Source organism: Lactuca serriola, chromosome 4 (genome assembly GCF_051521515.1).
Source record: "Lactuca serriola cultivar US96UC23 chromosome 4, Lser_US96UC23_V15, whole genome shotgun sequence".
NCBI lineage: Eukaryota > Viridiplantae > Streptophyta > Magnoliopsida > Asterales > Asteraceae > Lactuca > Lactuca serriola.
This window is the reverse complement of record NC_136411.1, coordinates 389,865,846-389,937,934: the sequence shown is the minus strand read 5'-3', so window position 1 is coordinate 389,937,934 and position 72,089 is coordinate 389,865,846. Positions and strand designations below refer to the sequence as shown.

The 72,089-nt window shown below is 35.0% G+C and overlaps 3 protein-coding genes across 3 annotated transcripts in view; 1 reads left to right on the top strand and 2 right to left on the bottom strand.

Moving 5' to 3' along the window:
- The window catches only part of LOC145100809 (F-box protein At5g49610-like), a 1,954-nt gene extending 263 nt beyond the window's left edge, over positions 1–1,691 (bottom strand). Inside the window, exon 1 of the mRNA XM_079037939.1 lies at positions 1–1,691. This exon is cut by the window's left edge and continues 263 nt beyond it. Within this exon, the coding sequence (XP_078894065.1) occupies positions 293–1,660 (1,368 nt within the window). The 5' untranslated portion in view covers positions 1,661–1,691 and the 3' untranslated portion in view covers positions 1–292.
- Positions 1,692–6,119: 4,428 nt separating this feature from the next.
- LOC145100808 (protein NRT1/ PTR FAMILY 5.9-like) lies at positions 6,120–8,018 on the bottom strand. Its single transcript, XM_079037938.1, has 3 exons — positions 7,765–8,018; positions 7,210–7,679; positions 6,120–6,937 (listed from the first exon to the last, which is right to left on the bottom strand). Exons 1-3 carry the CDS (start codon positions 8,014–8,016, stop codon positions 6,130–6,132), a joined length of 1,530 nt encoding a protein of 509 aa, XP_078894064.1. The 5' UTR covers positions 8,017–8,018; the 3' UTR covers positions 6,120–6,129.
- A 35,891-nt stretch (positions 8,019–43,909) lies between these two features.
- On the top strand, positions 43,910–47,951 carry LOC145097843 (uncharacterized). The gene is made up of 14 exons (XM_079035494.1): positions 43,910–44,392; positions 44,476–44,573; positions 44,743–44,843; positions 44,945–45,023; positions 45,122–45,182; positions 45,272–45,318; positions 45,406–45,498; positions 45,618–45,708; positions 46,121–46,169; positions 46,257–46,373; positions 46,436–46,583; positions 46,659–46,751; positions 47,282–47,350; positions 47,426–47,951. The coding sequence occupies exons 1-14, from the start codon at positions 44,335–44,337 to the stop codon at positions 47,567–47,569; spliced, it is 1,248 nt and encodes a 415-aa protein (XP_078891620.1). The 5' UTR covers positions 43,910–44,334; the 3' UTR covers positions 47,570–47,951.
- Positions 47,952–72,089: the final 24,138 nt, after the last annotated feature.

Below are 72,089 nucleotides of genomic sequence, written 5' to 3'. Positions count from 1 at the left end.
TTTTATCCATGTGCAAAATGATGTAAAAAACAAAATAACAAAGTATAACAAAGTATGATACTTTGTTCATACGAGTAAAATCCGAGGAATAAAAAACGTTTGGCCCCACTTTTAAGAAACCTACTGTTTGTTTTTCTAAAAAGGTGAAATATAATGGATTGTGTTTTTCTAAACAAAATATAAAACGGGGTTTTCAACGTGTAAGAGTATAATAGGTTGGGCTTTTCTTGCATACTTCCCAGCTATTGATAAAAGACAAAGGAGATAAGAATCCTCTTTCTCACGACTGAGTTCACCATGGTCGCAGTGGTGGTGGTGGTGGTGGTGGAGTGGCAGATCTTGGGGTGGCGGGGAGAGGTTGCGGCCACCTTGGTAACAAAAACGGGATCACCACACGCCAAGAAAAGACTTCTTCATCTTCAAGGCCGCCATTCAGCTTACAAACAACATCCAGTCTTCTATTCACAACATCATACGACACAATACACCCAATCTCGATGCATCTCAAGTACACAACATTCAGATTCAACGGATGAAACGATATCGGGAGAAATTTCCCTTTCAACAACCAATTACTCAATTCCAAATCTCTACAATGAAGATCGCTACGCCTCACCATAAACTCACAACACCATTCTCCTTTCTCATAATCCTTCATACTCCACATGGTCAGAAAATACAACTTGGTGGGATCATCAGCCACCTCGAAATAACGAAGAGTTCCATGCCATTCATCAAATAATCGATAAAGCCCATCGTAATTATGTTCACTTTCGAGATCTCTGTCACGTGGGAGTGGAATCAGGCGAACAGATTTCGTATCTTTGTAAGGATCAAAAGCAACCATGCCATGATTGTGAGTCAACCAATGAAAAGCTTCGTAACAATGAATTGGGGCACCACCATGAATCTTCCGCAGTTTGATGGGAGTAGGGCAATGTAACTCGTAGCTGACCCATTTGCCTGTTTCGGATGAAAACATCTCTAAATTCAGATGATTGGATTGAGATTCAGGAAAATTGACCCTAACAACTGTATAATCAGTAAGTATATGATCTTGATTAACCCTAGCAATAAGCCCTTCACCGAAGAAAAACTGCGATTGGGATGTACTTGTAGGTAAAACGATCCATTGGCAAGTGACTGGATCACAGACGTAGTAAACAAATGGTGATGAAGACCACAAACAACACAGAATCAAACCATTACTCATAGCTAAAACCTTAAACTGATAAGGTCGTTGTCCTTCGTGTTCTTCAATGCTAGAAAGAAAAAGAAGAGAGAATTCTGAACATGTGTGGATTTCGGGGCGAAAACGATTAAGAAGCTCTTTGAAGTTCGATAGGTAGATGTATCTATACAAGATTCTGAAAGATGCTGCGTTCGAATTGAGAATTGAGAAATAGAATCGGCAAAAGGAAGGGTGGGAAATTAGGGTGTGCCAATGCTTACAGACACGTTTAAACCTAAAAATTGATTTGAGAGGTAATCTAGCGAGAATTTGGACAAGCAACGAATCAGGGAAGCTTCGAATATCATACCAAAACAACTGTTCTCTCTTTATGGAAATATTGTTAGGCAGAAATTGCTGAATAACTGTGTTATGATCGCCATCAACCTTGAACTGATTGCTTGAATGGCTGGTATCATCGTCTTCCATGAAGCACAATGGGTGTTGTAAAAAAAAAGGGTTTGAGAGAATTCACAACGAGGTGGGGTTTAATGGGGTTTGAGTAAATTAATGAAATCTAATCTTCCCTGTGGTTTAGTCAAAATTACACGTTTGGTTTCTAACTTTTTTTTTCACTGTCCCTGTGGTTTGATTTTGTTGCATTTTTCGTCCCTTACATACATAAAGTTAAGGACCAAACATGCAACTTTTACCAAACCATAGAGAAAAAAACGCAACAAAAGCAAACCATAGGGACGATCCGAGTGCAAAAAGAAAATTAGGGACCAAACGTGTAATTTTGACCAAACCACAGGGACGATTTCAGCAATTTATTCATGGGGTTTTAATGGATTTGGGGAGAATGACGTATTACGCTTCTTTTAATTCTTTAAAAATCAAATACTGTAGTAACTTTTTATTTTATTTTATTTTAATATTTTTTTTCAATTTCAAGATTAACCAAAATACAAAATGTAATTTAAATGTTTCTTATTTTCAAATAATAATAATAATAATAATAATAATAATAATGATAACGATAATAATAATAAAACTTAATTCGTTTTACAATAAATTACTTTTATTAATTCTATCGCATTATTTAAATAATTCTATTTTAGGTATCATCACGTTCATTTATTATAGGCTAGTTAGATGGGATAATCACAAAAATAACCAATAATTATAATTATATGTCCTAAAGTATATATATATATATATATATATATATATATATATATATATATATATATATATATATATAGAGAGAGAGAGAGAGATAGAGAGAGAGAGAGAGAGTTAGGTTCAAATGATTTTACTATCTACTGTGTGCATGTATGATTGATTCTGGACCAATCATTTTATTTATTTTAAGAAAGTAATTAATGTATATTAAATCTTGAAAATGTAATTAATATCCATTATATCTTCAACATGTAATATGCATTAATTACTTTGTTAAAATAACTAAAATTATTGGTCCAGAATAAATCATACATGCACACAATAGATAGTGAAAACAAAATAACCTAACCCTATATATATATATATATATATATATATATATATATATATATATATATATATATATAGCATTAGCTGAAATATTAATTATAAGAAATATTACCATAATTAAATGTAATAAACATTAATTATATGTAATATTATCATAATTAAATGTAAAAGTACATTAGTTATAAAGAATATTATTTATAATTATGTAATATTTATCATATTTAATTATGATACTATTTATTGTAATTAAAACTTCAATTAATACTTCTTATATATGCCATTGGAAACATATTAGAAAATTTCTTTAAATAAATGATCCAACTTTATTAAGTTGCGTAGATGATCATCATGTTTGGAACATTTGGATTTTGAAAACACAAAACCTTTATTTTTATTTCATTTGTATTAAACACTTCTAAAATTTTCTTTATCGACCTTAATTATGAATCTTTACTATCATTGAGTTTTAAACTATATGACATTTTTAGGCTATTGTATCATATTTTATTTCGCTTTTAATATATTTTTTCAGTTTTTTTCTATGATTTCAATAGAATTTTCAATTTTTTCAAATAAATGAAATGTTGCCACGTCAGTTGCGCCACATCAGCTACTTTCCACCTTGTCATGCCACCTAGGCAGGGTTACCTATTGAAAAGGTAAAAATATGACCATAATGTAATACTTTACAGGTTTTTAAGACTTTTTTTGTAACAAAATAATAATTTGTGACTAAAACGTAAAATTAGCCAGAATTTTATGACAATACTAAAGATTTCCGCAAAGAATATTAAGAAAGAAAATCAATGGATTACACATGTCAATATTTTGTATGAGCAGAAGATGAGTATGCATAAAAACTAGGAGGTTATTTATTTATTTTTTTAAATTTCAAAATTAACCAAATGACGAATACCAAAAAGTCTTAAGTTTTGCACGCATTGTTGGAAAAAGGCTAATATTTGTTTTGGTTGGTAAAAACAATATCTTTTTAGATGACCTTTATTTTTTTTAACCTATTATACGGTCATTCCTATAAATGAAAGGTTTTCTGAAAACTTATTATTTTTACCTAAAAGAAAAAAGTTAGGACTTTTTCCAACAAAATATGTAAAACTTAAGATTTTTTTTGGTTTTTTATACATGAAATATGTTTTCTAAAATATAAATATATGGATAAGATTTATATGTATAATACAAATTTTTAAATACATAATACAATATATATATATATATATATATATATATATATATATATATATATATATATAACTCCGTCCCAAATTGATAGTATACTTTTGAGTTTTGAAGTCTTTTTTCTTCAACTTTGACCTTACATATTTTTGTTTTTGAGAGATAATATTTGATGCAAAATATATGAATGGATTGTATTTTAAATGTTTTTTCATTGTTATAAGTTTTATCAAGTAATATATAACACAAATAAAAACATTTAAGATCAAAGTTAAAGAAAAAAGACTTAAAAAGTCAAAAGTGGACTATCAATTTGTGACGGAGGGAGTATATATAAAAAATACGATTTTTATACATATATAAATACATAAAAAATATATTTTTATACATAAAAAATGTTTTTACATATAAAAATAAGTAAAATACATATTTTATACATTTTGGCTGCTAAGTATGTTATTAATTGTTATATGTCGACATGTTATATTAGGGTTGAGACTACTGCTTTGTGCTGACAATCAATAGACTGGGCAATCCAGCTGAAAGGTTGTGAGCCAGAGATAATCCAACCAGGAGGTTGTAGACCCGTTATGTATTGGGTAATCCAACCGAGAGGTTGTGGGCCAGAGCATTCCAACCGAAAGGTTGTGTGCCAGGGGTAATCCAACCGTAAGGTTATGGACCCAATATTTGTTGCATATATGTTGTGTGTTGGTACTTTGAGGGAACTCATTAAACTTTAGCTTACAATTTCAGTTTATTGCTTCAGGTTCTTTAGATGATCGTGACAAGGCGAAGGTATGACCATATACATCCTTCAATTTTATGTTATTTGGATTTCAGGATACTCTGATTATTGAAATACACTTTTGAAACAATGTTTTGTAATCAATTATAGTTTTGGGTTATTTTTGAAAAGTCAAAATTTGTTGTGATTTTTAAGGATATACACACTTAGTGTTGAGGATCAGATCCAACATGTTTTATATAAGTTACTTGATCGTTGTCTTGGGTGAAAAGAGGATCACACATAAACTTTTCCTCCTTAATAAATGAAGGTTTTTTGTCAAATGTCAATCTCTCATGAGTTTTGGCACTTGTCATTTTATGGTATTTTTGAAATAAATATTATCCACTTGTCAAATTTTGGTTTGTTTCAATTTTTAAAATTAAAGTCATATATTTATATATGTAAAGTATTAAATATCATATATATGATATTAAATTGCAATCAATATGTTTCTTCTTTATTTTAAAATTGTACATTAAAAAATATTTTCTATTTACACTTTCATGTTTAATCTTTTTTAAATCAGCCCGTGTATTACACGGGTTTCACACCTAGTCCTTCCTAATAAATGAAAGTTTTTTTTTGCCACTTGTCTTGTTCTCTTTCATTTGGACATATGTCATTTTCTATAATTTTTGAATTTTCTATTTTCTACTTGTCATTTTATTGTATTTTTCATTTTATTAAATTAAAATTTCATATTTAATATGTAAGGTATTTATTAAAAATTGTTTATATATGTAATGTATTCAATATATTAAAGTCTCATTAATTTTAATAATTCAAAAAATTTCTCATTTTTCTTATAAATTATAACTTTTCAAATTATTAAAATTTCATATTTATTTTTTTTTTAAATAAACTCATATAATACATGGGTCTCACACCTAATTATTGAATATAAAAATATTATACTAGTAATTATTCATTAATTATATTTAGTATATTAATCTCCCTATCTCCCTATACTAATAAAAGAGTAGCCTTTTGTCATGTGTCATCATATTAGACCTCTTAATTAATGTTTTGCCACTTGTCAATTTATTAGTTCTCCATTTTAAATTTATTAAACCTCCTCATTAATGTGATGCTATTTGTTAATGTATTTATTCTTTATTTTAAATTTTAAATTTGAATTTTATATTATTATTTTCATTACTTCAAAATAAAAAATGTCTAATATATATTAAAAATTAATTTTACATATTTATTTGAATCAACGATTATAATTTCACATAACTAATAAAAATATTTTTTAAATTAATAATTTATTTAAAATAACTAATTAATAATTTTGAGTTTTTACTATAAAAGTTTAATTAATTTTATAACCGTGGTTCCCACAGGTTATAAACTAGTTATTTATAAAATAGATCGTCATCCAAATCGAATTGCTTTAATTTGTCATAATATTCACATTCTACTCAACCCATCAATGTTATCCCAAAATTTATTCTCCTTAAACACTTGGCTTGTATAATTTACAAAGGAATAGAAATCCTAAAAAGGCTAAAAAACTTGTACATGCTAACATCCAATAATACTTATCAAGTCTTGCTTTCCTCATATCATCCGAAAGCCAATTTCCATTCTTCTCTTCCGACCCTGTAAATCGCTCCACCAAAAACACCATTAATGCACTCAAAAAGCTTCCAACTCCAAACACACTCGTATACAACGCGATCCCCATCGTCTTCATCTCTTCCGGAACCTCGCTGTAGAAAAACTCCTGCATCCCTACCACGGTGAAAATGTCTGAAACACCTAACAGAATATACTGCGGCAACAGATAAAAGATGCTCAATCGTCCAAATCCAGATCCAGACGCTTCACGCCTCTTCGTCTCCACAGTTGCTGCGAACACCATTGCGATGACGGAAAGGAACATTCCGATTCCGATCCGCTGCATCGTCGTGATTCCTTTATCGTTGCGTAAGATGAATCTAGTGATTGGGATGAAGATCTTGTCGTAGAATGGCATCAAGAGGATTATCGAGATCGTGATTGCGCTTTGGAGAGTCGCCGGAGGAATATTGTAGCTTTTTCCGATGCTCCGCTTCATCGTCATCCCTTGTTTTATGAAAAATGTTGCTGGTTGTTGGAAAATCACTGCGAACATGAGTAATGTTGTCCAGATTGGTAGTAATCTTATTATCACTTTCATGATTTTGAACAGATGATTGCTGTTACTGGAGTTCTGATCCGATGAACATCCAGTTTCGACGCCATTGTTGTCTTCTTTTATAAACAGTGGGTTTTCTTCAAGCCTGGACGATCATTATCAATGTCATTAATTACAAAAAAAATTAAACCTTGATTCGGGAGTTCGAATTGTCGGAAAATATTAAATATCGATGGAAATAAACTTGGTAACATCAATCAAAACATGAATAACTTCGAAAATAGTTATGCAACCTTAATAAACATTAGAAAAAACGTATCACCATTTCTAGTTTTGTGACATGAGTATATGAGCCATTTTACCAAAAAAAAATACAACTATTGATTCACAATGTACAATCCAGCGTAGCAAACTTACTCCAACTCCACAAGCCTTGATTTTTCAGAAGATTTTAAACCTTTGATGGCTCTAATGATCTTTTGGAAAAAGCTAACGTTAATATCAACGGTTTTGTGTTGTCTGTATGAATAAAACCGACCACCACACAAAAACAAACCGATGGACATAACCATAACTATTGCTGACACCCCAAACCCTAGACCCCACCCAACCAAATCTTGTACGTTTGGCATGATCGAAACCCCTAAAAGGCTACCACTACATATCCCAAAATACCACCATTGAAAAAACCAACTTTTGTTATTTGGATCGCGATCATTTTCAATTGTGGGCAGCTCGTTTTGTGGTTCGATCTGATTGGCTCCAAATGCCTGCAACGATGGGTTGTAGCCACCCTGGCCTAACGAAATTAAGTACAATGATGAATATAAGGACGATGACGAAGGGTTTTGTTTATATAATGTCGACGAAACCAATGCCAAAAGCCCCTATATACGATAAATAACATAGATTAGAAAATGTTACTTTATCAGTTAAAGTGTAATTAGATATAAGTTGTTTTGATATATATACCAGAAAGTACAAAAGTGATGATGCTAAGATCGTGGAATAGTGATCCCAATAAGAGTCCACCAAGGGTGCCACCACTAAGGGCAACATCGACGTAACACCAGACCAAATGCTGACAGTTCTAGCCGCCGAAGAATTGCTCGTCTTCATTACATCCGTCAAATACGTCACCAAATTGCATGCTAATCCTTTGAAGACGAACCTCTCCATCCCTGCTATCACTATGAGAAATAAACATGATTTATTGACTGTCATAAATTTCAGATCTTCAAATGTTAGATCATACTAGGAAATAAATAAGAAACATTCGTGTAAACACTAAACAATCCCATCAATTCGGAAATGGTTGTTATATGTTTGGTCTCAATTTTCTTAAAATAGAAAAAAAGGTGTTTGTAACCGACAAATTCGTTAGAATATATAAATTTGTCCCAATGGTGGCCAAATTACAAGATATAAGACGGCAATATTTATTTTCTGTAAATTGGATTTGTCGACATGGTGGCGATGCATTTCATAAATCCATGCTTGTTGTCTAATATTAAATGGTAAAATATGTAAAACCAATATATATTTAAATTAAATACATGACAAAACCGAATTTGAAAAGAAACTGTTGTTTTCTAAAACGGTATAGACTTAAATATTATGAGTGTGTTGCAGTCGCATGCATGGCGTTACGAAAACGAAACAAAATTTTACCAAATATGTTAACCATAAAACTTTATATATTTTGCTTGCACCATGTCAAATGGATATAATTTGAAATTGAGCTAGAAACTTAACGGGTGGTTGCCCCAAGTGTTCACAAACTTTTGAATATTTTTAATTCTTTTATCAAGAAAAATAGACTATTATTCTAATGGCACAATTGTTGTGATAATAAGTGTCACTTATTTATAAAATTTAATATATTAAATAAAAAAATCAACAAGTCAACTAAAGTGTTTCTTTTGAACGATATTGAAAAAGTTACATGTTTTTGATATGTCAATTAAAGAATTTATTTTATTACAAAACTATATATTATTTCTGTAAATATGGCTCAAAATCGCAACTCTTTTTATGTCTATTAGATTTGAAGCCTTGAAACCATGGTTCTAAATAACATAAGACGTGACTTAGCGGCAATGTTAAGCCTCAAGCTTTTCCGAGTCTTGGCGAGCCACGTCATTTGTAAGGCGTGACTTAAGGCGACAATTTTGTATATAATTCATATTTTTATATGTATTTTCAACTATAATTTATTTTTATACACATATATAAGTCAAAGCGGCGTTTTGGTAAAGCTTAGTGGCACATACAAGCCTTAAAGCCTTGGCGTGCCATGTCAGAGCCATGACGAACTTTTTAGAACCTTGCTTGAAACACACCAATATCATAAAGATTACCCATGATAACGACGAGTTTTCTAATTTATGAGACAAAAAAAATGTGAATGCGTTTGGCATAGCTTTTAAAGTGATTTTTTGTTTTTATCTTTTGCTAAAAGTCAAAAAGATTTTTGGTAAAATTAAAATGACTTTTATAATAACATTTTCAAGAGAGGAAATTGAGTCTTTTTGAAAAGTCACCTAAACATGAAGTTTGCAACTTTTCAACCACTTAAAACATTAAATTACATTTATACATTCAGTTATCTTAATGTAAATATGTAAACATGTCTTTTTAGTCATTTTACATGTAAAGTTAAACCAAACATTTTTTAAAAACAACTTTTGACTTTTCCCCTCAAAAGTTAATCCAAATACATTTTAAAAAACAATTTTTGTAAAAAATCGTTTTACAAAAAGGACTTTTGCCCTATAAAAGCTAAGTCAAACACCCTCATAATGTAATATTTCTTAGAAGTTGGAACGATGAGAGATTGAAAAAATAGCCAATATTCTTTAGTGTTGTTTGGTTCGTAAAATATTTTTGAAATATTTTGGAATTAAAACTGGAAAGAAAAAAAATATGTTAGGAATTTGAATCCAATTATATATCTTGTTTTGTTGGTATGAAATTGAATTGAAATCAATTCCAGATTATCTTTGATTCATAAGTAATGAAATTGGAATCCATGTAAAATGATAAAATTACATCTTTTTGTCTCTTTTGCTTAATTTTACATGGTTTTTTAACTTATGTATAAATACATTATATAAATTAAAATAGTAAAATTTTAACGGTGGTGGCAATGATGGTGGTGGCGGTAGCGGCAGTGGTGGCGGTGGTAATGCAAATGGTGGAGGTGGTGGCGGCGACGGCGGTGGTGGTGGCAACGGCGGCGGTGTTGGTGGTGGTGGTGGAGGAGGATGTGATGGTAGTGGTGGCGGGTGGCGGCGGTAGTGGTGTTGATGGGTGGTTGTAGTGGCAGGTGGTGGTAGTGGTGGTGGTGGCGCTCAACAATGGTGGTGGTTGTGGTGGCGGGTGATGGTAGTGGTGACAGTGGTGGTATTGACATCGACGAGAGTGATGGCGGCGGTGACGATAATGGTGGCGGCGACGACAGTAGTAGTGGTGGCGAGTGATAGTGGTGATGACGGTGGTGGTGTTGGCGGGTAATGGTGGTGGTGGTGGTGGTAGCAATGTTGGTGAATAATATATGTGTAGGGTTTAAACTAATGAAGTTTGGCTATTTCTGAATAGCAGAGTTCTATCCAAACATATCCAAGATAATCACCCAATATAAATTATACAATCCATCGTTAATCCATCTCAACGCATCATTCAGAGTTCTATCCAAACATATCCAAGATAATCACCCAGCATAAATCATACAATCCATCGTTAATCCATCTCAACGCATCATTCAGGTATAATCTTATCCTAATATTCATTATTCCGTAATGTTGTTAAATTTGGTATCAGAGCTAAGTAACGTTCATATTATTATTTTGCATATTAAATCTTTTGTTCATATGAATATATGCATAAGCAGTATCATAAACATAATAATGAATATTCATCTTTTAAATATATGATTCATATGCAAAAGTCATCACCATTATTTAATCCACTTGAAACAATTATCGTAAGAAGGTCTAGTGCAATATACCAAAAAGTCAAATTCATAATGCAACTTTCACAAAAAGGTTTTCAACTCTCCATATTACAAATTTCATATAATCACCCCACTATATTAAAAACTTTATACATAACTTTGAAGAACATTATCATTTTTTATAAGATTTAATTATGAGTTTTGAAAGTTTACATAATAATAAACAAGAATTAAACTTTTTTCATAAAACACTAAAACAATCTAAAAAATTTCTTTTAGATTTAAAAATAAACTCTAACATATCAATAATTAATTGTATATCTAATATTGAAGCAATACATATAATAGATAATAGTATAAATTGGAAACAAAAACAAATAAAAAATCTTGAAGATAAAATAACGAGATTAATCTGTTAAATATGTCCCCAAGAAATAGAAAATACACCAATCATTATTAATAACGAAAAAAATGAATCTAGATACATTTTTGATGCTCTAATTAATAAAAATAATATTAATAAAGATGCTATAAGAAAATCAATTTTTACACTATCTAAAAAACATAATTTTAGATATAACTCATTAAAAAATTTCTTTTCTAGAAAAAATATTATATATTATGGAAAAATTATATGAAAAGAACCAATAACTATGGAATCAACTCAAGGAAATATTATTATACATATATTAAATAAACAACAAATTAGAAACAGACTATCTAATATTAAAGAAATAGATAGAACAAAGATCGCTTATATTCATATATCAACTATTCAAATAATTTTAAAAAGTACTTTTAGCGATTTAGACACACCAATAGAATTAGAAATTAGAGATGATCGTATAATTAATAATCAAGAAGGTATTATTGCAAAAGGAAAAGGTAATTTAATTGAAGGAAAAATAAAATTTGATATTAATATACAACTAGGATTAAGTCTAAAAGATAAAAATTTAAGTAATAGTATTACCGTATGATATAAATTATTAAAACAAAATTTTATGTTAAAAGGAAATCATCAATTTACTATTACATATCAAATAAATTATGCATTAACAAATTCTCATCATAGTATTACGTTTAAAACAGAAGATAAGATTTATATAGATAAATTATTTATCCCTTTATTATCACTTGAATCACCAAATATGACTAATAGTAGAATTTTTAATGAAACTAATTTTCAACCGATAATAACTACTCCGTTAATAAAAAAAAATCCAATTATAGAACCTCCAATTTCAACTATAACAGGTAGATTTTCTATATCAGAAAATCAACCTACAACATCTACTAATAGCCAAGATGAAAAATTAGAAGACATAAAACAAATGATTAAATCATTAAGTTTAAGAATATGACAGAATCATCTAGTAGTCCTTTAAAATATTTTAAAACACTTGAAGGTTCATATCAAAATACAAAACCATGCATACCAGATAAAGAAATGATTATAGAAATACCACAGAATTTACCACAAGGAACAATATATAATATTGCTCTTGATTCTGAAGAAGATAAATCAATAGGAGATAAGTTAAATATAATTAGTCAAAAATTAAATAATATTATAGAAATAGAAAGTTTACTTGTACTAAAACAAATTCCTGAGCTATTACAAAGTTTAACTCAACAGAAAATATTACTTGAAAAATATTTAAAAATAAAAACTATTAAAGAAGAGCCACTTAAGAAACCGCTTGAACAAAAACCACTCACTATTAAACCACATTTTACATGGTAAAAATAAATAATGAGCAATAAAACTCAAATATATTGTAATTTCGATAATAAATATAAAATCGATTTACTTAAAAAATTATGGAAAGATTTAGAAAATTCCACAAAACCTTTAAAAGAAAAAGAATCTGAAATACAAGAACTAATTTTTAAAAACAAAAATTATACTGCATATCAATTAATTAAAATAGGAAGATTAAGAACTCAAATTAATCATTTTAAAATAGTAATAAAAAACATTAACAATTCAATTAATTTTCTTTCAGACGCCTTAATAATTTGTTAAAATGAATTCAAAAGTACAAATTAATTCTTCAAAAGATAACATACTTTGGACTAATATATTAAAAAACCGTTGGAAAATAAATTCTAATATCTCTAATACCATTCAACATTTAGAAAAAAAAAACTTTATCATATGAACAAAACTGTTTGATAAGATAACACTCGGAAAATGAAGAATATAATAATCAATTAAAAAGATATCTCGATTACAAGAAGGAATTAAGAAATACAAAAAATCACAAAATCGTAATTTAAAAACAATACGCAATGCTTCAACTATTTTAACAAACACAACTTGTTAGTATGAAAACTTTACACAAATATAGAAATTTATAAACCAACTCTAATGAGTAGAAAAAAAAACAAATATTAATCCAAATAGTACCTTCATTACAACCAAAATACAAGAAAAAGAACTATTCTCATATATAGATACAGGGGCTACTTTATGTTTCGGAAGAAGAAAGATATTAAAAAATTGGGAAAAATTAGAAAAACCATTAAAAATTACAATTGTTGATAAATCAATTCACAAAATTTGGTTCGTAGGAAGAGACATAGATATAGTAATTGAAAAAACACTATTTAAAACTTCAACTATATATCAACACGATTCGGGAATAGATTTAGTAATATGAAATAATTTTCTTAAATTATATCAACCATTTATATAAACAAATTATCATATAAGTCTCAATCACCCAACAAAAGGTATTATAAAAACTGCAATTATCAAACATTTTGATCTTATTAAAATAATCAAACAGGAAGTTGGCTTTCAACTACGTATATTACTAACATTCGCTAAGCAAATTGCTGAAAAACAACTTGAAGAAGTATGTAGTGAAGACCCGTTAGATCATTTAAAAAATAGAAATAATCAAGAAATAATAATATTATTAAAAAAACCCTAATGACGTAGTTAATATTCCAAACAAAATTCCATATAGTATCAAAGATGTTTCTGAATTTAAACAAGAATGTACTGAATTACTAGAAAAGGGAATCATTCGACCTAGCACAAGTCCTCATTCTGCATCTGCATTTTATGTAGAAAATAATAATGAAATAAAACGAGGAAAACGAAGAATGGTAATTAATTACAAGAAGATGAACGATGCTACTATTGGAGACTCATATAAATTACCACGAAAAGAATACATTTTGGAAAAAATAAAAGGAAATACACGCTTTAGTACATTTGATGCAAAATCTGGATATTGGCAATTACGCTTACATGAAAATACGAAACCACTAACTGATAGGTTTAATACAAACAATCCTATGTGTGCATGCAACCCTAGAATTGGATCTATGTTTTCACTATTAGACACACAACCTTATGAACACATAATAAAACCCTAATGAGTCATAGTAATTTCGAAATTCACCAAGAATATTAGATTACATACCTCTTGTTGTTATATTGCAATAACAACTCAAATCCTCCTTGTAATGGCTTTAGAAAGCTTAGAGTCACAAGTGTCACTCCTCTAATGGCTCACAAACACCAAGAGCAAGAGGATGAAGAATGATAAGAGAGGAGGCACCCAAAAAACGTGTGGAAACCCTAAGGAAACTCCTAGCCACGTTTTTGGTGCTCTAGGGATCCCTAAATAGTGAGGCTATTAGGGTTATCTAACAAGGAAACCCTAATTTGACTGCTTAGGCCCTAAGCAACCCATGGACTCCCTCCTTAGAGGCCTAGGACGATTTCTAATGGGTTTCCCCATAGAATTCGTCCACAACTCTAATATGGAGTCCATTACCCCAATATTCAACTATCATACAATTGACAGTTCTAGTCCCTTAAGTTTAATTAATGTCTTTTAGCCACAAAATTAATTCTTAATTAATTATTGACTAATATTAATTAAACAATATGATTTCTCCTTTAATATATTATTCTCATAATATATTAATAAATCATAATGAATCCTCTCTCTCCATAATTCATCCTATCAAGTTGCTTTGGTGAAGGCAACCCAAAAGGACCATGCACCATCGGGTCAAGTACATACCAAAATAGTTATGGACTTAGACACTAATCCAACAGTCTCCCACTTGGATAAGTCTAATAACTATTATGCATATGACTTCAGATCCTGATCCGCAATCGTTGCTTTCAAAAGCCGCTGTCAACTCTGATCTTATCAGATACGCGTCCTTTAGATAAGAGATCATATATTCCTCCATTCTAGATATCGTATAGACTGAGACATGGATTTAAATCATTCTCTCTGTCTATGTGTTGTTTCCCGATTTCCGATTTATGACAACTGACAACAGACTACAATTGAACACATCAAATTAGTCCCGGCTTGGCCAAGCGCTTAGGTGTCATCACTAAATCATCGAGGGGCCCACATATATCGCTTTCATCCCACTTTGGATAAAAGGAACGGATAAAATTTGATTCAATGCTTGCTTGCACTCACTCACCGAATCACACACAACAATATGTTTTATGACACCAAGTTACTGGTGCGTTTACATATTATCAATGTGTAACCGACTCGCAAGATACAACTCACACATCTCGATTTCAATAATATAAGATATTATCGTCTCACCAATCACTCGTGATAAAATCCATGAAGTGATCCAAGTGAGCGTGGGTTTAATCCAATGCTCAAATCATATTCATAAGCACTCATGAAAGTTGCAGCAAACATTTGCTTATGTCTAATACACTTTAGATAATCCACACACCAATTCACGACAGTCTTCATTCATACCTACTTCCAACATATGAACGACTGTGGTCCGTTCGAATAATTCGATTATTCTGAAATAATTAATTATTCAGGAAGTCAAAACATGCAAAGTGAAACACAAGAATAATACTAATCCTATATGGTCTCAAACCCTTGAGTATAAATAAAACACCTTTTATTTATCACCATATCGATTACTCATTATTTGTTGTTTCGGGTAATCAACTTCTTACTTGCATTTTTACTACACTTTTCCCATGCTCTTAGCATGCACACAATGTTTACTTATGGTCCTTACTTTGTGAAATAGATCAAATGAACACATTTCCAATCATACTTATTTCACAACTTCCAATCCCTATCACAAGTGTAAGAATATCAAATTCTTGTTACTGATGCTAGATTCTAACATTTTATGCAATGATTCTTTCGTAAAGTCATAGCTCAAAATCATCAAGACTTGGCCAATCTCTATAAGAAAAAATTCTATAGATATGATGTCTCTCACTCAAAGTACATTCCTTTGAACATCCTTTCTTGCATAAAAGTTTCTAATCTAGATACAGATTCTCAATATCCAACTCCCAATATGGAAACCTTTCCATATTTGCCATATGACAACTCATTCTTAATAGAATCTTATCTATTCATAATAATGTCGATATGGTCCATCCAATACCATACTTCCAACTACTCACAAGCGACCAATCCTCAGCGAGCTTTGGATCGTCCTTTAAATAGTTGTTTAATTATCTTAGTCAAAACCAATTCTTGTCCTTTTTCCCTCTAAATGTGCTATACATTTGGAAAATTTTAGAATGGTTAAATATTATAGCACTTGCAATCGATCCTATACCCGAAGCGTATGGGACACGATGCATAATGTCTTACATAAAGATACGATACTTTATCAATCTTCTGCCATAATATTTAATGTGTCACGTTCTCACAATTCGAACTATGAAGAGGGATGCCATAATCATAATCGAAATTTTGAGAATGCACTATGTATCCTTGACTAAATTTATTAACATTCCACAACCTAAGCCTTCAGATTTGAAATGAAGCATAATATTCTCTCCCTTAATTATAGCAAAACAACTTTTCAACCCTTGCGACTTTGCAAAGTATAACTCTTGTTTTCTATAATTAACATTGTTAACTTGCAATACTTGCCATAATAATCATACAAGCACAACTTTTATGCTCCCACTATCATGATGATTATTATCATATAAGCATAACTCTTATGCTCCCACTAGCTTTGACATGTATTCAGAAAACAGCTTAACTTCCAGAAAAACAATACCTATTGAATTTCTTAAGTTCATATTTCTAATACCTAATGCTTTGATAATCCTTTATCTAAGCTTATACACCTTTGCCTTAGATAGCTCATATGTGTGTCTAAACAATTTAGACTAATTGCCAAATCTCATAATTCGAATCATGGAAAGGGATACCATAACCATAATCGAATTTAAGAATGCAATTTTCACAATCACTATCTTCTTACAATCTCTCTTAGTGAAAGCATTTCCTCACAGTCATTTTCATGAAGGAGGGAATCTTATGACACTTAGATTTTAATGGTGTATGTGTTCCTATCCATGTGAATTTGTCAAAACCAAAGTTTGCGACAAATCCAAACTCAAATGGACCGAACTTTCTCAATCTTGATTTCTTGCCTTATGGTAACACGAGTGCCCACCATGTCTTCCAAGCAGTTAAGCAACTCATCCTTTCCTATCAATGTACTTTTCATTGATCAAGGTGCTTGACTTTTATGCGCTGAATTGAGAACTCATAGAACTCACATGCATAATTAACTCAATTGGGACGGCACAGAAACAAGATAGTGTCAACACGATAGGTTGTGAACCTCAAGTCGTGTGCTATTGATGATCGATAAGGTTTATTCTTGATTAGTTCTTGAACTTTTCAAGACCATTAAGACTCCCACTGACTCCTTGACATATAATATTCTCTTGTCAATAAACATTTCTCGACAAACAAATATTCAAGAGTTAGTGTAGCTTTTATCAAGACAAAACACTTCACAAAATTGGTCCTAGTTGGTCTTTGTCTTATCCAAGACATCACAACTTTCTACATTTGGTGAATGTTATAAACCTTCTTAAGACTTGTCACTCAATGTCACAATCTTAACTCTAAGACTTGTTTTTGGAACGAAGTATGATTGACTTCTTGATTTAACCATTTCTTCAATTCTTGATTCCTCTTATCAGACATACAATTGTACTAAGACTCACTTAGAGGATCAATTGAGATATGGTTCTTAATCATTAAGACCTATCATAAAACATAATAAAATATACTCTCCCTTCTTCTTAGAATAGAGAAACTTTTATCTTTATGCCTACTTGATTCTTCTTATTTGTTCTGCTATTGATTTAAACTCTTTCAATCAATTCAAAATTACACTTAATCTTATAAGTATAATCATATTTACTAAACCTTTAGTAAATCATGACGAATATCTTTGTTACTCTTGTGGTGGACTTGATCAACACACAACTTTGTGTACTCGATCTCCTAGTCCTTCACTTGACACTTTGTCAACGAATTAGTCTAATTTCCAAATATGAAAATTCTCATTCATCATGCAACCAAGTTGCATGATTCCAAGTTTCTGTCCAATTGAAACTTGGGTGATGAGAAACTCTCCTTATTTGGTAAATTCTCGACATTTCCACATAATTAAGAATCAAATCCATTATTGCTAATAACAGAAACATTCAAAACATCAATTTTTCATATACGCCATCGCAAGGATAAATAAATAATATAAAATCAAAATTTTATTTTATTGCGGAAAAATTTGTCCTTACAATGCAATTCTTTGAAAAACTATGCTAATACATATTTCTTAGCAATCTTATTCTAACTCCAAGGAGTAGCTCAAGAATCTAATCTTCAAGTAATGCGATCGAAATCCATTTCTTCACGATTAGATTCCGCTCACTTCTTCCCTTAAGTTTCCTCTCTTTTCTTCGATTCTCTACAAAACATTAAATGTAATCTTATCACATCATGTATTAAGAATCTAGAATAGGAACTTAAAAGAGTTAGTTAATGGAATTTACCTAAAGCAGAGCCATACGGTTTGACTCTCCCATCTCTTAGATCTCTTAGGTAAATAGGGCAGTTTCGTCTCCAATGCCCCTTCTCTTTGGCAATAAAAGCAAATTGACTCTTTTGGAATAGCACATGGAACTACTTTAGACTTTGCCTTTCTCTTATGATCAAACTTTTCGATCATGGCATGCCTTTCATTTCCATTGCCTATATCCATTGAAATTTGGGAGTTTGATTTACCAGACAAATTTGTTCGACCAGCTCGCCAAATCATTTCTGATTCAGCAGCTATAAGCAACTAGGTCAAATCAATGAGGGTCACGTCATGATCCATCATATAGTACTCTCTAACGAACTCACTATATGATTCAGGAAGCTACTGAAGAACCCAGTCAACAGCCAACTTACCTGAAATCTCGACACCCAACATCCTTAACCTTTCAATGTGTGACTTCATCTCTAAGATGTGTACACACACAGGTTTCCCATGTTTACTTGCCAAAAGGGCTTGAGTGAGCTCGAACTTTTCAAGCCTTCGAACTTGTGGGTTAGGGAGAATAATTGGAGGAGGTGGAGGAAGTGAAGCATGATCTCTTGTTCCTCGATCGAATCGTGGAATATCATTTTCATGTGGAAAGCTTGTTCCACGGGATTTGGGAATACCATAGTTTTCATACTTTGACATCTACAAAACGGGAGAAACTTAATTCAAGTTAGTTGATTGATTGAGTCCTTAATAAATCACCCAAATGAGATATTAAGACTAGGACCCAACACAATACGCTACAACCTAGAAAAGGGATGCCGTAATCTAGTTGTAGAATATTTGAAGGTAGGTAAATGACGATTTACCAATTTCCACCATGAAAAACAAAAAGGAAATTTAAGTTTTAAATCTATGAAAACTCCTAGATCCTTTGAGATTCATTGAACTTTTCAATGGCATGTTTAAATCTCGATATGCCCCTCTAGTTTGTGATTGGGATACCGAGGATCACAAAGCGGGTGTGAATAACCATGCAAACTTACATGGTGCCCCCACATGTTACAGTCACCTATTCGATATGCCGGTTAACCACACACGCTCCACCGAACTATGACAAACATTGAGTCACCCTTTGCTACCTATGCTTAGACCATTTAGTGTGTCGGTTAACCACACACGCTCCACTAACGTCTTCGCAAGGGCACAAAGTGTAATTTCATGGAATTGCATCAATTCACTTTTGCCTAAAGTAACTAAGATTGGGAATTTTGTAAAACTCTTAGTTACTTTATACTTCATTATACTTTTAATGGAAAGGGTTTGCCCTATCCTACCCGTTCGGCTAACGACCCTCCACCAATCAAGGAAGCGGTGGGTGAGAGTGGACACCCATTAAACGACCATTTTATAGGCCATAACCTTATACCCCCTTATAGATCGGCTTCGTGAATGAGTCCTACTAACGGTAAGACTAGCATTTTAGTTATACATATATAATATTAAACTTTTAATGTTATACATAGTATAAGGGTGTATTTTACGCTTTTAAAATACTAGGTGCTTTAAATTATACTTTTAATTAACCAAAATCATTATGGATTTATTAACTCTCTTTTAATTAAACACTTAATTAATTTAATAAAACCATAAGGGTTTAATTTGAACTTTTCAAAATTAGGTTTTTGGAATTTAGACTTTCAAAATTAACTTTTAATCAACAATTTAAATTCCAAAACTTGAGGGCAAGTTTTGAAACTTCTCAAAACAATTAGGTTTTAATCTCACTTAAAATTTTCGAATTTAAAACATTTAAATTAAAATTTTAAATATTAAAACTCTTGATTTAATAATTACCATAAATTAAACAATTAATTTAAATTATTAAATCACAAGGGATTATCTAGATCATGAGGATAATTACCATTTATACATTTAAGATATCCTAATCCCTTGAATCCCTCTCTAAATCTCGAAAATAAGGGATGGAATAATTCAAGATCTTTAATTACCATATTTAACAATTAAAAGATAATTACAAGATATGGGATTATCCAAATCCCTAAAATATAGGATCTTATCTTGGGGAAGGAGGCTAATCTCGAAATCTAAGGGTTTGCAATCCCTAGATCTCGAAATCTTTGACTAATGGAAAGGATTCATAAAACCTTTTCATGATATTTTCGCAAATTAGGGTTAGGAAACCATAATCTTGAAATCTATAGCCTCCTAGGGTTTATTGGCAATAAACCCTAATTTGTCTAGTTCATACAATTGAATAAACTAATTGAAAACAAGTTAACCAATGACTCTGATACCACTGATAGGTTTAATACAAACAATCCTATGTGTGCATGCAACCCTAGAATTGGATCTATGTTTTCACTATTAGACACACAACCTTATGAACACATAATAAAACCCTAATGAGTCATAGTAATTTCGAAATTCACCAAGAAGATTAGATTACATACCTCTTGTTGTTATATTGCAATAACAACTCAAATCCTCCTTGTAATGGTTTTAGAAAGCTTAGAGTCACAAGTGTCACTCCTCTAATGGCTCACAAACACCAAGAGCAAGAGGATGAAGAATTATAAGAGAGGAGGCACCCAAAAAACGTGTGGAAACCCTAAGGAAACTCCTAGCCACGTTTTTGGTGCTCTAGGGATCCTTAAATAGTGAGGCTATTAGGGTTATCTAACAAGGAAACCCTAATTTGACTGCTTAGGCCCTAAGCAACCCATGGACTCCCTCCTTAGAGGCCTAGGACGATTTCTAATGGGTTTCCCCATAGAATTCGTCCACCCCTCTAATATGGAGTCCATTACCCCAATATTTAACTATCATACAATTGACAGTTCTAGTCCCTTAAGTTTAATTAATGTCTTTTAGCCACAAAATTAATTCTTAATTAATTATTGACTAATATTAATTAAACAATATGATTTCTCCTTTAATATATTATTCTCATAATATATTAATAAATCATAATGAATCCTCTCTCTCCATAATTCATCCTATCAAGTTGCTTTGGTGAAGGCAACCTAAAAGGACCATGCACCATCGGGTCAAGTACATACCAAAATAGTTATGGACTTAGACACTAATCCAACACTAACCGCTTTTTCATGTCCTCCTCAGAAGCACTATGAATGGAATGTCTTTTCATTCGGTTTAAAGCAGGCACCGACAATATATCAACGATTCATGGATGAAACCTTAAATGGTTTAGATCATATTTGTCTTGCATATATTGATGATATAATTGTTTTTACAAAAGGAAATGAACAAACACATATCGACGCAGTTATCAAAGTTTTACAAAGAATCAAAGAAAAAGGTTTAGTTTTATCAAAAAAGAAATCAAAACTTTTTCAAACTACAGTTGAATATCTTGGTTTAAAAATTGGAGAAAATGGTCAACTATCTTTAACAGACAACATACGAGAAAAATTAAATATGTTTCCTAATAAACTTGAAAATAGAAAACAAATACAACGATTTCTTGGTTGTTTAAATTATATTGCAGAACACGGATTTTTAAAAAACTTAGCAAAAGAAAAAAGAGCTTTACAAAAGAAAATATCAGAAAAAATACCTTGGTCTTGGACAAATACAGATACTATTTTAGTACAAAATATAAAAGAAAAAAAAATTCAAGTTCTTCCTACCTTATATAATGCAAAAATCGACGATTTTCTAATTGTGGAAACAGATGCGTCACAAGATGTTAGAAATTGGGGTATAGTAAGGCTTGGAATTCTGAGAATTGTGTAAAACACTTTCAGATTAAAGCATTTGGGTGGTACTCCCAATATTCTTTAATCGGATAAGACTCAGAGAGGCAAGAATTTAGAATGCTTTGATGATAGTTTCGTCTGTACCAGAAAAATGAGACCAAAACCGAATTTATGATCCTTGTCTGAAAACTGTCATATGACAGTTTCTAACTGTCATAAACTATAAAAACTGACACAAAACGGAAGTTTGGATAAGGGTCAAACAATGGTCAGTTCTATGAAAATACGATTTTCGACCCCAGCCAGGGGCTGCCGCCCCTTGGACCCCGCTCCCAGGGGCGCTGCCCCCGGACCCCCGTTCATTTAGGGGCTTCGCCCCTAAATGACAGTGTACTTTGAAAACTTGATCAAACTTAAACAAGTGTGTACTCCACACCTTCCTTACTTGTTTAATATTTATCAAGATCACCTTTGGTCAACAAAGTAATCTCATTACACTTAAATAATATTAATGACAACAAATCACCAACACAAAGACACTTGGGCAGGATGCCTAAAAGCAATCATACGTGGAAAAGTATTATTAGGATTAGATAATGAGGGAAACCTCACATCTAACCCATCAAAAGTACACAATGATAAATCATACATTGGTATGAAAATACCATCCGAAGTAAACAATGATAAAGTATATAGTGATATGAAAATATCACCAAAAGCATACACTGATACAGATGTATCACCTGAAGTATTAAAAACAGATAAATATGAGCAAAAATTATGCAAGTACATATCGGGAACATTTTCCCAAACGGAACAAAATTACAGCACACATGAACGAGAAACACTAGCATGTCTCAAAACATTGAAAAAATGGAAAGTCGATCTACTCCAAACCAGATTCGAGTTATGCATAGATTCCAAATATCTACTTGGCTTTTGGCAATATAAATTACAAGAAGATTATTGTCGTGGACGTTTAATCCGTTGGCAATTACAATTACATCAATTTCACCCATACCTCAAGTATATCAAAAGTGCCAACAATCATATAACAGACACACTAACAAGAGAATGGAAGTCATCATAAAGAAACCCAGATAAGAAGCAACACTATTCATGGAAGACTAACACAATAATCCAATAATCAAAAAATATCTGCTTTTTCGGAGGCGGGAGGAATGACGTAAGCAATGACGTAAAAAATCATTATTGAAGAAATTTGAATTATTTGTTATTTGTCGCTATATAATTATTGTGTGTATTTGTAAGAAGAATATGAAATAATGTAGTGTCGGTAGGATGTAACATAAAGTATATAACCCTCCATAGTCTAGGGGGCTATATTGTAAATTATGTGTGTCGTTTTGTAATCAAACGATTGCAACCCAATTATGTAATCATCCCCCCCCCCACCACCTCCGTTCCCAAATTAAGTTGAACCAAACGAATTCGAGGGAACTTGAATTTTTTTTCCCTAAACTTTCATTCATTTCCTCCCATCAAAATTAAAGATGAGTAAGGTTACATGCGACTCGGCTTGTATGAGTTGTGATTTGTCTTTAATGGGCTATAAAATCAACCCATGTATAGCCCAACATTAAGCAGGTATAAAAAATTCCGTTTTTCTGTATCTTTTTTTTATAAAATTGTAGACGGCTATGAGCCACATGCGAGGTTGTGAACCTTATTCATTTGCAATTTTTTTTTTCACAAATGTACAAGTCACTAATGCAGGACATATGCATCGGTGACTTATACATTCACAACAAGGATTATGACACCTACAATTTAACATATGTTACCTGCCATTTAACATCTATTACATGTGATTTCCTCTTAAGAACATGAACACCTCTATTTTTGAAACAAAAGCATATATAAACACATCTTAAATGTATACAACCTATTAAAAATCGAATAAAACATGAATATTTAGATAGATTACAAAGTTTTAAGGAGAATATTGTTTTCGGCAACTAGAGAGAGTAGAGAGCGTTTATTTAACTTTATATATATATATATATATATATATATATATATATATATATATATATATATATATATATATATATATTGTTGAAAAATTAACTGTAAATTAGCTGTATATTAGGTTGTCAATTAGGAGTAAATCAAGGTGTATAATTTCCATGTTTAAATAGTTGCCTAGATTAGTGAGATAGGCTCTAGTATAAATTAAGGCCCTATACTTCTTTATTTCTTACGAAATACAGATTACAATCTTCTTCATGGTATCAGAGCAGTATTATTATTCCTGATTCCTACTGTGTTTCTTTTTTTCTTTTCAGACCTTTTGGTTTTTTGTGTTTCTTACCAGACCCGGTCACCATGTACTCCAAATCCTTTCGTCTTTGCTGATAAGATTCGGTTATCGTACTCCTGTTACAGGCATTTCTTTTATTCTGTTTTGTTAAACAATGTCTGGAACAAACAATATGTTCAATCTTTCTTCCTCTCCAGTTCTCTATGCTGAAAAATTGACAGGTTCTGATAATTATATGACTTGGTCATCTACTGTGGAGTTGTGGTTTATTGGTCAAGGTCTTGAAGATCACTTGACAAAGCAACTGAACAACATTGATGTCAAAGACCAACCCAAGTGGAAGCAGATTGACGCCTTCCTCTGTAATGCCCTCTGGAATTCTATAGATCGAACGATTGTTGCTCAATACCGATCGTATCGCTCTTGCTACGAGGTTTGGCAGAAAGCAAAGAAACTCTACTCGAACGATATCAAGCGTTTATACACAGTGGTCTCAAATATGAAGAAAATCATGCAACAAGAACAGGATATGCAAACCTCTCTTGGGAACATAGAGACTATCCGACAAGAGTTCAATGAGCTGATGCCATCCTCTACGAATCTCGAATTGCAAGAAGAGCAACGTGGAAAATTCTTGGTGGTTCTTGCACTTGCAGGATTACGTCCAGATCTTGAGTCTGTTCGTAACCAAATCTTAGCTACTCCTGGGATTCTAAATCTTGATAATGTTTTTGAGCAGCTAGTTCGTATTTCAGCACCAACAAACATTACTACTAGTTCCAACATCATTGATTCTACAATTCTTGTTGCATCTAAGGAGGGAGGCAACCATGGTCGAGGGAATAGAAACCGGCCCCGATGCAATCATTGCAATAAGATTGGTCATACAATTGACCGATGCTTTCAGCTTAAACCACCTAAGATAGCTAATGTTGCACATGAGGGAACCCCGCCAGGCAATGTGTCTATCTCTGCCGCTGATTATGAAGAACTCCTGAAACTACGAGAAGAAAAACAATCTCCTATTGCTTGCATATCTCAATCATCCCCACTGGGTCCTTGGGTGATTGATTCAGGTGCTACCGAACATGTGTCTGGTAACACAAATTTATTCTCTAACATTACATACTCGAATACATTGTCCCATATTACCATGTTTACTGGCTCATAGACTAAAGTTACGGGCATTGGACAAGCCCAAACTGTGCCTTCATTATCTCTTGATGTCCTTTTTGTACCTGGTTGTCCATTCAACCTTATTTCTGTTAGTAAACTAGCTAAAACCCCACCATATAAAGTCACATTTTTGGATGATTTGTTTCTTGTGAAGGATCGAAACACTGGGAGGACGATTGGTGTAGGACGTGAGTACCATGGGCTATATTACCTCACACCACCTTCTTCACCCACATGTATTGCAACTGATTCTCCTGCCATTATTCATCATCGTTTGGGACATCCTAGCCTTTCAAAGTTACAAAATTTGGTACCCAGTCTTGCAAAGTTGTCTTCATTGGAGTGTGAGTCTTGTCAGTTGGGAAAGCATACTCGTAACTCATTTCCTAGTCGAGTCAATAAATAGTCTGAATCTCCTTTTGCTTTAGTTCATTCATATGTGTGGGGTCCTAGTCGTGTTACACCACATTTGGGTTTTAATTATTTTGTCACCTTCATTGATGATTACTCAAGGTGTACTTGGTTATTCTTAATGAAAAATAGATCTGAATTATTTTCTATCTTCAAGTCCTTTTGTTCTGAAATTAAAACTCAATTTGGTATTCCCATACGTATCCTCCGAAGTGACAATGCAAAAGAGTATTTTTCAACTCCTTTTCAATCATTCATGACCTCAGAGGGTATAATTCATCAATCTTCATGTGCACATACCCCACGACAAAATGGAGTGGCTGAACGGAAAATCAGACACCTGATCGAAACGACACGTACTCTCCTTCTTCATAACAATGTTCCGCTGCATTTTTGGGGAGATGCCGTTCTCACATCATGCTACCTAATTAATCGCATGCCTTCTTCGGTGTTAAAAAATCAAATCCCTCATTCTTTATTATTTCCTACTCAACTAATGTTTTCCCTTCCACCTCGTGTCTTTGGTTGCACATGTTTTGTCCATGATCTCACACCCGGAAAAGATAAACTATGCGCAAAATCTCTCAAATGCATCTTCTTGGGTTATTCTCGAACACAAAAAGGTTACAAATGTTTCTCTCCTGATCTTGGACGACATCTCATTTGTGTTGATGTAACCTTCTTTGAAACTACCCCATTCTTCAGTCATACTGACCGCAGTAAGTGCTCTTTTGATTTTGTCCGTGAAGATGATCCACAGAACCCACCAAACTTCCACTCTGAGCATCCGATCACAAATCCAATCAATGATTCGTCACCACCCGTGGATCCTATCACAAATACACCGCCACCTTTGCGTACTTACCATCGATGTCGGCCGGCCCAACCGACTGACTCTTCTTCCGATGAACATCCTTCTGAGCACATGGTTTCACCTACAACAAAACCTTTGAGTCAACCTGATGATACAAGCCTACCAGACTCACCTCCTACGCCAATCACGCCTTTTGTGTTGGATCCTGATCTAGACCGTCCCGTAGCTGAACGGAAAGGTACTCGTTTCACTCGTAATCCTTATCCAATTTATAATTTCTTGAGCTGCCATCGTTTATCCCCTTCGTATACTGCCTTTGTATCGTCTTTGTCTTCTGTTTCCACTCCTAAAAATCTAAGGGAGGCTCTTACATACCCGCGATGGAGACAAGCAATGGTCGATGGGATGAATGCATTGCACTCTACAGGTACGTGGGATTTGGTTTCGCTTCCTCCAGGAAAATCGACAGTCGGTTGTCGTTGGGTTTATACCGTCAAAGTCAATCCTGATGGAAATACAGACCGGTTAAAAGCACGGTTGGTTGCTAAAGGCTATACGCAAGTTTATGGGCTTGATTATAGTGACACGTTCTCACCAGTTGCTAAAATTACTTCAATACGGATTTTTCTTTCCATGGTTGCGATTCATCAATGGCCTCTCTACCAGTTGGACATAAAAAATGCTTTCTTACATGGGGAGTTGCAAGAAGAAGTTTATATGGAGCAACCTCCTGGGTTTGTTGCTCAGGGGGAGTCTAAATTGGTATGTCGACTGAGGCATTCTTTATATGGGCTTAAACAATCCCCACGAGCATGGTTTGGCCGCTTTAGCTCGGTCCTTCAAAAATTTGGTATGAAGCGGAGCGAGACTGATCATTCTGTCTTCTATCGTTGCTCCTCTAACCATTGCATATATTTGGTTGTTTATGTTGATGACATCGTGATTACCGGAAATGATCAGGATGGAATTCAGAAGCTCAAGCAACATCTATTCCAGCACTTTGAGACAAAAGATTTGGGAAAACTCAAGTACTTCTTGGGAATAGAAGTGGCACAATCCCAACAGGGTGTCTTTATCTCCCAACGAAAGTATGCATTGGATATTTTGAAAGAAACCGGCATGACTGATTGCAAACCTGTAGACAGTCCAATGGATCTGAATGTTAAGCTGCTTCCATATCAAGGGGAGCCTTTATCAAACCCAAGCAAATACCGAAGGCTTATTTGCAAACTTAACTACCTCACGGTAACACGTCCTGATATAACGTTCCCGATGAGTGTCCTTAGCCAATTCCTAAGTATGCCATGTGACAACCACTGGAATGCAGCCGTCCAGGTTTTTGAGATAATTAAGAAAACTCCGGGAAAGGGCCTATTATATGAGAACAAAGGAAACACTCAAGTAGTAAGCTATACAGATGCTAATGGTGCAAGTTGTCCATTTGAAAGACGCTCAACCACAGGGTATTGCGTTTTTATTGGGGGTAATCTTGTTTCATGGAAAAGCAAGAAACAGTCTGTGGTTGCTTTATCAACTGCCGAAGCCGAACATCGAGCCATGGCAAAAGCAACATGTGAGCTTATATGGACGAAGCATTTCCTTGAAGAGTTGAAACTTATAAAGGTTCAGCGGATGCAATTGATATGCGACAATCAAGCTGCTCTTCATATTGCATCAAATCCGGTCTTTCATGAACGAACCAAGCACATAGAGATTGACTGCCATTTCATTCGACAGAAAATTCTTTCAGGGGAGATTGCTACAAGTTTTGTCAAGTTAAATGATCAACTAGCAGACATATTCACAAAGTCTCTCACAGGGCCAATGATTAATTATATTGTAACAAGCTTGGAATATACAATTTGTACGCTCCAGCTTGAGGGGGAGTGTTGAAAAATTAACTGTAAATTAGCTGTATATTAGGCTGTCAATTAGGAGTAAATCAAGGTGTATAATTTCCATGTTTAAATAGTTGCCTAGATTAGTGAGATAGGCTCTAGTATAAACTAAGGCCCTGTACTTCTTTATTTTCTTACGAAATACAGATTACAATCTTCTTTATTTTTATATATATATATATATATATATATATATATATATATATATATATATATATATATATTTGAAAATGATAATTATTTTCGGATTTTAAGGTTTATAAATTTTTCTCCATTTGCCGAAAACAGACAAATTTCATAGTACACTATGATGAATTCGCTAGTAATATAGGTAAAATACCAAGCAACCTTAATTACTAAATTGATAATCTTTTTTATTTTTTTTAACAAAAAATAACTAAATCATTAATAATTTGGCTATTTTATAAATTCCTAGTTTTTTTAACCTCACTTATAAATTCCTTATATTTTCTTACTACCAAAGCTAAAAAACAATCAAACGGATTTTGTAGGGACCACATTGTATTTTGTGGTGTGGAATATGATGATTTTTCTAGGTTATGAAAACATGTAAATCTAAGTAGCGGAAGTCATAAAACAATTTTTGGACACATGCAACCTAGATATCTATTGCATTTTCTCGTTATAACAACATACTATAAACAATCAACCTAATCCACTTATTTGCAATAACTAATCAGATTAAAATACATACATTTGCTATAATTGAATATAGCAACTCTTGGATATTTAATTCCTTATTGGGAAGCAAGCACCAATAATGTGGATGTCTGTAATGGCTCACACCAATACCCTAAAACTCTAAGAACAAAAGAAGGAAAATATGATTTTGCCTTGTGAATTATAACACCTACAGATTCGGACTAGTTATAATAAGCGTTAGAAACGAATTTTAGATAAAAGATTGTTTAGGATAAATAATATTAACCACGGTTATAGTATATATGACAAGGATTCCGTACGTATAGAGAACACGCAAATCTGACTTCGTGAGAAAAAGTTATTATTTGTAATATTTCAGCATAACAGTATACGACCCAGAAAACCGGAATTAAAATCGATCGATTGTTAGGATAAACAATCTAAACAATAGTTGAATATATCGTCAACACCTATCTGTCGTTATAAAAACAGTCGAGAACGGATATCATATGATAAAGTTATGAATTTTTAACGGACTTTAAAACTCTAAGTCTGTTAAAAATATAACATTAAAAATAAAGTCAAAATTAGCCGATAGAGTTTAAATGAAAGTTGTATATATTGTCGATAGCTACGCATGGATATAAAACCTGTCGAAAAGGGGCTCATATAAGTAGATTATGAATTTTATAAGAAAACAGGAAATTTCGCGCGTAGCCGCATGCACAAATAAGATGTGTGGCGATTATCGTGGAGCGACGTTGTGACATCCCCAATTTCACAAACATAATATACTTATTTATTTATGCTTATTTAAAATCAGAATATTCTTTTTAAAGAATAATATTGCGGAATTTGTTCTAAAAAACATGATAATGATATTATCAAAACATTTAAGAAGAAATGTATTTTATATTAAAAACGTTGGGATGTCACGTCAATACAGTACATAAACATAAACGGAAATAATACAGACCTTACAATCATCTATCATTTAACAAAAAATAATTAAATCATTAATAATTCGGCTATTTTATAAATTCCTCGTATTTTTTAACCTCACTTATAAATTCCTTATGTTTTCTTACTACTAAAGCTAAAAAACAATCAAACGGGTTTTGTAGGGACCACCTTGTATTTTGTGGTGTGGAATATGATGATTTTTCTAGGTTACAAAAACATGTAAAGCTACGTAGCGAAAGTCATAAAACAATTTTTGGGTACATGCAACCTAGATATCTATTATATTTTCTCATTATAACAACATACTATAAACAATCGACCTAATCCACTTATTTGTAATAACTAATCAGATTAAAATACATACATTTACTATAATCGAATATAGCAACTCTTGGATCTTCAATTCCTTACTGGGAAGCAAACACCAATAACGTGGATGTCTCTAATGGCTCACACCAAAACCCTACAACTCTAAGAACAAAAGAAGGAAAATATGATTTTGCCTTGTGAATTATAACACCCACAGATTCGGGCTAGTTATAATAAGCGTTAGAAACGAATTTTAGATAAAAGACTGTTTAGGATAAATAATATTAACCAAAGTTATAGTATATATGACAAGGATTCCGTATGTATAGAGAACGCTCAAATCTGACTTCGTGAGAGAAAGTTATGATCTGTAATATTTCAGCATAACAGTATACGACTCAGAAACCGAAATTAAAATCGATCGATTATTAGGAAAAACAATCTAAACAAGAGTTGAATATATCGTCAACACCTATCTGTCGATATAAAGACAGTCGGGAACGAATATCATATGATAAAGTTATGAATTTTTAACGGACTTTAAAACTCTAAGCCTGTTAAAAATATAACTTCAAAAGTAAATTCAAAATTAGCCAATAGAGTCTAAATCAAAGTTGCAGATCTCGTCGTTAGCTACACATGGATATAAAACCTGTCGAAAAGGAGCTCATGTAAGCAGATTATGAATTTTATAAGAAAACAGGAAATTTCGCGCATAGCCGCATGCACAGATAAGATGTGTGGCGATTCTCGTGAAGCCACGTTGTGACATCCCCAATTTCACGGCCAGAATATACCTATTTATTTATGCTTATTTAAAATCAAAATATTCTTTGTAAATAATAGTATTGCGGAATTTGTTCTAAAAACATGATAATAATATTATCAAAACATTTCTGAATAAATGTATTTTATATTAATAACGTTCGGATGTCATCATCAATACAGTACATAAACATAAACAGAAATAATATAGACCTTACAAACATCTATCATTTAACAAAAAATAACTAAATCATTAATAATTTGGCTATTTTATAAATACCTAGTTTTTTTAACCTCACTTATAAATTCCTTATGTTTTCTTACCACTAAAGCTAAAAAACAATCAAACGGATTTTGTAGGGACCACCTTGTATTTTATGGTGTGGAATATGATGATTTTTCTAGGTTACAAAAACATGTAAACCTACGTAGCAGAAGTCATAAAACAATTTTTGGACACATGCAACCTAGATATATATTGCATTTTCTCGTTATAACAACATACTATAAACAATCGACCTAATCCACTTATTTGCAATAACTAATCAAATTAAAATACATACATTTACTATAATCGAATATTGCAACTCTTGGATCTTTAATTCATTATCGGGAAGCAAGCACCAATAATATGGATGTCTCTAATGGCTCACGCCAATACCATAAAACTCTAAGAACAAAAGAAGGAAAATATGATTTTATCTTGTGATCTATAACACCCACAAATTTGGGCTAGTTATAATAAGCGTTAGAAACGACTTTTAGATAAAAGATTGTTTATGATAAATAATATTAACCAAAGTTATAGTATATGATACAAGGATTCCGTACATATAGAGAACGCTCAAATCTGACTTCGTGAGAGAAAGTTATGATTTTTGTAATATTTCAACATAACAATATATGACTCAGAAACCGAAATTAAAATCGATCGATTGTTAGGAAAAACAATCTAAACAATAGTTGAATATATCGTCAACACCTATCTGTCGATATAAAAACAGTCGAGAATGGATATCATATGATAAAGTTATGAATTTTTAATGGACTTTAAATCTCTAAGCCTGTTAAAAATATAACTTTAAAATTAGTCGATAGAGTCTAAATGAAAGTTGTAGATCTCTTCGATAGCTACGCATGGATATAAAACCTATCGAAAAGGAGCTCATATAAGCAGATTATGAATTTTATAAGAAAACAGGAAATTCCGCGCATAGCCGCATGCACAGATAAGATGTGTGGCGATTCTCGTGGAGCCACGTTGTGACACCCCCAATTTCACGGCCAGAATATACCTATTTATTTATGCTTATTTAAAATCAAAATATTCTTTTTAAAGAATAATATTGCAGAATTTGTTCTAAAAAACATGATAATGATATTATCAAAACATTTCTGAAGAAATGTATTCTATATTAAAAACGTTGGTATGTCACGTCAATACAATACATAAACATAAACGGAAATAATACAGACCTTACAAACATCTATCATTTTACCGAACTATAGTCCATAAATCTATAATCTGTTCATCACATATGTGCTCTCATGCCACTACCTGTGATATAAGAAACTGAATGAGTCAGACATACATTCTAGGAATATACGTGTGTTGATAGATGTCATTTTAAGCATCTTTTAGAGTTGTTTTTATTAGCATTTAGCATCATATTTTACACATATGCATGTCATTAGTTTAAATAATGTTCAACTCATGTCATTGTTTAAATTCCTTTACTGCTAGCGATTTTTGTCATTTTCAGATAAGTCGAGTGGAGCAGTATTGTGGGAGCAACTTTTGATGCGTTTGATGGAGCATTGAAGTCTAAATGGATTTTGGAACTCGTTAAGGATTATGAGGAATGCTTGGAAGATGTTTTGGTCAAGAAAATTTTGATCGAATTGATCTTACGAAGATAGATTGATACATTCTAAAGCCTAAAGGATGTTGCTAATAGCTTTGACCCCCTGTCAGTATTTTGACCATATCTTTTGACTCGTAACTCGAATTGACGAGATTCAAAATGTTCCAGAAAGTAGACGAAATTTCGGATGACTTTTGTGTTTATGAAAAAAAAAATCAGAAAATCCAAAAATTCGATCGAATTTTTCCAAATTCGATCAAATAAATACTTCGCAGTTTCAAAAGGTCCCAAAAAAATGCAAAATTCGATCGAAGTTTAAAAAATTCGATCGAATTTTCCTTTTTTTTTTGCTCCGAAAGACTCTGGCTTGTATATATAGGACGCATCTCTGATCAGATAAAAGGTTTGACGATTCTTGAAGCTCCAGACGACGAAAAAGACGATTTCTAAGGCGTTCTCTCTCCGATTTCAACGATTTCTGAAGATTTGAATACTGTGAATTGTGTCTCTCAGTTAGTTTAGTAAGAATTAGTAGTTTATTGTTTCTTATTACTAGTTTTGATTCGTTTTTAGCTATATCTGGCTAAAACCCTAGTTTTCAGTTCTGCATTTGACTAATACTTTTCATGTGATTAGTTTTCATATCTGCTTTTTGTTTTGTATTTCTATCTAGATTTTTCAGTTTTGAGCTTAATGAACATCTAATTTTTAATTCATATTAGTATGATCACCTAGCTAGGGTTTTATCAGTCCAGTTAATTAGTTAATATAATCTGTAATTTGTAACGCCTGTAGTTTAGGGCTAGTCAATTTAGAGACGATAAGCGTCAAAAAATGACTTTTTGACAGAAGATTATTTAGGATGAATAATCTTAACTAAGTTTTAGTATATGTTACAAGGATTCCGTACATATAAAGAATGCCGAAATCCGAGTTATAACGAAGAAGTTATGACCTGTCGAAGTTTCGCGACAGAACCGGCACGACGCTGAATGACGTAAAAAGTGAATTTACATTAGAGTGATATTTAGCCTTAGGGATCTAAACGAAAGTCTTAGATTTCGTTAAACCAAGAGCGTGCATAAAAAGAACGCCCAAATATGACTTCGCATGAAGAAGTTATGATTTTCCGAAGTTTCAGCTTAGCGGTATGCAACCCGAATACTCGATTTGGGACCGAGAGAGTTCTAGCCGAAACAATCTAAACGAGAATCGAAGATCTCGTTGATAGTAGTCCAACGGTAAAAAGACATACAAAAACGGACGTTGGAGGAGGAAGTTATGAATTTTTAACGGACATTTCCTGTCTCGGTTTGTTAAAAATATAATAATAAAAAATAAAGTCAAAATTAGCCGACTGAGTATAAATAAAAGTTGTAGAGATTAGTCTCACCTACACGTGGATATAAAGAACGTCAAAAACGAAGCTTGTATGCGAAAGTTACGCAAGTTTGAAGTCTGCTTAATCGAGTACGCCCATCGTAATTTTGGAGTACGCCCAGCATACTCGAAACCGCCTCAGCTACGCATGCAATGACGTCACTCGAGTACATACGCATGCAATGACGTCGCGTACACCCAGCGTAAGGCTTAGTACGCCTAGCGTACTTGGAGTTACGCCCAGCGTAATCCCAGATCCAACACCCTATAAATAGAAACCGAGATCAGCCATTTTCCTTGCCATTTTTCTTTCTTTCTCTTTAGTTTTCGCCTTGGTTTGCGTGCCAATTATATCCTGAAGCCCCGGTATCATTCCCGAGTCCCGAAGTCCTGAAGATCCTGAGAAGAAAGATTCCCGAGCCGAAGCTCTGCCCGGTTTTGGAGGAAAACATCCCGGTTTCGTCGCAAAAGATTATTTCAAGAGTTGTAACGCTGTCCGATCATCTTCTAATCAAGTGAGTGTATAGTTACTTTCTTCTAACACATAAGTATGAAGTATTTTCTATGAAATATGTGTTATGTGTTTATATATTGTTGTTTATTTGAGATGTTGGTGGAATGGATGAACTATATAGGTTTTAATGAGTTAAACTGTACATGTATTTTATAACTACAAATATGTTGGGTAGTACATGGGTAGATGAGATCCGTGAGTATGGATCAGATCAAGAGGTTAGTTTTAGATCCGTGAGTAGGGATCATATGAAGATGCTAGTTTTAGATCCGTGAGTATGGATTAGACCAAGAAGTTAGTTTTAGATCCGGGAGTATGGATCAGGTAAAGAGATAAAACTTGTTATTAGTCCGGGAGTATGGATTAAGACTAAGTTAATTGTCCCTAGTCCGGGAGTATGGATTGGGCACAGTTATTGATCCGAGAGTATGGATCGGATCAGGATTAAGGTAGAGTTAATTGTACCTATTTCGGGAGTATGGATTGGGTACAATTATTGATCCGGGAGTATGGATCAGATCAGGAGGTTAGTTTTAGATCCGTGAGTATGGATCAGGTAGTTTTAGATCTGTGAGTAAGGATCAGATGGAAAGGTTAGTTTTAGATCCATGAGTAGGGATCAGGTAAAGAAGAAAATTTTAGATACAAGAGTTTAGATCGTGTCGTTGTGAGGATCGATGGGGTGGGATAATAATTGCCTTTATATGGTGAAATTGTACAAGTTTGAATGTTCTATATTTATAAATATATGATATAACATTGTGGGATGAAAACCTTATATGCTCACCAGGCTCCCAAGCCTGACCCACTCAGTTTTCTTTGTATCACATGTATCAATACGATGATATATTTCACGGAGAGATTAAAGGAGATGTAAAATCTTTAGTGTAAATAATGTAAGTTCTGTTTATGCTTATGTGTCTGTATTGGAACATGACATCCCTAGATTTTGTTATATAATGAAAATACATTTCTTTAAATAAATGCTTTGATAAATCTTTATCATATTTTGGGAACAAATTCTGCAACTGTTTTCTTTAAAAGATTACTCTGATTTAAAAACAAAGCATAAACAAATCGGTCTTTTCTGGCCGTGAAACTGGGGATGTCACATAATTGTTCTTGTCAACTGGTAATAAGTAACAAGTATCAGATTGGTTCCGTGTTGGGATTTTACTCTGATATAAACTGTAAAAATCATAACTTTACGCTTCCATGCTTGTGAGACGTATTGGATATTGCTGAGAATTTTACACAAATCTTAAAGTTGTTTTTCTGATTTAATTAAGAGCTTGTTTAATTGAACAGTAAAAAATTAAGGTTAATTCAAAGAGCTTGTTTTGGTTACCTAATTTAGGTAAAAAAAGATTATACTAGAGCTGGTTAGTTTTTCTCTGTACCAGCTTAGATAGAATGCATTCTGAATAACAATATCTGAATTGATTGCATGATTAGGAAAGTCGCAGTAGAACTTATATCGTTTTTATTATTAATTTTCGTTTAATTTATTTTCACTGCAATTTTTAGTTTTTATTTTAATTAAAAAACCCAAATTTCTTAATTTCAGTTTTATTGATTAGAATGTGTACGATGCAAAAAGGCATTGACCGTTAAGCTGTGTCCTTGAGTATTCAACTCTGCTTCCCTGTGTTATATTATTAGTGCAACCAGCAGTGAAATTTTATTTGCTTAATAAGCCCACGACAACATGTTAACAATGTTACCGTGATTCCATAAATGTAAACTTCGTAAAAATCCGACTTATTAAAAAAATTATAGTAAATAAAAGTTAACTGTAAGAAATTACAACATCAAAAACTATGTGGAGAACGGTTGATCTTTAGCAAAAGTCATAAAAAGAAGAAACGTAGCACTCTTCAAAGTAGGATATTTGAGACAAAGAACACCTAGGACGGAACTTGCATGAGAGAGTTATGATTTTTATAAAATCATAATGGTAATGAAAACTAGTCAAAAAATGAAAGTTAGAAATCTTGCCAAAACGACCAAAAGAAAAGTTGTAGTATACGACGAGACCTACACAGATTTATAAGAGTCGTTGAAAACGGAGTTCATATGCGAAACTTACAAAATTTCAAAGTTTTATTTTTACCGTTGCGCGCGCCCGCGCGCAACCTACACTCGATCCGTCTGGATTCGGGGTAACATGGCACGATGAGAGGATGACACGTTGTATGCTCCTTTGGCTCAAGCGCAAATACGTGACGCGCACTGTGAGACGTGCACCCCAAAACTGGCTATAAACAGCAGGCTTCAAGAATCCCTTTCCTTCACAACTCAAACATTATCTCTCATTCTCTCGGTCTGCGTGCCACTACCCCCAAGCGCCTGTCAAAGTTTTGGACTTTCGTTTTCCACCCTACAAAAACGCTATCACATTTCATAAGTGAGTTCACGACCCCATTTTCTAAACCTTTTCGGGGGGGGGGGGGGGAGTGAGGATACATGTTAAAATATAAATATTTCATAGTTATTACTAATTGTATAATATTAGTTAGATAATTATGCTCATAATATTATGATGATATTATGCCCGGTTAATATTATGCCTAGTTGTTATACTGATTCACACTAATATAAATATCATATCTAGTTGTTACGCTGGCTAGTTGCCAGGAAACAACGATACTCTAGTCGTTATTATAGCCGCCCTTTGGATAAGATTAGTACCTTGTGGTTACTCTTCCCAAATACTCGGCTACACAAAACATACTAACTTGATTATATATATATATATGTATGTATGTATGTATGTATGTATGTATGTATGTATGTATGTATGTATGTATAAGATGAATAATGTATATAATAAGTATCTTGTATAAATACAATAAAGAATAACAACACGATCGACCAATGGAGGCCCACACCAACAAGTTGTTAGACGAGACACATTCATCTCCTAGCTGAAGGACTTTCAACTAGCCCCCAACCTATAATCGTTAATTCTTAAGTGAACGAGAAATATATGTATAGATCTATATGAGATTGACACTCCCACATGTGGTTGCTAGCTACAACCTGATGAAAAGTTGAAGCAAGCATAACTTTCTAAATACATTTGCGACGTCCGATGAAGCGTCATGGTTTTTCGGGCGAATACTCAACAATCATAGCTAGATTATAGGAACTCATCCTAACATTGTTAAAAAAAACTATCTATCTTAGACTACTACTAGGGAATAATCTAAGAAAGTTGCGATAGTACACACAAACTCGAGGAAACAAGTTTAGGATAACCAAAATAACTAAATCAACCATAAAACATTTTATTATAATATAACCTATGGACTCACCAAAGCTATGTTGACCTTTCAAAACCACATGCATTCTCATAAGAATGAGCCCGAGTGAAGAGGGAAGTAACCCCGATTATACAACTCAAAGTATATGTGTTTTACTATTGTACTTTGCTTTTGTGAACTATATGTACCTCGAAAACTTTGTAATATATTTTATTTAATGAATAAAAAGTGATGTTGTTTGATATATCAATGTATTATTCAATGTATGTTTGTGGCCTGAAATCCCACATTCTAACGTCGCACTGTCCGACGTTTTTGCCGTCGTCCAGAGGTGTAACACTGTTCGATTTGATACTATTGAGTTATTATATTCTTGACCTTTTCTTTGTACATATTCTCTTCCTTTATCACAGGAGATATTGTTGTACTTAGCTCATCCCGATAGTTAGCAAAGTTGTTGTAAATCCTCTGTATAAAGATCACAGGCTCATAATAAGAAAATCAACCTTTTTCACTCATAACTTTAAGTGTTTATATGGTATCAGAGCCTACCGATTCCACATTATGGCACCTGAAAACAATAACTCCACTATGACTTCCGCTATTCTCTTTTCAGCTTCCGGCGGTGCCTCGGCAAACCTTCAATTTCCGTCACTTGCTGTCCGTCTTGATCGCACAAATTACTCTCTTTGGCGTGGAACTGTTCGTTCAGCCCTTGAAGCTTATGAACTTGATTCCTTCCTGGTCTCTGGCAATGCTCCTTCGTCAACATTACCGCCCAAAGAAGGCTCTACTGTTTGTAATCCGAATCCAGAGTTTGTAGCATGGAAACGCAAGGACCGACTTGTTCTACTGTGGGTCCGTTTAACTCTCACCGCCCCTATGCTTGGTCACGTTGTCCGAGCCACTACCACTTCAGAGGTTTGGCTCACTACTTGAATGCTTAACAGACGTCTCTGATGAAGACTTTGTGTCTTATATTCTTTTTGGTTTAGGTGCTGAATATGGTGCTTTCAAAACTGATCTTAGCATTCGTGTGGAACCAATCACATCAAACGAACTACTTGGCCTCCTTCTTCAAGAAGAACAGAGAATTCATGACTCGTGCACTGATTCTCTACTACCATCAGCTAATTTTGCAGCCAAAAAGATCTCATCTACTCGCACATCCTCTCCCCCTGATCAGACAACAACCGGTGATCGACCACGGTTAGTTTGTCAAATTTGCACCAAGCCTTATCACGAGGCTCGCAACTGCCATCAACGACTCAATCTCACCGCCTTTCCAGCAACAAATCGTAAAGCAGCTGATCGTCATCGCCAATCTCAATCCTCAGCTAAACAAGCATTTACAACGTACACCACAAGTCCGTCGGCCCTGACTGATCCGTGGGTGGTTGACTCGGGTGCTACACATCATGTGACCACTGACTTTGAAAATCTCAATCTTCAATCAGAGTACAAGGGTGCCGACAATCTTACTGTTGGGAATGGTCAGTCTCTTCCTATTACTCATATAGGTCGTTCCACTTTATCCTCTAAACATGCTCCTAATTCCTTGGCACTTAAAAATGTTCTTGTAGTTCCAAAAATTTCCAAAAATCTTCTAAGTGTGTCTCAATTATGCAAAGACAACAAGGTTTTTGTTGAGCTCCACCCTAATCATTGTTATGTTAAGAGTTCGCAGGGCAACATAATACTCAAGGGAATTGTTGAAAATGGCTTGTATCGGCTTCCTACCAGTTCGTCATCATTTGGTCCTAAAGTCTTTGTGGGTGAACGTGCATCTATTTCATGTTGGCATCACTGTTTTGCTCATCCACATGAACCTATTTTGCGTCGTCAAATAGCTGAATTTAGTTTACCAATTTCCAAAAATAAGTCATTACCTCTTTGTAATGCTTGTCAGTTAGGTAAAAGTCATAAACAACATTTACCAACTTGTCATGTTCCTTCCAAATGTCCTTTTGATTTAATTTACTCTGATGTTTGGGGTCCTGCTCCTGTGTTATCTATGAATGGTAATCGCTACTTAGTTCTCTTCATTGATGATTGCACTAAATTTACTTGGGCTTATTTCTTATCAAATAAATCTCAAGTTTTCTCAGCATTCTCATTGTTTAAAACCATGGTTGAAACACAATTTTCCACAAAAATAAAAGCTTTTCAATCTGACTGGGGCGGCGAATATCATAATGTTTCATCTTTTCTACAAACACAAGGAATTTTGCATCGGGTCTCGTGTCCTCACACTCCTGAGCAGAATGGAGCTTCTGAAAGGCGCAATCGTATTGTGGTTGAAAAAGGTCTTGCACTTTTAGCTCATTCTAATCTTCCTGTAGGTTTTTGGGAACAAGCCTTTCATACTGCTATATACTTGAATAACATAACCATCACACCAATTCTCAAAAACAAATCACCTTATGCATGTTTGTACAACCGTCAACCTGATTATAATTTTCTTAAATCATTTGGTTGCTTATGTTACCCTTATCTTCGTCCCTATAATAGTAACAAATTGGAATTTCGATCTGCTGCATGCATATTTTTGGGTTACAGTGCAAAACACAAAGGTTATCTATGCTTTCATGTTCCTTCATCTCGCACTTACATTTCTCGCCATGTCGTTTTCGATGAAACTTCTTTTCCGTTCCCTAAACACAGCTCTCAGCCAACTGCCACATCACCTTCTCTTTCAGATTTACCTCTTCACACACTCCAAACTGCATCATCAATGAAATGCCCTGTTACCTCAACCCCATATTCTTCTGTTCAGCCAACATCCACCCCCACGTCACCACAACCTCCTCCTTCTAGTGTCTTGTATACAACCCATACAATGGTGGAACCATCCCTGTCACTAAATTTGTCACCTGTCACAACATATCCACAAGCTCCATCATATTTCCGTCCATCCAACAACTCTGAACATGGTATGATCACCCTGTGCTTCTACTTGCTCGCTTAAACTAAAATCATACCTTACCACTAAATATCCGCTAACATGTGACTCTTCTGATCTTGAACCCAAAACATTTTTACAAGCCAAAAAGAACCCAAATTGGCAAAATGCTATGCAGTTAGAATTTGACGCCTTAATGACTAATGCAACATGGGACTTAGTTCCTAGGCATTCTGCGTCTAATATTTTGGGGTGTAAGTGGGTCTTCCGGATCAAGAGAAAACCGGATGGATCTATTGAGCGCTATAAGGCGCGATTAGTGGCAAAAGGCTTCAATCAAGAGGAAGGTGTTGACTACTTTGACACTTTTAGTTCGGTGATAAAACCGACTACAATTCGTTTGGTACTAAGCATTGCCATTACTCAAAATTGGTCTCTTCGACAAGTGGATATTAATAACGCATTCCTCAATGGCGATTTGGAGGAAACGGTTTACATGGAGCAGCCACAAGGCTTTGTTGCACCTGATCGTCCATCTCATGTTTGCAAACTTAAGAAAGCTCTCTATGGTCTGAAACAAGCTCCGCAAGCATGGTTTCAGAAACTAAATCAGGCCCTGCTTCATCATGGTTTCAAGCAATGTGTTTCTGATACTTCTATGTTCATCAAGCGCCATGGTAATGATATGGTTTATGTGCTTGTGTATGTGGACGATCTCATCATCACCGGCTTGAATTCTTCATTTATTGATGATTTTGTCAACTATCTCAACTCAGTCTTCTCTTTGAAAGACTTGGGTCCACTTAACTTTTTCTTAGGCATTGAAGTTCATCGCAACCCTTCCGGGATACTTCTCTCTCAAAGAAAGTACATTTTAGACCTTCTTCATCGCAACAAGATGATGGGAGCCAAACCTATCTCTTCACCGGCTGTTCCTGGTTCAAGACTGACACAGGGAGGCGACGCCTTTGCAGATTTTCACCTTTACAGAAGCATTGTGGGAGCATTATAATATGTTACAATCACCCGTCCCGAACTTGCTTACTCTGTTAATCGTGTCTGCCAGTTTATGCATAATCCATCTGAACATCATTGGACTGCAGTCAAACGAATATTACGCTATCTCAAAGGCACTCTGAATGCCGGCCTTTTCTTTCGTCCATCTCGAGATTCTAGACTTGTTTGTTTTACTGATGCTGGTTGGATATCGGATCCTGATGACTGTCGCTCCCAACATGGTTTCTCCATTTATTTTGGGGGAAATCTAATCAGTTGGTCTTCACGGAAACAAAAAGTCGTGTCTAGGTCCAGCACCGAGGCTGAGTACCGGGCCATTGCTTTTGCTTCTACTGAGCTCATTTGGATTCAACAACTTTTGCAGGAGATGGGAGCATCGTCTCATGGCCCGCCAATCATATTATGTGACAATCTCAGTGCCACTTTTCTCACTGCCAACCCTGTGTTTCATCAGCGATCAAAACACAACAAGCTTGACTATCATTTTGTTCGGGAGCAAGTACAAGCGGGTGAATTAATTGTTCGGCATGTCAAGTCTGTCGATCAAATTGCAGACATCTTTACAAAGGCTGTGGGCTCTTCTCGTTTCAAGAACTTACGATCCAAGCTGTTCGTTCGTAACCGATCGTGAGCTTGCAGGAGGGTATTGAGTTATTATATTCTTGACCTTTTCTTTGTACATATTCTCTTCCTTTATCATAGGAGATATTGTTGTACTTAGCTCATCCCGATAGTTAGCAAAGTTGTTGTAAATCCTCTGTATAAAGATCACAGGCTCATAATAAGAAAATCAACCTTTTTCACTCATAACTTTAAGTGTTTATAGATACCAATGATACTTTTGCTAACCCCCGGTTAAAATAGCAATAAATTGCCTTTAGAGGCGCACAACACCAAAATTTTCCCAAACGTATCGATTTTGGTCAACAAAATCAAAGTCGTATTAAAGTTTAAACAGATCCAAACCAGTTTCTAAGCAAAACTATCTTAACATATATCAACATGTTAGGATTGGTTTAAAACTGGTTTGAATGACACTGACTTCAAAACCGGTTTGGAAACACCTATATTTTTGCTAGTTTTCCGTATTTTGCCAAACTTTTTGTTGAATGTCGTAATTGAACGAATTTTTGATCAATTATGAGAAACAAACCGATAAGCAAAGCTCGTGACTATGCCATGATGTAAGGTGTTTTTCAAGCACCTGACATGGTATAAAGGTTTAAAATGATAAATTTCAACTTTTAATTTAAAAAAAATGTCATTTGGTATCCGTAATAGTAGAAAGGATGAAAACCGGTCTCGAAAAATCTCACAAATTTTGTATCAACCAAACCGGTTCCTAAATCAATGAAGTGTTTGATGACTTTGATCTCCTGTTTCAAAATCAGGATCAATTCCTTCTTCAAAATCGATTTTACAAACCGATTTTCGGATTGAATCATAAACCGATTTTTTTTTTTGCACCTCTAATTTCATTGGTGTGGATCCATATTTTGATCCCATTCACTATGGGCTACACCGCTACCCCTTAAAAGTTCAAAGCCCAATTTACAGGCAGAGAGAGACGCAAAGTGATGAGTAATGACTAAGAAAAGTGGAGGGAATGATTCCACTCGGCACCGTTTATTCCCCGGGGATCTCGATTTCCATGTACAACTGACTCGTTGCCCGAACTTCTCCGACGAGTTACTTGACTACAACTGCACTCAGTATCTCCGACAGTTGGATTTTCCTGTATCATACAACGATATCGACATCGTAATTAGGTCTTGTGTAAAAGTAAAACCATGAATAACTCGGAGCAGAAGGTGGTGGCTGTGATCATGGTCGGTGGTCCGACGAAAGGTCCGATTGACATTCCTTTGTTTTCTATCGTCGAATTTGCGTTCAATTTTTTAAATTTTCGTTCACCGTGTTGGAATCCGCAGGTACTCGATTTCGGCCACTTTCGTTTAATACTCCGAAACCTCTTTTCCCTCTAGCCGGTCAGCCGATGGTTCATCACCCTATTTCTGCTTGTAAATCGGTATTTTCATTTCCTTCCATCAAAATTCTTTTAAGCTTTTCTTACGTTCAACGTCGTGCTACATTAAATTGAAATTGAAGGAAGATGTAGTCAAATTAATTGAATTTTTAATTTTCGTGTATTTGTAAACCCTAATTTGAGTTGACGATGCTGATTTTTTACAATGTAGATCCCTAATTTGGCACAAATATTCCTCATTGGATTTCACGAGGAAAGGGAATTTGCATTATATGTGTCATCAATCTCCAGTGAACTTAAAATTCCAGTCAGGTAATTAACTGATTGTATTGAGTATTGACGTTTCTTTGTTTCTTTTCTCTTTCAAGATATTTCAATCCATATGTTGATCTTCAAACTACATCATTGTCCAGATACTTAAAAGAAGACAAACCTCATGGTTCAGCTGGTGGTCTTCATTACTTTAAAGATCTCATTATGGAGGATAACCCTGTACATGATTTGCCCTAATCCCCCACATTTCTAAACTTATTTTGGTCTTTTTGTTTCTTTTGTTCATCTTTCTGACACTTGTATTCTATGTGTTACAGTCACATATCTTTTTGTTAAACTGTGATGTCTGCTGCAGCTTTCCTCTACCAGAAATGCTTGGTTAGCTATCAATCTATCATATATGACATGACTTCTTTATATGATTTAATTTGTGTCATTAAATGATGTAATTGTGTGATCTATTGTAGATGCCCATAGGAGATATGGTGGGATGGGGACATTATTAGTTATAAAGGTTGAGTTTTTATGCAGTAAATCTTCTACTCTCGAGTCTTGATAAAAGCTCCAAATTTAAGATTGATTTTGCTGTTGCAATATACAGGTTTCTGCCGAGTCTGCTAGTGAGTTTGGTGAGTTAGTTGCTGACTCAGTTACAAAAGAACTTTTGCATTACACAGAGAAACCCGAAACTTTTGTAAGAAAACTCTTAGTAAAATTCAATTACTGTTGTAAAGTTTCGTTTCTTATAAAGTTACTCAATTGCTTTTATGTCTTTGTGGCATTTCTAAATAGTTCTTTTTATGTGGATTGCAGGTGAGTGATTTAATAAACTGTGGTGTTTATGTTTTCACCCCAGAAATATTTAATGTTATTCATGACGTACATACACAACATGAAGACAGAGGTTAGTTTTTCACTCACTTTCTTTGTAGAAAGACATAGAAATATATATATATATATATATATATATATATATATATATATATATATATATATATATATATTAGCTCAAAGTAAAGTTTCAAGATTATATAAAAGTCAAGAACATTAATAGTATCACTGTGACTTTATTTAGAACTACATCACATTTAATTTGGAAAATTTATCCATTTTTAATAATGCAATCCAAATGCAAAGCAATTTTTCACTGCTATAGTTTGGTGAAATTTTAAAATATAACGTCCTAATAAGAAAGAAAATTTGAAAGTAAAATGCTTTAGATGGCATATTTTTCATCATATAATAAAATAATAAGATTTAAAAAAAAAAAAAGTAAAAGTATGTTGCTATTTCTGATTTTTTTTTTCTCATTGCAGCAAATCTCCATACTCTATCCAGCTATGATGCACTTCGGTTGGCAACAAAGTAAGATCTTTTATTTGTTTAATTTTAAAAAGGATATTGTATTATATACAGTTTTAATTTCAATATAAATTTAATTTCTTTTAACAGGACACCTACTAAGGATTTTGTTAGATTGGATCAAGATATATTGTCACCACTTGCTGGAAAGAAGCAATTATACACTTACGAAACAATGGATTTCTGGGAACAGATTAAAACACCAGCGTATGTCTTTATATTTTTTATAAAATTTATATTTTTCTTATCTGACAATTTTAATTATTTAGGATGTCTTTAAAATGCTCGGCTTTATATCTAGCCCAATTTCGATTCAATTCTCCTGGTCTTTTGGCTTGTGGGGATGGAATCAAGAATCCAACGGTTGTTGGTGATGTTTATATCCATCCATCAGCAAAAGTACATCCAACTGCAAAGGTCAAATTTTTTTCACATATTATTTACATTTTTTTATTGGAGTCCATTTTTGTTTACTTTTTTTTTATTGAATAGATTGGTCCGAATGTTTCGATTTCTGCAAATGTTCGAGTTGCTGCTGGTGTAAGGCTCATTAGTTGCATCATTTTAGATGATGCTGAAATACAGGTACAAAGATGATCCCTTTGACTCAGACATGACATGACATGACAGCTGTGTTTGACATGCATTGGACTTGAACTGATACCACTGATGTCGATGGGACAAAAATGACAGCCTTTTGTCCCACCTAAAAAGGTGGGAACAAGATGGGATAAAGACTCCCTCTCATTGTCTCATATGTGAAAAAGACATAAATGCCCTCCTCATTTACATCATCAAAATCAGCCCTAAAAGCTTGTCGAGTCCCGTCCCGTCATCACGGGACGGGACTGAATAAGCTTTCTACGGCTATTTTCGACGATGCAGATGAGGAGGGCATTTACGTCTTTTACACATACGAGACAGTGAGAGCGAGTCTTTGTCCCATCTTGTTCCCACCTTTTTAGGTGAGACAAAAGGCTGTAATTTTTGCCCCATCGACATCAGTAGTATCAGTTCAGGTCCAATGCATGCTGAACACAGTGCAACCTATTCTGTCATGTCAGAAAATGTTACCAACTTATTAATTTTTTTTTTTTTGCTTTTTGTGTGGAAAGGAAAATGCATTTGTAATGTATGCGATTGTCGGTTGGAAGTCATTGTTAGGAAAATGGGCGCGTGTCCAGGCAAGTTGATTTATTAATTTAGTTTTTGTATTGCAACTCTTATATTGATTAATAAAGTTGTTGGTATTGTTAAAGGGTGAAGGAGATTACAAAAGGAAATTGGGAATCACGATCCTCGGAGAAGCAGTGACGGTTGAGGATGAGGTTGTTGTGGTTAATAGCATCGTACTTCCAAATAAAGTTCTTAATATAAGTGTGCAGGAGGAAATCATTCTGTAGAGAGGTTCACATGGGAGGTGGAGTAAAATTGAAGTAGATTTCTTCCATAAGCTTGTTGTAATGTTCTATGATTTATCATTCGTTGTTTTGTTTTGTCTTTTCTGTAAGATTTTATGATTACAAGGTTAAAAATACAGTAGATAGAGATGGCAAAATAGGGTGGGGGTGAAACAAGTAAAGGCTCAAGGCTACACCGCATGATTATGCAAAGACAGAGGACAGAGAGAGAATAGAATGATTGATTGAGAGGGTTTGTTATTGGACTTTAATTATCTGATAATTTTGATGAGATTATATGTTGTTTGAACCCATTCTATATCTATATCTGTATACATTGTTGTATTTGGAGCTAAAGTAATAAAGTATCTAGATTTTCAAAGAAGCTCGTTTAATGGTGTCTCACTTGGTGAAGGGACACATATTTGAGGTTTTATATGAACGTGTTATCAACGACTCTACTATTAAATTAAACAGTGTAGGAGTACTAGTGTTGCTAAACTGCTGTTATGGGCAGCCAATGCAATAATGCAAACTATTGTATATTGGGTATAAGGTTATTCAGAATGGGAGGGTGAGTTTTCCAACGTGGTTCCAATTACGATTACGCCAACTGCGCCAGCATTGGGGTGGTATTCACGCCAATGACGACCAAGCTCTTCCCCACTCCTGATAGCCTAATTGGCAAAAATGAAAGATGTAATTTTTATTCATTTGGAAATAGAGAAAACAACACTATAGCACATTAAAGTTATGATATTTGTTCGATTTGGTCAATAAAGTATTTTTTTTATTTTTATATATATATTTTTTTTTGCATAGCAGACCACTAAACTCATATTTGACTTGTCCGTTTAGTCTTTTTCCCTGATTGTAAATGTTGCATATGTGTCAATTAATATTTATTTTTTTGGCTAATTCGATGACATGTGAGATATGTCACGTCAATAAATGATATACGATGCGTAAAACCTATCATCTTCACCTCTTAACCAACATTCTTCATTTTTTCACTGTAAACGAAACTGAGCTAGGGTTTGTAAAACATTTTTGTGATCGAGTTGAAGTACCAAAGAAGTCGCTGCAATGTCACAATTGGAACCTAATGGACTGTTTGCGATGGTGGAACTTAACTACGAAGGGTTATTTACTCGTAATCATTTTTTTACACTAGTGGTGTGAAAACCATATTCAATGATGTTAACTTTTCTTCTATGACTTATTCTGAGTGTGTGACCTTCGAATGTTTCATGCATTAAGATTGTAAAAAGTTATATTACTATGAACTAGACATTTCCCTGATGGAAGGGTTTAATCCAATTTCAGATAATGAGAAATATGTTGCTTTTATTTTTTATGCTTATGGAACAGATGGTATAATTTCTATTTATGTGGATCATATTGGTGTTGGTGTTAATGGGTGGTTTGATGATGAAGATAATTATAATGATGGACGTGAGTCTTTTATTGATGGTAAAAATGAAGATAACATAGATGAACTTAGGAATGTTGAGTTGGAACTTAATGAGGATGTAGTGCATATGAATAGGACATCAAATGATCATTTCTTGAGTAAGTTATGTGTTCATGATGATGAGGATAACAACATTGTAGATGATGATGATGATGATGATGATGATGATGATGATGATGATGGGAGATAATTTGAACCTAACATCCAAAATCATTCCATATTTAATGAATTATTACACTAAAGAAAAAAAACAAAAATCAATTCTAGGAATGAGATTTAAGGGTCCAGGGCAAGTAAAATCAATGTTGTGCAACTATGTTGTGGCTAATGGATATCAACCAGGCCCGACCCTGATATTTCGGAGACCTTGTGCAAAAACTAAAGTGAGGCCCCATAAAAAAAATTCTTTTAAATATTATTAACTACATTTGTTACCACCAGTGGCGGAGTCAGGCTCAAAGCAAAAGAGTATCCCAATTTTTTTTCCTGGGTATCACCGCAACGGCTGAGCATGGGGCGGCTCAGGTTAGTTTTTCCTAAAACTGACAACCTCCGTTTTGAAAATTTTAAACCAACCCGAACCCAAATACCATTGGTTTGGTTTTTTGGTTTTCAATTTGTACTTGGGTTTCCTGGTTTGGTTTTGGTTTTAAACCCAAACCTTAATCTAATCGTTAGCTAACTTCAAGTATTGTTATATAAACATGAAGTTGAATAACTAAGTTTACATGTGTTTGGCGATGTGTGATAGAATAGTTGGGAAAATAAAAGATATGTAAACAAATAATTTGTAAGGAGCAAGAATTGATCCTGAGACCTTTATTTCATTAAGCCAACACCTTAACCAATAGACTAACTATTTGTTTGTGCTTATAAGTGAAGGGATGCGTATATATACACTACATAAAACGATTTTTTTTTCTAAATATTTACACTACCGAAATGTTTTTGAGGGGTATCCCGGGCTACCCCGGGATACCCCTTGGATCCGCGCCTGGTTACCACTAATTTAAAACATAAAGTTGCTAAAAAAATATCTCATAAATTCACTACCACAAAATAATGTCTTCACTCATTGGTAATCAAATAAATCTGTAAAACTGTTATAAACAACTTTAAAAAAAAGGAACACATTACTATTTTCTAAACATCGACCTTGTAGCATTTTTATATGAAAATTCATCTATGAGACTATCATCTATGATATTTTTTCTTACTATTTGGTGAGTTTATAAAAAATAAAAACGTTGTCTAAAATTTATAAAGAAAACAGATTTGCAATTTATTTTTGGATATAGATATTTTCCTTAAATTGTTGATAAATTTTAAATTTATGATTAGATTTTGATTTTGGTTGATTTTTTTTTCATAATTAAAATGCATCTAAAATTGGAACCAAATGTTACCGGACTAATTTTATTTATTGATAAAACATAACAATAGATTTCATAAAAATACCAATACTATAACTATACATTATCCCAAAAATCGGAGGCCCCCCAAGATCGGAGGCCCTGTGCGACCGCACCGCCGGAACCACCCTAGGGCCGCCACTGATATCAACTGTGTTTTGATAAAAATGATAGGAAAAGACTTTTGGTAAGGTGTAGTAAGGGTGCTTGCACGTTTAGATTATGGACTTCTTGGATGAGTGATGAAGAGAGTTTCCAAATCAAGTCACTAAAAGCTCATCATAATTGTGCTAGGAACTTCAAGTTAGGATCACTGGTGATGTATGCATGGATTGGTAGTCACTATACCAAAGAAATTATATAGTGTCAAAAATTGAGTGTAAGGAAACTCAGGGTTAAGGTAATGATCAAGTTTGGTATCGATGTTTGCATCGGGCAGTACAGGAGAGCAAAGAAGTATGCACTAAACCTTTTTGAAGGTAGTCTTGTTGAATAGTACGGTAAACTGTGGCCATATGGTCATGACATTTTAAGGACAAATCCAGGGTCAACTGTGAAATTTAATGTGGAGATTGGTCCAGATGAAAAGAAGTATTTTAGCAAGTTCTATGTGTGTTTTCAAGGAGTGAAACAAGGTTGGAAGAAGTTTGTAGAAGGATAATAGGTCTTGATGTTTATTTTTTTGAAAGGGGTTTGTAAGAGGGAATTACTTTATGCAGTTGGGAGGAATGCAAATGACCAAATATATCCTATTGCTTGGGTAGTGGTTTGTTTGGAGAACAAGCAGAATTGGAAGTGGTTTTTGGATCTGCTCATTGATGATCTGAATTTGAATTTAAGCAATGGATAAAGTTTAATGTCAGACCAACATACAGTTAGTATATTATATAATAATACATTTCTATTTTATTCAGAATTTTGACCTATAACTTTTTATAAAAACAAGGTTTGATTGAGGTTGTTTAAGAGTTGCTGCCATATGTAGAGCACATGCAATATGCTAGACATATTTTCCAAAATTTACATAAGAGATTCACAGGGGCTATCTATCATACACTGTTTTGGAGAGCATTTAAAGCTACAAATGAGAATGCATTTAAAGTTGTGATGAAGGAAACTGAGACATTGAGCCTAGATGTCCATCAATCCTCATGAACAAAGATCCCCAAGAGTTGGTCAAGAGCTTTCTTTCAACCTGGCAGGTGTTGTGATGCTGTTGAGAATGACTTCTCAGAGATTTTTAATGTTTTAATAGTAGATGCTAGGAAGAAGCTTATTATTACCATGTTAGAAGAGTTGAGATTGTACATGATGGATGGATTGTACAACATGAAATTGAAAGGACAACTAAGAGGAAATCATATTTTTCCAAAAATAAAGGATAAGGTGAATTTACTTAAAAAAGTTCAAAGACTTTTTCAAGTACTACCTAGTGGATTAAACCAATTTAAGGTAAGGGGGACAACGGAGGCATATGAGGTGGACCTAGAAAGAAAAACATGTTCCTGTAGGTTGTGGCAATTAAATGGATATGGTTGTGCTCATTCTGTAGCAAGAAAATCTTATCTTAATAGGGATGTAGAAGCTTATATAGACAACATGTATAGTACCACCACATTTAGAAAGGACTATAGTTACAGGATTGCTGCCATGAATGGGAGTGGTATGTCGCCGGAGACAAATTATACACCATAATTTCCTCATATTAGTAGAAGGATACCTGGCAGGCCTGCAACTAAGAGGAAGAAATCTAGTATAGAAAATAAAGGAAAACACAAGGTATCTAAGGCCGGAAAGAAAGTTAAGTGCAGTATATGCCAGGTGTTAGGTCACAGCAAGGCTACTTGTCCAGAGAGAAGACCTCAAAAGTTAAATGTGACGAGACAAAAGAAACAGAAAGTTAGTGACAAGCAAAATACAAAAGAGGTAAAACCATTTCAAAATTAAATATAGTTAAATTTGATTTGCCACTTACATTATTATATCATGTCATGTAGGGTACTAAAAATGAAGGTAAAAAACATGAGGAGGTGCAAGTGACTCCAATTGATGTGGAAAATACTCAAAATTATTTTCAAGTTGATCCTAATGATGTTTAATGAAGTCCTAATGGTGCACATGATTATGCATATATGCAAGTTACTCCACCTAAAGGTGACGACGCTATTGAGGATGTGGCTAATGTTCAAGTGTATGAGGTTGTTGACAATGTTCAAGTGCGGGAGGTTGTTGCTAATGTCCAAGTTCATCAGAATAAAGTAAAACCAATTTCATAAATTTTGAAGAGGATAAGGAGAAGGAAGTTAGAGAGAATATTGAAGCTGAAATTAGGTATGCAAATTAGTGGTTGTGATGATCCAAGACATTCTAAGGGAAAAGCTCTTGTAATTGATCAATGTATACTTTGAATTGTTATTTGGATTTATGTTTATTTATTAGGATGATGGTAAATTTGTTCTTTAGATTGTTTTTTGAATTTATGCTTATTATGTTGAAATGACGGTAAAAAGGTATGTTGGTCATTTTGAAATTATGTTGCCTATTTATGTTTTTTAATCCAATAATAGGGTACTTTTGGAAAATTGTTGTTTGGATTGTTATTTGGATGAATGAAAGTAGGTTGCCTATTTTGACTATTAAACATTTTGTCTTTATAAAAGTTGGATGGCATATATTTTGCATGTAATAGTAGTAATATATGCGTGCATGTAAAGGAGTAACATGGTGTCAGTTGTGTAATATTTAATAGGTAATGTGGACCAAAGTATTTGGAAGTAAGTGCAAGTGGGTCACAATAGTCTTGTGATGCACACACTTTGTCTTGTATAATGACAATTGATGTGTGTTAAACAAACTAGTTTTAATCCTACTAACTTAAACACAAAGACAAACACACGAAAGGCAGTGTACCTATCGATTATCAGTTTAGTTCAGGTAAGTAGGGTATCGAACACAGGGAACGGTAAACAATTAAAATAAATGATAATATTATCTAATTAAAACAATTAATAAAAGTAGGGGGTTTCTCTAGTTTTGCAAGACTAGAAACTTAAACAATCAATTAATACTTAAACAAAGACAATTAACAACTAAGAAGAACAAGAAAAGACACCTAGATTCAATGATAAAAGAGACTTCTGTTCAGATTCGATTCACTTATTCTTATGGTTGATTTCGTGGCAAGTGCAATGAATTAATACATCAATGGTTACCGATTCCTAATATGATTGGGTTCATGTTCATTATTACCAATCCTTTAGTAGACAAGTTAATTCAAACAGTGATCAAGTGATTAAATTAACAAGTTTCCTAGTGTTCAGTTCGTATCAAGCAAGACTTATAATAATAGTTAATCAAATTTGTTCAATTCAATCAAATCATGTATAGATGTTCATCACACATGCTCACACATTGATTTACATATTTTATAGTTAACCCTAGTTTCATATTCACTATTCCTAGGCATACAATCTTATATTCATAAAACTATATGAATCAAGTAATCAAGAAGATATTCATGCAACTCAATCACTTATTTGTTAACTAAAAACATTTATAATCAATACATAAGGATCTTTAATAAGCTTAACAAGATGAATAACCAAATTAATATCAACTCAACCACTCACTCAAACCATGTTCATAAGATTATCTCATCCAAACAGAAGTAAAAAGCTTTTAGCTCATATCTAAAGCAAGTAATAACCTAAAATCAAAATCTAATGATTCAAACATGGTTCAAAATAAAGATTAAGAAAAGAAGAATGATTATTTGCCTTTGATTCTCTTCTAAATTGTTTCTTAGGTTGCAATCTCAAAAACTGAAGCTTCAAGAACCCTTTTGGTCTTCAATAATCGCACCTAGCCTCCAACATTAGTTAGGGTTCGAATGAGAAGAGTTTATATATATAAATTCTGAAAACAGCGTCAACTCGACGAGTTTTCACCAAAAACTCGTCGAGTTTTTTCGATAATCCGCGTATACAGCGTGTACGGCAAGGCATCTTCGAATCTAGAATATTCTAATAAACTCGTCGAGTTTGTGCTAAAAACTCGTCGATTTTCTTTTGGAATCAACATTTTCGCAAAACACGAAAGTCGTCCGAAATTGTATCTAGTTTTCAGAACATTTTGAATCTCGTCAATCGGAGTTACGGTTCATGAGATATGGACAAAACACTGACGATGGGTCAAACTGTCCAACAACATCCTTCTTTCTTCAGTCTTCAATCTCCAAGCTTCCAATCACTCAAATCCTCTTCCTTTTTCACCCGAGCATGTCTTTTATTGCTGAAATTGAAATATTAAGCTAATTAAGTACCTTTTGTCCATTAAATGATATAATATCAACAATAATTAATAAGATAATGAATGATTTCTATGACTAAATAAGCCCATATCAAAATACCCCACACTTGACTTTTGCTTGCCCCCAAGCAAAACCGAATTTTAGCACATTAATATCACATAAGACAATCCCAATTGAACCCAGCCATTATGCCAAGACCGCAACGCATGCATTTGTGTCTAAAATTTTTCGTAAGGACCCCTTCAATTCTAAATACTTACAATCCTCATAAACATTCGCCCACTTCTTTTGAACAACGCTCATTTTATGCATCCCTTCGAATCCATCCTCAGAAAACTTTCTTAACCTCAAGTCATTTTTGGTTAAATCCCCAAGCATACATACGATAAAATAACCTAGAAAAGAAAATTACAAATAAAAGACAAATACAACTTTTGATTGAATCTTTTATACTTTGTAGCTTTTCTTCATGATACTCTTCTTTGTCTTCATAGCTTTGTAGATTCTTTATTCAAACATTTCATCACTCTTTTCTTTTTGCAACTTTTTTTTTCTTTTCTTTTCTTTTCTTTTTTTTTTTTCTTTTTTTTCTTTTTTCAACGCACTTTTTCCACTCAAAACTAAAAACCTAGAAAAAACATATGCTTAAGCAAGGGAATTTAACTTCATCCTTTATTGGTTAAAGGCATTAGTCTCGTGTGCAATGACTACTTGAGCTTTCCTGGATACATTTCTAGTACACGATGCTAAACATATTGCGATCCTCAAACTAAGCGAGGTTGTGTTTTTGTCCCATGATTTCACTAGAATAAAAGGGGCCACAAATGCACTATAACGTATATTGGCTCAACTAAACATTTGGGTCCTCATAAAATCATCAAACACAATACTAGCATGGAATCCTAATTGCTTTTACCATAATTTTCTAAATTAACCCTAGTACTTTCTATGCAATTTTTTTTTCAAACCAAGCAAGGATTCTAATTTGACTAAATGTAATCAACCCCTACCCCACACTTAAGTTATGCAATGTCCCCGTTGCATGTTAAAACAATTAAAGAACACAAAAGTAAAGAGAGAATTGGAACAGACTCCCTTGGGATAGAAGTTGCGAGATTGATATTCTTCAATTTAGCTCCATCTTCAGCTGACTTTAGACATGAGAACAGCTCATCCATGTCTTGGGTGTCAATTCTCATGTGGTTATGCTCCAAAATATAGAGGAAAAAGATCTTGGAAATGTTCGGAAAATGATCTCCTTATACTCTTCAGTGACGAGACTCCTTTTTAACCATTTTAAGCATCAGACTCATACCATCACTCAAATCTTCAAATCTTTTCGTCTAGACTCGACCCCTCACTTTATTTCTCTCGCGCTTTTAATTAATTCATCAACTCTCACCCTAACTTCTGCAAGATCAAAAACAAATACCAAGTAATAATAATAATAATAACATCTAAATAAAAAAATTCCTAAATTACCCCTAAATACTAGAAGTTTAGAAAGAAAAAGAAAAGCAAACTCTAATGACGGGTTGCCTCCCGCAAGCGCTTCTTTTTGTGCGAGTCTTTAGCTGGACTCTCAACTTAATAAACTTCCAATAAACTCAATTCCAATCCATCCCTTTCATTGAATATCTTCTTTGGTGGACCAATTTGTAAAATTTGGCTCTTTGCTTCTATAATTGGCCAAACGAGCTTTAATATATAAAACCCAATAATCTTGATAAGGGTTGGGACCGGTTGGATACTAATCAGAAATGGATCGCGTTTCAGAACTTTCTCCAAAGTTGGAGTCGTCACCCCATGCTTTGAAACACAATTTGGGAAACTAGGTGGCCATGTCGTGATAATGGTCAAACCACGGCTTGGTTCCTGCAACTCAGCTTGTACTTGTTCTTCATCTGACCCTTCTGCTAGCAATCTTTCCAGCTCCTCCAAATCTCTTTCTGGATTAAATTCTTCATCTTTTAACTCTAGCTCTTATGAATCAGATTTCTCTTGTTCATTAGACAAGATGTTATCTAACCATCTTCCAAATTTCATCAAATCTTCATCTGAGTCATATTCTTCATCTTCTTGCTCAATTTCATGTGCTACTTCCTCAAGAAAAGCATCAAAAGCATTGAGATTTGGAAAATACATAATAATATTATAATAAAAATTAAAACAGAAAACGTGTAACTTTATATGAGATAAATCTCACACAAAGGATCGATAACACTATCAAATAAAATTAACTATTAGAACCGTTCCCCGGCAACGGCGCCAAAAACTTGATGTGTGTTAAACAAACTAGTTTTAATCCTACTAACTTAAACACAAAGACAAACACACGAAAGGCAGTGTACCTATCGATTAGCAGTTTAGTTCAGGTAAGTAGGGTATCGAACACAGGGAACGGTAAACAATTAAAATAAATGCTAATATTATCTAATTAAAACAATTAATAAAAGTAGGGGGTTTCTCTAGTTTTGCAAGACTAGAAACTTAAACAATCAATTAATACTTAAACAAAGACAATTAACAACTAAGAAGAACAAGAAAAGACACCTAGATTCAATGGTAAAAAAGACTTCTGTTCAGATTCGATTCACTTATTCTTATGGTTGATTTCGTGGCAAGTGCAATGAATTAATACATCAATGGTTACCGATTCCTAATATGATTGGGTTCATGTTCATTATTACCAATCCTTTAGTAGACAAGTTTGTTGGGTTGTGTTTTGTGTTATGTATTGCGTCTATTGGGCTCGTTAGCTAGTCCATTATGTATCTCCGGTATGGGCCTGTCCATCCGTGAGTTTAGTAGGGTTTAGTTTATATATAGGTTCTTGCATGCTCCTAGAAAGTAACGATAGAATAGAATGATCAGAGAGTTATTATTCAACAAGTTTATTGTTATCGTTCTTGTAACCCTAGAATCCTCTACAGCGGAAGTTCTTAGTCGAGCTCTGCTGAGGATTGAGTAATCTAATCATTCGACACATCTTGATTCATACTTGGGTTATTTACTGTTTATATATTCATCGCTTACCTGTTACATAGATCTAATCGATCATCAAGTTAATTAATAACTTATCAATTGGTATCAGAGCAGGAGGCTGTGTAATTCATACACATCTTTTCTGTGAAAAAGGTTGCGATTAGGGTTATTCCGCATTAACTAATATTTATTGAGCCGTCATCCCATAATTGACGTAACTCAACATTTATTTGTTTTGCCCTAATCTTATATATTACAAGTCTGATCTTTCAAACAGGTTATACGATCAAGCATGGACGAGTCACAATCAAATCCCATAAACATCTCAAACAACATTGGATCAACGACGAAGATTCCCATCCTTTACACCCAGGATTACGAAGTCTGGGCACATCACTTTGAAGATTATGTCATTGGATCTGAAGACAATGGATATCTTATTTGGGAAGCAATCGTGTCTGGACCATTCGCTCATTCAGCAACGTCTAAAATCATTAAAACTCAGAAAGAGTATAATGATCTGTTGAAGGACATAAAAGATATTGCTCAAGACGAAAAGGATAAGTTTCAGTGCAATATTAAAGCATTGAGACTAATCAGATTCGCTCTTCAATCGGATACTTTCAGGCTAGTAAGTTCATGCAGCACTGCCAAAGAAATATGGGATAGGCTGCGAGAGTTATATTCCATAGACGAAGATCTGGAGCATTCCATTCAGACCTTACTTTTATCTGAGTTTGGCGAATTTAAGCAGAATCCCGAGGAAACTGTTACTCAGAAATTCGATCGCTTCAATCATCTTCTCAGTAAGATGATTAAACACGATATTGAAAGGAAGTTGATTGAACAAAAAGTTACGTTTTTGAATGGTCTTAGATCTGAGTGGAGAGCGGTTGTGTCCACTGTTAAAGCTCATGAGCAATTCAAATCATATTCATTGGCTAAACTGGTAGGAATTTTGAAATCCCAAGAAAAGATTGTCTTGCAGGAGAAAAAATGTGGTTTCAAGCTTGGGTTCCTTGGCCCTTCTGTCTAAAAGCAAAAGTGTGGTAGAAGATGAAGATCTTAACTTAGAAGACTATGACCTTACCTCTGAAGATTATGCAATGATGGTGTCAAATCCAAAGAGGTTTATTAAGAAAAGGTTTCCTACCAATAAGAACAGAAATTGGCAGGGAAGATATAGTTCTGAAAAAGTGAGGGAGGAACTGAAGGCAGAAGAACCAAAGAAAGAGCCGAAAGCTGAAGGAGATTCAGGTGTGAACTGCTATTATTGTGGAGGAAAGAACCACTATGCCAAAGACTGTGTCCTAAAGAAAATGGCAGAAAAGGATGAAGAAAAAGATGAAGAAGCTGTGTTGATGAAAAAGCTGGAAGAGATCAAGAGAAAGAAAACTACTGCTAACCCTTCTATGAATGCTTTAATTGTGCAGGGTTCGGTAGTGGATGATGAGTTCGGTGGCGTGGAGGTCTGGTCAACCAAATCTGAGGATGATGAAGTCAGAAAGCCATCTCATGGAAAGGCTTACGTTGCGAAAGGTGAAGGAAGCGGTGAAAAGTGTTTGATGGTGTCGGATGTATCTCAAATGAGGGGATACAACACAGACGGTGGGAATGAAGACACGAAGGAGCGAGATGACTTGTGCTTCACAGCAAAACCTCTCAGCGTGCAGTTTAATGAGCTTGATGAATTAATCAAGAAGGTACAATCCATTTTTGTTTCATTCAAAGTCCCACAAAATTCATATGAAAAAGAATTAAAAAATGTAAATTCAAGAATCTCTCATCTAGACAGCAGTTTAACTCAAACACGGGTCACCAATTCTAACCTAATTGACCAAATAAGCAGGGTGTCTTCAAAGAGTGAGGAACGGAGGATGTGGATAGAGCTGAAGGAGTCGGAGTTGATCAAATCCAAAGACGAAAACATTTATTTACAAAGAGACAATTTAAAACTTTTGAAACAAAGAAATGTGTTTTGTTTGATTGCTAAGCGTCTTTATTCTAACATCACTCAACTTCATCTTAACTGTGAAATAGGACAGAAAATTCATCGCATGATTTTGCCCTTCCTTGAGTTTAAGGAAGATGAAATTGACGCTGAAGCATATAATTGCGGAAGTGTAGTTTCGTCTGAGGATGTAAATCCGACTTATATGTATGGTCTAGACAAAATCGAATCTTTCATAAAGTCCAAGGACCATAAGGACATGCTGAAAAATCTTTTGGATGAAAATGATAAACTGAAACTAAGGACCGAAACCATACAAAAGTTTGACTCATTGAATGCCAACTTGAGCTCAGAAAATAAAATTGATGTTGAAAATGCATCTGAGCTTAATGAGGATGATGATATGAGTGAAATTTCTGTAGAGGATGAAGTTGACTGTTTTGAGTTTGTCAAGAGCGAACCCGAAAACCACAAAAATCTTATTTCAGAAAATTCTGTGGAGTTTGCTTGTCTGTCTCAAAAAAAGTCCCCGATCCTTGAAGAAAAAGCTGTTGTATACCAAAAGGTAAGGACGACTCCAAATCAGGTGTATAAGGTCACAGGAGTAACCGAACATCAGACAGCCGAACTCACAGCCATTGTAAATGAAGATAATGCTGATGGTTGTGATGAGTTCTTCTGGTCCGCCCCTATCGATAATGCTGACGAAACCGTTGGTCTGTCGGAGCGGACGTCCTGGAAAACCAAAGGCAGATATGTGCCAGAGCCACTAAACAAGCCTGACAACTTCGACGTGCCAAGTACTAGTGGTACAAAAGAAGTTCCTGAAGAAAAAGGAGTTCCTGCAGAAGAAGTCACTCCTTCAAGCGAAACATCATCAGTTCAAAGTGAACCGGCTGACAAGAAGCAAAAGCAAAAAGCCAATATCCTTCGACAACCGAAGAAAGTGAAGGATCAAAAACAACAAAGGAATCAGAGATACAAGAAAAATCTCTCTGAACGAAAACATTTTTGGCGATCTCAAAACGCCCATTTCTCTTATCATGACAGAAATTCAAAGTCAGAGAAAAGTGTTGTTAGGCAGCAAGAAAGTAATAATAACCGAAAGGAAAGGTTCGGTTCGGAGGATCATAACAACCGAAGGGAAAGGTTCGGTTCAGAGAACACCAGCTACCGAAAGCATAAGTTCGGTTCCAAGAGCAAAAGCGACCAAAGTTCGAGATTCGGTCCCACAAATGACCAAAAACAAAAGTGTCACTCAGGACCTCAAGTCAATAAAACTTCTCAGTCTAACTTCTCTTGTTCTAATTCCTCTCAACCTCATTCTAAATCCAATTCTATTCATACTCAAAATCCAAAATCTTCAACAGATTTGAAAGGAAAATCAAAGGTTTCCTCAGTCAAGACTGATCAAAATCATTCCAAAGTCCAAATGCCTAAACCTGAATCCAAACCGACTGTAACAAATCTCAACAAAATTAAGGTTTTCACCATTAAAAAGAAAGATGAAACAACTTTAATAAAAATAGCATATCTTGTTGACATCTCTCTTACTATTCCTGTTCCTGTGAAAGGCTCACGTGGACCCAAGAAACTTTGGGTTCCTAAATCTGCTTGATTTTTGCAGGTTATCAGTGACGAGCAGTTCGACGAAGAATGGTATATTGACAGTGGCTGCTCACGTCACATGACAGGAAGGAAGGAAGAGCTGAGGGAATTTCGGTCTCTTTCAAACGGGGGAAATGTCAAATTCGGGAACAACTCATACGACACAATAAAAGGTTATGGGATGATTACAAATGGAGACTTCACGATTAGAAAAGTTGCATATGTTGAAGGACTACAACATAACCTCATCAGTGTATCTCAGCTTGTTGGAGGTACCGGTCTTAAAATTTCGTTTGATGATGAGGGTTCGGAAATAATAGAGAAGAAAACAAAAAGAGTGATTCTCAAATCGGAGCGCAAAGGCGAAATGTTTCCTCTTAATCTCAAACCTATCAAAGGAAATCCAGCTATCTGCCTTTTGTCCAAAGCACAATCTGACGAAAGCTGGTTGTGGCACCGAAGGCTCTCTCATCTCAACTTCAAGGATATCAGCAAACTTGTCACAGGAGGTCATGTTAGAGGTCTTCCGTTGCTCAAGTTCGATCGCGAACATTTATGTGCTACGTGTGAAATGGGGAAGCAGAGTCGTCAAAGTCACCCATCGATCATAAACACTAAAGTTGTTGAACCACTAGAGTTAATTCACATTGACTTGTGTGGTCCATCATCTATCGAAAGCATCGGCGGCAGCAAGTATATTCTTGTCATTGTTGATGACTTTTCACGTTTTACATGGGTGTTCTTTCTGAAGCTCAAATCTGAAGCAACTCTCAAGCTAAAGATGTTTATCAAGCAGGTTGAAGTGCAACTGAGGAAAGTCGTTCGCAACATCAGGAGCGACAATGGGCTGGAGTTCAAGAATAAAGAATTTGAAGACTTTTTAGCTGAAAAGGGACCAACCACAACTTCTCAGCTCCTTACACCCTCAACACAACGGGATTGTCGAAAGACGAAACCGATCTTTGTGTGAGGCAGCACGAACCATGCTAAGTTTTGCTTCTTTACCTTTATACTTTTGGGCTGATGCTATTGCTGCAGCATGTTTTGCGCAGAACAGGTCCTATCTCAATAAACGCTTTAATCTCACTCCTTATGAGATCATCAACAACAGGAAGCCAAATGTCAAATTCTTCCACGTATTTGGCTCACGGTGTTTCATCTTCAACTCTAAAGAACATCGTAACAAGTTCGACGTCAAAGCCGATGAAGGGATTTTCCTGGGATATTCTCTCACTTCGAAAGCCTATCGAGTATTAAACAAGCGTTCGAGGAAGATAGAAGAAACTTATTATGTGACTTTTGATGATAGCTATGTCAAAAAGCTGAAGGCCAGTGAAGACACAGTTGGAGAAATTTTTTCTCAAACAGGCCAAGTCACAGCCTCGATTGCAAATCTGTTTGAGAAGTTTGTTGAGTTATTCGATGAAACAGATAAGGCTACGCTCTCGGAAGCTAGTGCAGCAGACAACAAAGTAGATCATCTGAAGCAACTCATCGAAGATGCTGCCAAGCAAATGAATGAAGGAGGATCAAGTCCAAACGACCCGCCACAACACGGTGCTTTAGTTGAGGGGGAGGATCCACCTTCTTCAACACAACCGGGCTCACATGTTGAGGGGGAGAACTGTTCTTCAGCTGCTCCCGAAAGCCAATCTGCACCCGAAAGTCCTGTGGTACCCGAAAGCTCAAAAACACCCAAAGGTACTGCAACACCCGAAAGCTCAACACCACCTGAAACTCCTGTAGCTCCGGAAAGTCAAGATACACCTGAAAGATCATCTGTCGAGGGGGAGAATGCCGATATGTCTTATGAAGATGATAGTCAATCTGAACTAGAAGAGATGGTAAATGCTGAATTGGATCCATCCTATGATCTAAATTACCCTCCTCTTGTCAAATGGACTAGAGATCATCTTGTTTCACAGGTTGTCGGTAATGTCTCTGAAAAGGTCCTGACCCGATCTCAACTAAAGGCAAAGCAAACTTCCTTATTTTCAAAAGTAGAGTTCTGTATGTTTAACTCCTTCGTCTCAAAAGTTGAACCAAAGACAGTTAACACTGCTCTTGATCACTCCGATTGGGTTCAAGCTATGCAAGACGAACTTAATGAATTCGAAAGAAATAAAGTTTGGCGCCTCATTCCAACTCCTCAAGATGCCTTGGTTGTTGGTCTCAAATGGGTCTTTAGAAATAAGATGGACAAGGAAGGCAATGTGATAAGAAACAAAGCTCGTCTAGTGGTGAAAGGATACTGCCAGGAGGAAGGAATTGACTATGAGGAAACTTTTGCTCCTGTGGCTAGGCTGGAATCTGTTCGAATATTTCTAGCCTATGCTGCACACAAGAACTTTGAGGTCTACCAAATGGACGTAAAGTGTGCATTTCTAAATGGAGAACTCGAAGAAACGGTGTACGTGGAGCAACCTCCTGGATTCGTCAATGAAAAATATCCCAATCACTGTTATATTCTGGACAAAGCGGTATATGGACTGAAACAAGCACCGAGGGCCTGGTATGAAACGCTAACCAAGTTTTTAAAGATGTCCAAACTCAAACAAGGTTCGGTTGACCCAACCTTCTTTCGTAAGAAGGAAGGTAACCACCTTATGATTGTTCAAATCTATGTCGATGATATCATCTTTGGCTCAACGAATCCTAGCTTAACGGATGAATTCAGAAAGCTGATGGAGACTAAATTTGAAATGAGCTCAATGGGTCCGATTAACTTTTTTCTTGGTTTAAATATTAGACAGGGACCCGAAGGCATCTTTATTAACCAGGAAGCTTACACCAAGACTCTCCTTGTGAAATTCGGCATGACGGGAGACTCAAAGGTTAAAGTTCCAATGGCGTTCGGCACCAAGCTCACTCCATCCTTGGATAAGCCAGCAGTCGATATTACGCTATATCGCCAAATGATCGGTTCTTTAATGTACCTTACTGCTAGCAGGCCTGATATAATGTTTTCTGTCTGTTACTATGCTAGATTTCAGGCAAATCCTCGTGAACCTCACATGCTTGCAGTGAAGAACACACTCCGGTATCTCAAGCGAACTACCTCTCTCGACTTCTGGTATCCATCCAACTCAGGTTTCTTCGTTCAAGCCTATTCAGATGCAGACCTTGGAGGTTGTGGACTAGACAGGAAAAGCACCACTGGAGGCTGCCAATTCCTTGACGGGAAGTTGGTTAGTTGGAAATCAAAGAAACAGACCTGTGTATCTCTGTCTACCGCTGAAGCAGAATACATCGCAACTGCCTCCTGTACATCTCAAGTGATTTGGATCCAAAGCCAGCTCCGGGACTATGGACTCAATATGAAAAAGATCCCACTATATTGCGACTCTGAAAGTGCAATTAGGATCTGTCATAACCCAGTGCAACACTCGAAGACTAAGCACATAGCACTGAGGTATCACTTCATTAAGGATCATGTGGAAGATGAGAATGTTGAAATTCACTTTGTTCGAACCACTAATCAACTGGATGACATCTTCACCAAAGCTCTTCCTGAAGCATCTTTTAACAAAATACTACAAGGGCTAGGTATGATGGAATCGGAGTCAGTACCAAAAATTACCTCTCAAGATCAAAAGTAAGAAGCGAAATAGACCGAACGTTCGGGTTCGGGTCTTGTGCTCATGTACCGAAATGAACCGAACGCTCGGGTTCGGTTGTATCATCTGATCTTCGCTTATCACTCAAAGGTAATTTTTTTTGGTTGTAGATCTTATGTATAATTTTTCCAAATTCATTTATCTTCTTGTTAAAGTTATTTTCTTTTTCAAACCTATTTTCTTTGGCAACCAAAATAAACCGAACGTTCGGATTCAGTTCCAAAATTTTTCTCACCCGAAATAGACCGAACGCTCGGGTTCGGTTCCAAAGTTTTTTCTCAACTGAAATAGACCGAATGCTCGGGTTCGGTTCCAAATTTTTTTCTCAACCGAAATAGACCGAACGCTCGGGTTCGGTTCCAACATATTTTTGTATTCTTTTTTTTATGTCTTATTTTTTTTATTATCAAACATTCCAAAAATATTTTTTCTCGTAAATTCAAAAACTCCAAAAATATTCTAATTTTTTATTATTTATTTTTTTTATTTTTTATTTTGGCTTTTATTTTTTTTTTTTGTTTTTTGTCTACTTGTGGGTAAATCATTTCACTAGCTAAATGTCCCTAGAAGCATGCTGCTGTATGTGTACAAAGCCTCACCTGATTCTGAATAATAGCCTTACTGACCTGGTATAAAGAAACCTTGTCTTCCCAATTAGGCTATCATATTTATTCTAATCATGAGCTACCTAACTCTCTTCTCACATGAGATAAGAGTTTTCTGCTTAGTCCTATTTTTATAGCAGAGGTACTTTGGTTTCTTTATACCATCTACATCATTTTTCTCCATCTCACTCGTTTCACAAACGTAACCCTTGAGACTCTCAGACATTACCACTGAGGTTTATGGTTGCACAATTTCTGTGTTCATGATCTTAGCTTCGTGTCACTACGTGCTAAGTGAAACCCAAAATTCAATACCCATTATGCATTGAAGGTGAACAATTAATTTGCTCTAGCTTTCACTAATGAATTGACGAACTTCTCCATGGGGGTACAACATGAAATCTCTATTTTTTCTTTTGAGTGATTCTTATGAAATTGTTAAGTCCAATAACATTTCTTCCCTTGGGATCCAATTTTAATTTTTTTGTTTGAGATTTCACGTACAATAGTTTACCTTGCCAATTAAATTATCTCCAACCTACTTGTTCAACAGACTACATTGGTCTCACAAGTACTTCGTTCGATCTCTATCTTACATCAAGCTTAGGAATTCTGAATCGAAGCGAAAGCCACCCTCATAAGCCTAATTAAAAGAAGCCTTTCAACACTTCTTCATAAGTGTCTGATCGTTATTCAACGGGAAACCACACAAACACTTTAAAGTCTCTCTTGACTTTGAAGGAAGAAATTCGTTCCCCGGATCCACTGCTTCGTGTCTTTATTGACATCACATAATCCCTCAAAAGTGTTGCTTTATTTCTTTTTCTTTTACACACTCAGCACGAAAATCTTTTTGATTTTCCAAAATTCAGGTTTCATTAATTCTAAGGAATTTTAATTGGGTTGGCTGTTATCAAAAGTTGTGGTTAATATTGATCCACATGGCGATTTAATTTTAAAGATGCCGTTTCATTCTAAAGGGATAAGATGACGAAATGATTTCAAACGGCGGGAGTCCAATCGATTTGATTTCAAACGGCGCAACAGGGAACCGCGTGCGAATAGGAACCGTTTCATATCCAAACGGCGTCTGATGGGAAGGCGTGTAATTAGGGCCTGACATTCTCTCTCATGCGTGATCATCGGCTACGCCAACTGTCACACGTCAGTCACCTCCGAAAAACCCTTCGTTTTTCAATCGAAGATTTGGGAAGATTTTTCTCTCTCCTTTACCCACAGTATAAAAGGCAACGTGATACTCCATTTACCTCTTTACTGCGCCTATATTTCCAGAGAGCAAGAAATCCTTCAACCTTCACTGTTCATCATCTCTCCCACTTTCTTCACAGCAATGGCAGATTCTTCCTCAGTTCACGCAATGTCTCACATCCTGCCCATTCGCCCACAACAGAGTTTGATCATCGATCTCACTCTTCAGGTGTACGATGCGTTCATGTTTCCTATCATCGAATGCTTGAAGTACTCCTCCATCGCTCCTGCTCTTACCAGGGCTGAAGCTGTTCCAATGGAGTTCCTGTCTCAAATCTTTGCCACAGCACACTACGACAAGGTCGTTGACAGGATTTTCTTCGATGTCTTTGTGCACAAGGCGTCGATTTCAAAGCAAAGGTTTTGCTCGTTGTTAGGGTTTGACGCTGATTCTTCTAGGGTTAATCCGGAAACCATTCCCATGGGTCATCTGTTCAACATGTTCTACAACATGGGGTACACTGAGGTGCTTACTACGGTGACGAAATTCAAGAAGTCGTGCCTACCTCCACAATGGAATGGAATGTTCATTGTTCTTTTCAAGGGCTTATCTGAACGAAGTGCTGGATCTGATGGAGCCAGTCGTTTATTTCTCTCCATCATGTATGGGATCTACAATGGCATCAACATGGACTACGAGTCAGTTCTGTGGCAACAACTCATTCAGAGTCTCTCCTCCACTTCCAGACACTCAGAGATCTCGTATGCTCGGTTCTGGACCATTATCACGAAACGGGTGATGGACAAGTATCACGTCCCCATTGTCACTGGTGCTCCAATGTCTTCGATTGGTACCTTCCATACCATGAAGATCATTGTGTCGGATGCTTCCAAGTTTCCCTTCAACGGGTCTATCCCGGAAACCATGTATGGTGATGTTCCGGCTGACAGCAGGATCATTCAAACGTATAAGGAGTTCATACGTTCTGGTCCGAGGGATCTTACTCCAGAGATGCTGAAATCAATCCATGATGCTGACAAGCCTGTTGCTAGAGGCAAGAAGGCTGACAAGGGAAAACAGGTGGCAAAGGGGGCGAAAGGCCCATCTCCCAAGAAGAGGAAAACTACCAGAGTTGCTCAATCTCTACCGCAGAAGAGGAGAAAAACCCAACCGCGAAGAAAGTTGATTATCGCTTCATCCTCAAGCGAGTCTGAGGACGAAGGTTCTGATTCGGATGGATCTCAACGTGGCAACACTCCATCACGATCTCCAACCCCTGAAGTTCATGTTTCTCCTTCTCCTGTCTCCTCTCCACCAGTCACAATACCTTTTTCTATTCCCCCCATAACTTCCACCACTCAAATACCACCTACTTCTATCCCAATACCACCACCAATCTTTACCGAAGCAACAACCACCACCACTGCAGATGTTAGAAACAACATATCTGATACGGGGGTTCATACTGATGCACCAAAATCTACCCCAGCACCCGAACCAGCACCAACTACCGAACACACCACCCAACCCGAACCTACCTTTACCACCGAACCACCAGCTTCACCACCACCATCTTCTCCTGCTCACGCATCAGAGGATGAAGAACCACTCCTTGGCGGGGAAAATATGACTTTTGACTCGGTCTATTATAGTCCGTTTCAAGTACAGAGTGATGACGATGACGACGCTCCTGTCACCCGAAGGCATCTCAAGGAGCTACATGACAAAATCGACTCGCTCATCGCCTCCTCTTCTACTTCTCAGTCATCCATATCTGAAGCTGCAATTCAGAAAATTGTTGAGGCTTTTTCCAAAGCTCATCAAGTTTCCCTTGATTCCGCCACTGCCGCCATCGATGCCTCAACCAAAGCCTGTCAGGCTGCGACCGAAAAAGTCGATAAACTATTTACTGATGCCTCTTCCCTGTTGAAATCTTTACAGGAAAGTGCTGAAGCCACCAAGACTACGCTGGAACCCATCATCAACCAGTTGGCTACATCAGTCGCTTCTGAGCTGAAGTCGTTCGCCTCTCTCAGACAGTCTATTTCGGACGATAACTTAGCTTTCAGAACCACCATTGAGGAGCGTCTCTCCAAGCTTCAAGAAGACTTAGCTGCCGAGAACTCTCTCATGGATGCTCTCGCAAGGAAGACTACCGCTCTGAAGGTCAAGAGTACTCAACTCTCCAACTGTCAACAGGAGATTGACTCTCTTCAATCTGAAATAGAGGTGGTTAAATCGTGTGTTTCGGATGTCCACTCTGCTATCTCCAACATCCTTGAAGCACATGACCCCATCATCAATTATTCAGTACGCCGTACCCTTACAGAGAAGCTCGCTCCCGCCCTCGCTCTACTCAGCAAAATCAAAGGGCTCCTTGATTTCGTGTCCATTCCGAAACAAGGGGGAGAAAAAGAACAAGTGTCTCAACCACCTCCTACTTCAGCAACTCACACAACCGAACCTCCTCCAGTAGGCCAAGCCTACGGTTCTGGTGTGAAAGACAAAGGCAAAAAGATTGTTGAGGAGAGTGAAGATGATGATAAAGAGACAATTGCTGACATTCTGAAGCGGCAAAGTCGAAACAACGAGGTTGACATCAATGCTCGTGTGGCAAGAGAGGCTGAAGAAGCCGAACGTAAACAGAAAGAAGCCCACGACCTTCTTGAGAGCAGGAAAACTCTTTTTCCTTCCTGGACTCTTGAGAGGCTGATTAAGGAAGCCATTGACACACCAAGTATCTTGTGGCTGGAACCTGTGATCTCTTTAGATCGTTCCAATACTGTCGACTCACAGTTCGACATGCCACTGACCCGAAAGGAGTTTGTTTTTCATGCTTTTGACAACATTGCAGAGTTCCCTCATCCTCATCCACAGGTTGATCGGGACTTAATCGATTTTTATCTGAAGGCTACTCAACCCCAATACCAGACTGGGAGCGCTCAGAAAATCGTCAATGTTCGGGTCCTGAAGCCGTACAGGGAAGGTAACTTCACCAATGTTCGCTTCAAGGTACTTCGGGGATATGCCAAGACCGAACATGCCATCTCACTTTCAGATCTTCCCAACCTTAATCCCCATGATTGGATTATCTTGCACAAAATCCTTCTCACCAACGAAGCTGAATACGGTCCAATCATTGACCATTTCAAGAGGATGCTCGTGTGCTACATCATGGAAGTTGCATTGATGGATCAGGAGATTGCGAGCGTATTTAAGAAGAAACCTACAATATCTCCTGTTGGCTCTGCTAGTGATCTCAACCTGATGCAGATGGGGAAGATTGACCCGAAGAGGAACTCGGTCATGTTTACCAGGAACGAAGGACATAAATGTCTTTTTGCCTTGGCAGACAAACATCTATACACCACTGCCTGTTTAGAGCACGTTTTGGGGATCATCCACAGATGCAAGCAGAACACAGCGGATGATATCAAGTACTTTGATGATATGATTCAATGGTACATTCGGTTCAGACAGAATATCCTTGCTCTTATCACACGTCTGTTTGATACCGTAAAGAAGGCTCCCGCTGCTGGCCCAAGCAAGAAGAAGAAGTAGTCTCGCTCCAATTTGACGCAAAGGGGGAGATTGTTGGGTTGTGTTTTGTGTTATGTATTGCGTCTATTGGGCTCGTTAGCTAGTCCATTATGTATCTCCGGTATGGGCCTGTCCATCCATGAGTTTAGTAGGGTTTAGTTTATATATAGGTGCTTGCATGCTCCTAGAAAGTAAGGATAGAATAGAACGATCAGAGAGTTATTATTCAGCAAGTTTATTGTTATCGTTCTTGTAACCCTAGAATCCTCTACAGCGGAAGTTCTTAGTCGAGCTCTGCTGAGGATTGAGTAATCTAATCATTCGACACATCTTGATTCATACTTGGGTTATTTATTGTTTATATATTCATCGCTTACCTGTTACATAGATCTAATCGATCATCAAGTTAATTAATAACTTATCAAAGTTAATTCAAACAGGGATCAAGTGATTAAATTAACAAGTTTCCTAGTGTTCAGTTCGTATCAAGCAAGACTTATAATAATAGTTAATCAAATTTGTTCAATTCAATCAACTCATGTATAGATGTTCATCACACATGCTCACACATTGATTTACATATTTTATAGTTAACCCTAGTTTCATATTCACTATTCCTAGGCATACAATCTTATATTCATAAAACTATATGAATCAAGTAATCAAGAAGATATTCATGCAACTCAATCACTTATTTGTTAACTAAAAACATTTGTCATCAATACATAAGGATCTTTAATAAGCTTAACAAGATGAATAACCAAATTAATATCAACTCAACCACTCAATCAAACCATGTTCATAAGATTATCTCATCCAAACAGAAGTAAAAAGCTTTTAGCTCATATCTAAAGCAAGTAATAACCTAAAATCAAAATCTAATGATTCAAACATGGTTCAAAACAAAGATTAAGAAAAGAAGAATGATTATTTGCCTTTGATTCTCTTCTAAATTGTTTCTTAGGTTGCAATCTCGAAAACTGAAGCTTCAAGAACCCTTTTGGTCTTCAATAATCGCACCTAGCCTCCAGCATTAGTTAGGGTTCGAATGAGAAGAGTTTATATATATAAATTCTGAAAACAGCGTCAACTCGACGAGTTTTCACCAAAAACTCGTCGAGTTTTTTCGATAATCCGCGTATACAGCGTGTACGGCAAGGCATCTTCGAATCTAGAATATTCTAATAAACTCGTCGAGTTTGTGCTAAAAACTCGTCGAGTTTCTTTTGGAATCAACATTTTCGCAAAACACGAAAGTCATCCGAAATTGTATCTAGTTTTCAGAACATTTTGAATCTCATCAATCGGAGTTACGGTTCATGAAATATGAACAAAATACTGACGATGGGTCAAACTGTCCAAAAACATCCTTCTTTCTTCAGTCGTCAATCTCCAAGCTTCCAATCACTCAAATCCTCTTCCTTTTTCACCCGAGCATGTCTTTTATTGCTGAAATTGAAATATTAAGCTAATTAAGTACCTTTTGTCCATTAAATGATATAATATCAACAATAATTAATAAGATAATGAATGATTTCTATGACTAAATAAGCCCATATCAACAATATACTTACACATGGTCCATTATGAACTAAAGTAATATATACAAACATGCACTAGAAAGTAAAGTAATATACACAAACATGAAATTTTCCCATTAAAGAAACATTCCATGAATATTCCAACTATAGCCAAAATGCACTTTTCCCATTATAGAAACATTCAAATAGTACAAAAATATTACAATTATAAAGACTTTCATGAGCCTTAGAGTTGTCATTGGGACTTTACAAAGGATATAAAATGTAGGTA

Excerpts from the sequence above, each read along its gene's own strand:
- LOC145100808 (XM_079037938.1), bottom strand. The coding sequence starts at position 8,016 with ATGACAGTCAATAAATCATGTTTATTTCTCATAGTGATAGCAGGGATG. Across the intron at positions 7,680-7,764 it reads CATCACTTTTGTACTTTCTG|GGGCTTTTGGCATTGGTTTC; the intron begins GTATATATATCA and ends TATCGTATATAG. Across the intron at positions 6,938-7,209 it reads TCAAGGCTTGTGGAGTTGGA|GCTTGAAGAAAACCCACTGT; the intron begins GTAAGTTTGCTA and ends ATGATCGTCCAG.
- LOC145097843 (XM_079035494.1), top strand. The coding sequence starts at position 44,335 with ATGAATAACTCGGAGCAGAAGGTGGTGGCTGTGATCATGGTCGGTGGT. Across the intron at positions 44,393-44,475 it reads GGTCGGTGGTCCGACGAAAG|GTACTCGATTTCGGCCACTT; the intron begins GTCCGATTGACA and ends TGGAATCCGCAG. Across the intron at positions 45,024-45,121 it reads TCATTATGGAGGATAACCCT|TCACATATCTTTTTGTTAAA; the intron begins GTACATGATTTG and ends TATGTGTTACAG.